The following is a 72,089-nucleotide window of genomic DNA, read 5'->3' as shown; positions in this document are numbered from 1 at the left end:
GTATCTGCGTTTCTGCATTCATCGCTGTGTGTATCTGCATGTCTGTATTTGTCTCTGTGTGTATCTGCATGTCTGTATTTGTATCTGTGTATCTGCGAGTCTGTATCCATCTCTGTGTGTATCTGTGTGTCTCTATTCGTCTCTGTGTGTATCTGCGTGTCTGTATTCATCTAAGTGTGTATCTGTGTGTCTCTATTCGTCTCTGTGTGTATCAGCGCATCTTTGTTGTCTCTGTGTATATCGGTTTATCTGTGTTCAACTCTGTGTGTATACGTGTATCTGTATTCGTCTCTGTTGGTATCTGTGTCACTTAATTCGTCTCTGTGTGTAACTGTGCGCCTATACTTATTTTCCGTGTATCTGCGTGTCTATATTTGTCTTTCCGTGTATTTGTGCGTCTGTATTCGTCTCTGTGTGCATCTGCGTGTCTGCATTCATCTCTGAATCCGTGTGTCTGTATTCATCTCTATATGCATCTGCGTGCCTGTATGCATCTGTGTGTGTCATTAAATTCGTCTCTGTGTGTATCTGCGAGTCTCTATATGTATCTGCGCGTCTGTGTTTGTCTCTGTGTGTATCTGTGTGTCTGTTTTCATCTCTGTGTGTATCCGTGTCTCTGTATTCGTCTTTGTGGGCATCTGTGTTACTTTATTCGTCTCTGTGTGTATCTGCGTGTCTCTGTGTGTGCGTGTTTCTGTTTGTCTGTGTGTATCTGCGTGTCTGTATTCATCTTGCGTGTATCTGTGCGTCTCTATCCGTCTCTATGTGTATCTGCGTGTCTCTGTGTACATCTGAGTGTCTTCTCTGTGTGTGCATCTGTGTGTGTGTATTCGTCTCTATGTCTATCTGCATGCCTGTATTCATATCTGTATCTGCATGTATGTGTTCGTCTCTATGTCTATCTGTATGCCTGTATTCATGTGTGAGTGTCTGTATTCGTCTCTGTGTATCTGCGCGCCTGTGTTTGTCTCTGTGTATATCTGTGTGTCTGTGTTCATTTCTGTGTGTATCCTTGTGTTTGTATTCATCCCTATGGGCATCTGTGTGAGTCTATTCGTCGTTGTGTGTATCTGCGTGTCTATATTTGTCTCTGTGTGTATCTGCGTGTCTGTATTCATCTCTGTATCTGCGTGCCTGTCTTCATCTCTGTTGTGTATCTGCCTGTCTGTATTTGTGTCTGTGTGTATCTGTATGCATGTATTTGTTTCTGTGTGTCGCTGCACGTCTGTGTTTGTCTCTGTGTGCGCCTGTGCATCTGTATTTAGCTTTGTGTGTCTGTATTTGTCTCTTTGTGAACTTGCGTGTCTGTTTTCATCGCTGCGTTTTGTCTACGTGACTGTTTTCGTCTCTGTGTCTATCTGTGTGTCCATGTGCACAGCGGATCTATCAGGCTCTCTGGTGTTTACAGTGATCCAATGTCTCCCTCTGCTGGCCTTCACACTCCTCTGCGTTGACAGCACCGCAGGGTGACAACCATCAGGGAATTCAGTCTTGGAGGGAGGGGGAGGGAGGCAGCTAATAGCGCCATCCAAACTGACAGAACCATCTGCACACGCACACACACAGTTTGGTATATGGAGGATTGTAATCGTACTGAGGACCCTTAGAGTGGAGAATGTTCATGTAAAGTAATGCCTATGCTCGCTCTGCAATGTGGAAGTGATTTGTCTTTGAAGATTATTCGTGACACAGATTGCACAAATTAAAAAGTATTTCCACCGCAAATGCTTCCAAGCAAGGTCGACAGAACTATTTGTAAATTGATGCAATGAATATATTGCACGTTAATTATCTTGAAATGTTTTACAATACACTCCTACAAATGATAAATGAGAAAAGATTGAAAAGTCCTGAAACTGACACAGTGGTGGTGGTAATATCTCAGGAACGATATCGCTAGGTATCAGATGAAACTGCTCTGTGCTTCCAATGACGCTATTTGAAAAACGAAACAGCCATGCAATGTGAGAGATTGACAGTATTTGATGTCCTCTGAAAGAAACAAAATAACTGACACTAGTACAAAGGCATGGGAAGGCAAGCAGAGGGTGGCATTGTATAACTCTAAACTTAACAGGGACAGACGTAGAGGTGTGGAGGTGGTGAGGGGTTGATCGCAATTTGAATGGATTTACCCCAAAAAACGCCAAGACCTCATTTCACGGAGATTCACACAAACATACACAGACACGTTAAACACACAATACATATACATACAGATATGGACACACAAACAAACACATGCACACTCCTGCACATAGTTTCTTTAAGATAGAGATGAATAAGCTTATCATTAATTCGGGAATCAATGATCATTTGGCGAAGGCAGGAGAATGTAGGTGAGAAACATTTCAGCTGTGATCCAATGGCACAGCAGATCCAATGGGCTAAGTGGCCTGATTCTGCTCCATTTTCCCATTTTCAGGAGAGAGTCGCCTTCAAAGGTTGAATTTGAATGCAGATTGCAGGGTTAAAGGTAGGATTCTTGGCAGTGTGGAGGAACAAAGGGATCTTGGGGTCCACGTCAGTAGATTCCTCAAAGTTGTCAAAGTCCTCAAGGTGACAGGGCTGTTAAGAATGTGTATGATGTGTTGGCTTTCATAAACTGGGGGATTGAGTTAAGAGCTGCGAGGTTATGCTGCAGCTCCATAGAGGCCTGATTAGACCATACTTGGAATATTGTGTTGAGATCTGTTCGCCCCATTAAAGGAAGGATGTGGAAGTTTTCGAGAGGGTGCAGACGGGAGTTAGCAGAATGTTGCCTGCCCTGTAGGCCATGTCTTATGAAGAAGGTTTGAGGGAGATTTAGCTTTTCTCATTAGCGTAAAGAAGAATGAACGGTGACTTGATAGAGGTGTGCAAGATAATGAGAGGCACAGATAGAATGGATAAGTAGAGTCTTTTTCATAGGGTGAAATGGCTAACACGAGGGAAACATAATTTTAATGTGACTGGAGGAAGGTTTTGGGGAGAGTCAGAGGCAGGTTGTTTATACAGATAGTGATAGGTGCGTGGAATTCACTGCCAGTAGCGATAGTAGAATCAGCTACATTAGGAATATTCAAGTAACTCTTGGATAGGCACATAGATGATAATAAGATGAAGGCTCTGTAGTTTAGTTTAATCTTAGAGTAGGATAAAAGGTCGGCACACCATTGAGGACTGAAGGGCTGTACTGTTCAATGTTCGCTGTTCTAATTTCTTGAAGTCTTGTGAACATATTGTACCTGGAATTCCTTTAACTTCAGTGGAGGTTAATCTTGTCAGTGTTTGATTGTCGAGGGTTAATGGAAATTTGGGGAGGTTTGAGGGGCTGAATGGACTATATCTGTTCTTAACGGTTGTGTCCTTGTGTCAAAAGAATGTTGATTGGTTTGAGGGGAACTCATTTTGAGAATAAAGGCATTCCTATTTCAAACTGTGAAAGGGATGTTCCTTTCTCTTTAGGATTGAGTGGTCTGTGGTCTTCTCATGGCCAAGGAGCAGTGAAGACTGGGTTACTGAAAACACTCAAGGCGGAGTTATATAGATCTTTGATGAACAAGAGAATCAATGTTTATTGGGAACAGACAGGAAAGGGATGCTTAGTTACCATCACATAAACAATGAGCATTCTGAATTGTGCAGCAGGCTCGAGGGGCTGAATGGCTACCTTCTGCTTTTGCTTCATGTGTTGTTAACTCACTCAACCCCTCGATGCTGTTACAGAAAGTGAGTAAGATCGCATTCAGCCATTCAGGATCGATTTACTGAGACATGAGGAGAACTTTCTGCCCCTCTAAGCATTTACAAAGCATTAGGATGAAGTTCTTCAGCCATTTCAGTACATTACGCAGCACAAGAGGAGGTCACATCTACTTTCTAGTTTGCTACACAGGAACAGGGGAGTCCTGGGTAACTATCAGAAAATAGATAGTCGAGAGAAATGTTTATTTTCGGGGTTGGAAATCTTTAACTTGGTGAAGTGCCTCAGAGATCAGTGCAACATCAAAAACTATGTAGAATCTGTCAATGACTTGCGTGTGGGAACTGATTGGATGGAACTCAATTGGCTCAACCACTAAGATAGTCATTCGATAAGATGGCAAGTGGAGGTAGAGAGTCTGTAATGTGATACAGCCAGGGAAGGTTGGTGTGCAAACCTTCAGCATAACCAGGATAACATGGACTACGGAAGTTTGTGCTGTGGCAGAAGGGTAAAACAACAGTAAACTAATTAAAAGAAGAGAGATCACAAAACTCAGTTGTACAAAGACATTTGTTCACCCTGGTATATACATCACACGGGGTTATTATGCAGATGCAGCAAGTAATTAGGATAGTATATGGAATGACTACTTCATGAAAAGGCTATCAGAATGATTTACTGCATCTGTACAGGGGATTTTTGAGTAAACACCTGATGTATTGTGGGCAGTGATGATTCCATAAACTGAAAAATAAATATATTCAGTAGCTTTGCGAAGATGTTTCACTGTACTTGCTCCTGGATAGAAGGCCTTATTCTGTCATACAGCACGGAAACAGACCCTTTGGTGCACCATGTTCATGCCGACCAGATGTCCTAAATTAATCACGTTCCATTTGCCAGCACTTGACCCATATCCCATAAAACCTTCGTGTTCACTCAAATGGCTTCATTCAAATAGCTTTTAAATACTGTAGCTGTCCCAGCCTCCAACATTTCCTCTGGCAGTTCATTCCATACACTCTGTGAAAAGTTACCACTTTTGTCCCTTTTCAATCTTTCTCCCCTCACTTTCAATCGATGTGCTCTAGTTTTGGACTGCTCTAACCTAGGAAAATGTTCTTGGATCATCACCATATCCTTGCTCCTCATGATGTTATAAACCTCTACAACACGAGAGCATTTCAGGGTTGAGAATGAGAGGCGTTCGTATTGAACCGTATAAGACATTGAGGAGAGTGTATGTGGTGCATAGCGTATGGACATTTTCTCTGGTATGGGAGTCTAGAACTGAGGAGTAAATTTTAAGAAAACAACATGTATATGTTGTATACTCTTTTCGTAGTATAAGAAAACAGATACGATGAAGACATGCTTTTATTGGACAAAAATATGAGGACACATACAAACGTACCTTCATTAAAAATCCTATATGGAGCAAAGAACAGGGATGGAAACATACAGTTGCGAGAATGTTCAAGGAGGCCTCACGTGGTCCAGTTTGGTGGTCAGATAATATTATTATATAGTTCTGCTCAGAGATGGAGAAAATGCAACATGCTGGAGAAGCCACATCTTATTGCTCCCTCTCTTCCCTTGTTCCTTCTCGCAGCAATGTATGAGAGGTGAAAACCGGTCAGTCATCTTTGCCATTCATGTAGGATTACTGTTGATGAATCATTGGCATCTCCCCACTACCTAAAATCAAAGGGAATTCAGCCAAATCCGACTGTTCCAGGAATACATCTTGCTTGTGTGAGCAGAATAACCTCAGAGGCAAAATAACATTTAATGATTTTACTTTTGTCTTGAATTTAACATTGTTTGGACAAAGCTCTTTCAAGCTGATATTTTGCAGAGTTTTTTTCCTGCTTGTCTTTAGGCAAGTGTATTTGTGTGCACTTGTGTGTGTGAGACAGTGTATGTGTCTTAGTGTGTGTGTCTGTGTGTATGCGCAAACTGCATCTCAGTATGCATTTAAAGATAAATTTAAAGTACAATTTGTTCAATCTATTTGCCATGTATTTTTCCATCTTAGCTTTGAGTAACTTTGCTTTGGTGAATTATTTTTGCAAATGTAAGATAGCGAAATGAGTTGTCCCCAGCAAAGAACCTGACCTAGTCTGAGACCTATATCATTGGCCATATCACCAACCTGGTTACATTTAAAATTTATCATGCTCAATGGAGGAACGGGACTAGAAAATGAAACAGTGATCCGTCCAAGCCCAGTCTTAACACGGATAAGGAGAAATTCACAAAGGGTTGTTTGAGTGGGAATGCTCTTCGCCAGAAGTTTGTGATGCCTTTGTGTTTGCATTTAATCAAAGCTATGGTAGTTAGATGTTGGACAGTAAAGGACAATGAACTACAGATATGGAAGTGGGGCTGAGACCACATCCAGGTCAGCCACGATCTTACTGCCGAGTTGAGAATGTTTAAAGTGTCTAATGACACACTCCTGCTCATCAGTCCTACGTCCCTATATTCCATTCAGTTACTCAAACCTGCAAGACAGGAACATTTGTATTCATTTACTCCGATAACCTGGTACAGAGAAACAGAGGAGACCATTCAGCGCCTGAAGAATCGAGAGTGTAGCGCTGTAAAAACACAGCAGGTCAGGCAGCATCCGATGAGCAGTAGAATCGACATTTCTGAGCATAAGCTTCTGACCGAAACGTGGATTATGCTACTCCTTGGATGCTGCCTGGCCTGCTGTGTTTTTCCAGGATCACACTCTCGACTCTGATCTCCAGTATGTGCAGTCATCACTTTCTCGTAGCGCCTGTTTACTCTCACACACAGTTTGGTATGGCGTTGGAAATTGTTCCTGGGAAAAGAAAGAGTGGGTGACGGTGTGAAACAGCCTGCTCCTCTCTCTTTACAGAACTGTCTTCATTTGTTGATCATGTTGCAGACGTAGAGTCATTGTGAATACAGCTCCCATAACTCACCCAGCATTGGCTCACAAAATCCAGCAGTCGCCCTGACTGCAACATTCAATAACAGGAATTCCAGGAAAATAACTTTACAATAACAGACTGAGAGAATATACCAAACACGAATAGGTCATTCAACTCCCTCAAGCTTCTTTTTTCCCTTCAATAAGATCATGGCTGACCTGCCGAGACTTCAACTCCTCTTTTATCCCCAATCCATGCAGCCCTCGACTCTCTGATGCCTCAAATGTTCATTGTGCCCTCCTTCCTAATATCTCAGTGATCTATGTACCCTAAATCTCTGGAATAGAGAAGGCCCGACCGTCAATACCTTTTGTGAAAAGGAAACACGCCTCACATACAAACTGTGACATATTGACATGAATAAAAGATATGAACAAAATGTAAGGGTTACTGGCCCTGTTGTCAAGACAGGATTTAACTGAGGATGGTATCAAGGAACCCGAACAGAATTCAATGTAATGGGAATGAAGTGTAAACTCCCCACTGGCTAGAGGCCATTCAGAGCACAAGGGAAGATGTTTGTGTTTGGGGAGGATCAACCATCTCAGTCACAGGACATCTCCGCAGGCATCCTCTAGGTAGTTTTCTTCAACAGCCACAATGTCTTTCCAGCATTATACTGTCAGTAGTGAAGATGTTCACTGAAGATCACATCATGTTCAGCTCTCTGCCGCTGAAGAAGTCTGTGTCCATGTGCAGCAATAACTGGATGCCATTTAAAATGTCCTGTTAAAGTGCATTCATGTAACGTCCTGCTGGACATTGCTCATTTCCACAGTTAAATACGAGGGGATCACTCAGCACCTCATAGTGGTTTCAACAGAATGCAAGGATGCCATTCACTCCATTGAAACTATTGGACAAGAATATGGATAGCCCATTCAGACCCTTCTGCCTATTACACATGGAGAGAAGGAGTGTACTCAGCACATCGAGATGTTAAACAGAAACCGCATTCGCCATGTCAGGTCCTTGAGCCGCTTTCATGTGACCAGGACGAGGCCATTCAGCCTATCAAACCACGTATACAGAAATAGGAAGATGTCTTTGATGCCCCAATATGACAAAGAGTGAAGCAGAGTCTACACAGATAGACCGCTCTATGTTGTTCCTCCTGGTTCCTTTGCTCGTGATACACATGTGTCACTTTAACTTGGTTTGCTGAACGTGAGGGGGGAAAGAGAATGGTTTGTGCCAAGTCTCAAGGAAATGCCTTCTATCTCCGAGAAAACATTATTGTAATCCTATGAAGGTCAGAAGCTGGTGAGAATGGCGAAATATTTCAGGAGTAAGGCATTAAGGATGCTTTACGATTTATGAACAGTGCAGAGACACACACCAACTGCACAATGAGACTGTGAGAATTCATTCAGAGCCTGGAGCTCCCTCTCAACCAACATGGGGTCTCTAAACTGAAATGTGAACTATTGGGAATTACATATCATGGGGAAAATGCAATTTCTCACAAAATCACCATCTTTTTTCTGGACATAATAAATATTAGTCCATAATCCTCAAGTTTAAATGTTATCACTTGTTATTCTCTCGCAGTGCTACAGATTAAATATTCACTTCCCTCCCACTCTCCTTATAAAGCAGGAATTAGCCTTCTGAAACTCTTTTGCACTTTCAGTTACAACTAAATCATTCCTTATAAAAGTGAGAAAATCTGTCACCAGTGCCCCAACACTGTCACAGCAAAACTCTACAACTGCAGGAAGATGTCATTCCTCCTTTACTTGAATCATTTTCTACTGAACGACAACATGCTATTCACTGTCCTGATTACTGGCTGGCCTTTATAAATTGTGTTAGTCACTCAAGACCAAGAACACACAGGTCCGATTCAATAACTGCAGTTGCCAATCGCTCATCTTCGAATAAATACAAAATGAAAAGGACTGCATTTGTTGCTCACATTCAAATCATTTCTTTGCCTTGTGAACAGCAGTGCTCCAAGCACTGATAGATGTGTTCCCTGTGAGCAATGAATTTCAGTCCAGAGCAAGACTTTGCTCGCTGTATTCTCCCCATTATCCAATTCTTAATCGATGTAGTATATTCAACCCTTACACAAGGACTCTAAAATTCTTCACTCACTTGTCAAAAGCCTTCTGAAAATTCAAACAAACCGTTCCCATTGATTCTCATTTGTCCATGTCACAATCAACATCCTCCACAAACTTCAAATAATTTATCTAAAATGATTCCCCTTTCCTGAATCTAGGCTGACTCTGCAAATCATATTATTATTCTCTAAATATCTAGTTATTATTACTTACTAAAAGCATCTAATATTTTCCTGACAACTGGCATCAGTTGATATTCTGGTTTCCCTCTATCTCCTGTTTTACATATTTGCGATCACAGTCGCTACTTTCAAGTCTGCAGGACCCTTTCCATAATATAAAGAGCCTTGACGAACTTTGACCACCCTCATAGAGTTAAGGAATTGACAGTACAAAAGAAGGCCATTGACCCATTGTGTCCGTACCTACTCCTGAAAGAGCTACCCAGCAGCGCAACTCTCCAGCCCTGAATCTGTTGCCCTCTCAGTCAGTACACAGAGACTATCGAGACGTTTCTACCACACTGAAGTCTCCTCCACCACAACAACTTCCAATATAAAAATTGTCTCTGGACACAACTGCCCTGAACATATACAAGTAATACGGATTTCACTGGATTCTACTCTCATACCACTTATCAGTTAATTACCATTTACACAATGTAATTCAATAATTTGTTTGCAAAGGTGCAAACATCTTATTGCACAGCCTGTATGCCTTTTCTTTTTTAGATTGTTGCAGCCTTAGCCCAAAAGCAAATGTTCTGTTAACTGAACAGCGTTGGGCAACTGTCTGTGTGGCGTTTGCACATTCTCCCAGTGCCTGCGTGGGTTTCCTCCGGGTGCTACGGTTTCCTCCCACAGTCCAAAGATATGCAGGTTAGGTGAATTGGCCATGCTAAATTGCGCATAGTGTCAAGGGTGAATAGAGGGTAGGGGAATGGGTCTGGGTGGGTTACTCTTCGGAGGGTCGATGTGGACTTGTTGGGCAGAAGGCCCTGTTTCCATACTGTAGGGAATCTAAAAAGAATTGACTTGTTTATTAGGATTCAAGGGTCAGACACAGTATGTATTTCTCATGGGCTAAGAAACAGAAAGGAATAGAAGACAGTGACTGTGGAGACTGATGAGTAGTAAAGTAACATTCCCCCCAGTCAACAATGTCTTCCTGACAGACAGAATAAAATCAAATGTAGAGAAAGAAAGCGGATCGGTTGTGTTTCGGCAGGGTGGCACAGTGGTTAGCACTGCTACCTCACAATGCCAGAGACCCGGGTTCAATTCCCGCCTCAGGTGGCTGACTGTATGGAGTTTGCACGTTCTCCCCACGTCTGCATGGGTTTCTTCTGGATGCTCCGGTTTCCTCCCACAGTCTAAAAATGTGCAGGTTAGGTGAATTGGCCATGTTAAATTGCCCATAGTGTTAGGGGAATGGGTCTGGGTAGATTGCGCTTCGGCGGGTCGGTGTGGACATTTTGGGCTGGTTTCCACACTGTAAGCAATCTAATATTCGGAAGAAGGAATGGCAAGTGACAGTGTAAACAAAACAGGATAATTTGAAATGGAATGGCCGAACAGTGATTGATCTGTGTGTGTGTGCAGATAGATAAGATTGTTCATATGTGTGCACCATATTCAGAATGAACAGGAGAGACATAAAAATTATGCATGCGATGTATAAAATATTAATATGTTATTTAATCTTCAGCTGAGATGTTATGTTCCCCTTCTCTCAATGCACCCTCTGCCTCCTGCCTCTTTCTTGTATTCCCAGACCTAATCTCTCATTCTTATCGGGATGGATGTTATAAATTCCTGCTTCTGGTGTTCCAGTTTATTTCCGTTAATCAATTTTCTACCGAGAAACATATACATTGGCCTGCTGGGTTCTGTCAACAGCTGGTGCTTGTCATATTGATGGAGATAAAAGTTCTGACATCAGACCCACATTTCAACATATTAATCTGTTGCACATACACTGTACACACGAATTATCAAACCAAATACAGAAGTACATCTACTTCTATCAGTCATGTAGATGTCTATATTCTCTCTCCCTGTCTCTCTCGATCTCTCTAATGAACTAATTAATAAATCCTCCAATCGTCCTTTCTGTCTCATGCCTCAGACGTCCCTCCTTCAGTTTACATCTATTGCTCACTTTTTGATATGATGTCTTATAATTGAGTAATGTAACTACAAACATGAGGGAGCAGTTGGCCTGAGTTAGTTGGAAGGGAAGCTGAGCACGGGAGGATGGTGATGCAGCAACGACAGGAGTTTCTGGAGATAATTAAGCAGCACATCAGAAATTCATCCCAAGTAAGAAGAGCGATATGCAGCAGAAGACCAGTCAGCCGTGAGTGATAACGAATTCAGGAACAGCATAAAAACAAAAGAAAATGTACACAATGTGGTGAAGATTATTGGGAATCCAAAGGATTACGAAGTCTACAAATTCCAGCACAGATAATTAATAACAGCAAATGTGAGGCTTCTTACGCTTATTACGCTTCTTAATCGTGTAAAAGAATGTTGAAAGCGATTTTTAGATATATAACAAGGAAGGTAAGGAGTAAAGAACAAACAAAGGAAAGTTGAAAAATGAGGCTGGAGTAGTTATGGGAAGCAATGGAATAGCAGAAGAATTGAATAGATACTTTACATCAGTTTTCACGGTGGAAGACACCAGCAAAATGCCAGAACTTCAAGACACTCAGGGGATTAAGGTGAGTATAGTGACCACAGTAAGGAGAAGGTGCTGGGGAAGGTGAAGTTGGATCAATCAGCGAGACCAATTGGACAACAGCTCGTCTCGAAGGTGATCGTGGAGGCTTTGCTGGTGATCTTTCTGGAAATTTTGAATTGAGGGAGGACTGGTAAATGTAACCTCCCCGTTTAAGGAGAGAGGGACACAGAAGACAGGAAATTATAGAAGCACTTAATTGATCTTTGGGTTTATGAATAGTTGTGTGGAGAATAAGAACACGGAAATTGTGAAGTATATTGGAAATGGTGTGATTAAGCTACAGCATAACAAAGAGTTACACTTACAATGCAATTGCGAACAGCAGAGTTGAAATACGGTTAAAACAAAGGAAATCAGTTCGAAGCACACAGGAACAGTAGTGACAAAAAGACTGTTTCCTAGATCCTGCAGTGAGAATGTTGAGATAAGCTTGTCAGTAAACAGACAAAAAAAGAATGTATGAAAAGCACAATAAAATCTGTTGCCGATACGGTCTCAACGTGCAACTATGTAGCAAATACATATGAAGCTGAAAAAGCACAGCAGGTTAGACAGCATTCTAGGAACAGGAAAGTCAACGTTTCAGGCTGAAAGACAACATTTCAGGCTGAAAGACTTCATCAAGATTGGAGTGGGGGAACGGGATCCGGCAAGTAAATAGAGGGAGGGGCCTGGGACTGGTGGAAGGATAGGCGGAATGACGATAGGGGGATGCCAGCAGTGGATTATTGTGATTGGTCAGTTGGAAGGGTGCAATAGATATGCGAATGAGAAGATGAACAGCTGAGGTCAGGTCAGGGAAGGGGGACATGGGGTAAGGCTGTGGGTGAAGAGACTTTGAAGCCAGTGAAATCAATATTGAGACCATGGAACTGTAAGTTCTCCAGCTGAAATATCAGGTTGTGTTCCCTAGTTTCTGTTTGGCCTCACTCTGACAGTGGAGGACGCCAAAGATGGACCTGTTGCCGGATGAGCACGGGGGTACGGGGAGTGATTGAAATGAATGGCAACTGGAATGTTGGGTTGGTTAAAGCGTGCAGAGAGCAGATGCTCCATTAATATGTACCTGAGTCTCCCTTTGTTCTCCACAACATAAAGAAGACCACGTTGGGAGTTGGAGACGAGCTCTGTGGGCTAGGATCATGCTTTGTGTGGAGCATCAGTGCTTTGCACGAAACAACCAACCCGACTTTCCAGTTACTATTCATTTTCATTCCCCCTCCCAGTCGCCCAGCGACATGCCCATCCTTAGCCTGTCCACTGTCAGAGGAACACCACCTGAGAGTTTACCTTTGAAGCTGATAGCCCAATGGCCTCAGTATTGACTGAAGCTGCTTCAGAATCCCTCCACCCACCGACTTATTCCATGTCCCTTTTCCCTGACCAGACCCACCTGTCCATCTTCTCACTCACGTATCCGTTCCACCCTTCCCACTGACCAATCACAGTAACCTCACACCTGCATGTACCTACCACCACCATACTTACTCGCCGCCCTTCCATATCCCATCACTCCATTTCTGGTATCCCCCCCCCCCCCCCCCCCCCAACCCCACCAGTCCTGACGAAAGGTCCAAGATCAAACTATTGCCTTTGCTGCTCCTCTGATTCTGTCTAGTCTGCTGTGTTGGTCCAGCTCCACGTTTATTAACTCTGGCCTCCCGCACCTATAGTACTTACTCTCTCCAAGTTGTGGAACTAGGTAGTCTACATATAAGAAGAAATAAATTTGGACATTTGAAAAGATCGTGGACACATTCGTTATTTCTTAACATCCCAATACACGCCTTCCAGATGAAGTAGCATTTCATTTTTACTCTTTCAATCCAGTCTCCTGTCATTGCTGCTCACAATGCAGTCTCCTTTACATCGGGAGACCAAGCAGAAACTGTTTTGAGGAACCCTCCCACTCTATCTGTGGGAATAACCCTGACCTTCTTATTGCTTCCCATTTCAATAAATTATCTTGCTCTCATGCTAACATTTCAGTCCTGGGCTGCTGTAATGCACCAGTGAGGCACAAAACAACCTCGAGTAACACCTCACTTTAGACCTTGGTACGTTCTACCTGAAGGAGTTTTTATTCAATTCCATACTTCCACAGCCTGACCGCATTATGGCTGTTCTCCATTCTTCACACATTCTTTCTCCTGGTCTCCCAATGAACTTGCCCTGTTTGTGAATCGTTTGTCTTGCACTTAATTAAGGAACCCATTTCCCCCCTTCGCAATCTAATTAATACTCATTTTACATTTGATTCTCTTTTACCAGAAATAAAAGTCAATTTGTCAGTGGAATTGTTCCTCCACACCATCTTGCTTCCAGTCACCCCTCCTCTACGTCGGTCAAGGGACTTAAAAGCCCATTTTCCAATCCTTTTCTGTTCTGAAGAGGAGTCACACTGGACTTGAAACGCTAACTGTGTTTCTCTCTCTCCGCAGATTCTGCCAGATCTGCTGTGTTTCTCCAGAAATGAAAAAAAGCACATTTTCAATAAAACAAATAACTCTGGATACTTGAAATCTGAAACGATAACAAAACAAACCTGTGAGCCTTGAAGAACGGTCACTGCACCCAAATGATTAAGTCTGCTTTCACTCCACTGAAGCTGCCAGACCTGCTTAATTTCTCTTGCAATTTCTGCTTTTCACCACGTTTCAAAGACATGTGTCAACGTAGCTCAAACGCCCTGTTCAACCTGGAGTGCCATATACCGGGAAGTGAAAGATAACACAAGATGCACAATTTCCGTGTCTCTGAAATGACGTAAAGCTGGCATCACTGACACTACAGAGTTCTTACTGTTAGTCAGGGAGAGAAACAAATGAACATGCATTCACTCTAAACACAGAAGGTAGCACATACTGGAAAGGAAAGGATTCAGATGGTTATGTTAAAGGGTGTTGAGCAATGAGACAAATTGTAAGTGTGACACCATGAAGAGACCCTCAGTAGAATGAGAGTATAAAATTAGAAATGTACCACATCAGAAACCAGAGTAGGTCACTGAGTACAGGGTTGATGGGCGAATGGGACTTTGTGTGAGATGGGGGGCAGGCAGCAGGACTGTATTGGCGATATTGCAGCTCAAACAGTGTGTCCATGTGATGTTGTATACCACAACAGCAGCAGAAGCAGAATTATATTCAACCATAATCTGCAACTTTTTGCACGGGATAATCCCTCAGTCTACCATTCCCAATAAGCGGATCTCTGCTTCAGCGACGAGTGTGGTGAACATGCGAAGGCAGAAATATGTGTACCGAAAACTGATGGCAAACCATAAAGCTACCACACTTGACTGTGTACATTCCAAACAGCTGAACTACCATCTGATAGAGAGGGCGGAATGATTGCAAGACCAAAAGATCAGTTTGAGACTCTACAGTCCTGCCACATCCAGTCATAAATGGATTAAGCAACTCACTGCAGGAGAGGGCCCAACTCATGTCCCCCTCCTTAATAATGGAACAGCCCTGCACATCAGTGCAAAAGGCAACCATACTCAGCCATAAGTATTGAGTCAATGATTTACCTCACCTCGTCAGGATGCCAACAGAATTACCAATGTAGTTTTCAAACAATCTGCTTCACTCTATGTGACATGAAGAAAGATCTGAACACAGTAGATATGACAAAGGCAATGTACAACAAGCCGTGTCCCTGGGGAATCTGTTTCATTCCACTTCCAACTCTGACATCTATATGGCAATGTGGAAGATTACTCAACTATGACAAGTCCCTTAAGAGGAGAATAATTGCAGTATGACCAACATCACCCCCACAATTCCATCATGACAGTCAAATTGCTGGGGGTGCTTTTTGACAAAGTTGTCAAGCAGCACAGACGTTAACTGCTCAGTGTGGTTTGCGATAGAACATAGAACATAGAACATAGAAGAATACAGCGCAGTACAGGCCCTTCGGCCCTCGATGTTGCGCCGATCCAAGCCCACCTAACCTATACTAACCCACTATCCTCCATATACCTATCCAATGCCCGCTTAAATGCCCATACAGAGGGAGAGTCCACCACTGAAAGGTCCCCATGTGGAGATGGAAATGTCACTGGATTACTAATCCAACCAGACTAATTCTCTGATAGCTGGTGGAAGTTAATAACAATTAATAAAACATCGATATCTAAAATCTTGTGTCAGTAATAATGACATTGAACCCAATGTCAATTGTAAATACCTATTTGCTTCCCCAATGTACTTTCAAGAAGTGAATCTTCCGTGTTTTCCTGGTCTAGCCTAAAAGTGACTCCAGACACACAGACATGTGATAAACTCTTCAATGGTCTCTGAAACAGCCAAGCAAGGCACTCAATTGTATCAAACTGCTCCGAGGTTTTGAAGGATAAATCCTGACAGAACACCCGGCACTTCTGTATCGGAAAAGGGAAACAAAGGCCTGTCAATCCTACAGAGACCTCCTTCCTAACATCTGAGAGCTTGTGACAACATTGACAAAGCTTTCCCAAAGACTGCATAGAAACATTGGGAAAGGAGTAGGTAATTTAACACAGTGAGCCTCCCACGTTCTCATCATGGCCGAGAATCTCCTCAATACATTTCTCCTGCAGCAGACTGAGATATATTGCAATTGATTCCGTCAACCAACTGTTTGAGATGTTTGCAAATAGCTGGGACCCAAGGATATTCCTGAGATACTCCACGAATCTTCATCTCCAATAGAAGGATTCTTTTACTCCTGTGTTTCCGGTCCAAGGGCTCCTTTGCTGGAGCGAATACACTCTGACCTGCTTTCTTTTTCTTATTTTCTCCTCCACTTTTCTTTCTATAATTTACTGACCTCAAGCTGGACTCAGGGTTTGGACCTCAAACTGAGCCCAGTGAGGAGGAGAGTGAGTCCTTACTTAATTTTCTGGACCAAGGACATGACCTGGAATTGGCAGCTGCTACATCAGCAGAGGCAACGTGAGTGAGATAGGGCCCAGCAGCAAAAGGCAATGCCTGAGGATTGGAGACTTGTTGGTTGGGTCCTGCACTGTTGATGATGAAGTGGGTAGTGGAAGGCCATTATGGTAACATCGATGACGTGGGCCCAGCAGTAAGAGACATGTCTCTAACGTTGGAACGGTCTGGCACAGGGGGAATGAGCTGGTGATGGAGGAGTTTCTGCCCAGTGGCAAAGATGGTGCCTGAGGATTAGCAACTTCGATTTTGCTGGGGTCTGATATAGATGGGGATGAAGCTATCATGCAGGGATTGGGCTGCAGTAGTGGATGGTGAGGAGCTGTCTCACAACCCATAAACTCTCTTCAGGCTGTATCCTCTGTTTATTCCACTGTCTTTAATTATTCAAAATGGCACCACTTTGTGGCAACAAGTGAAAGCTTTTCACTGTATTTTATTGTATTTCTCCTGTAAAATATACCTGATCATTAAATCAAAATCAAAATCTTCTACTCACTCTTTCCTGCCATCTGTCCAATTCTGAAACCTTATCCAAATATTTGCCACAATCCCATAATATTTGATTTTGTACACTGGGCTTGGGATTTCAGCAAAAGTCCTTGGATGCTGCCTGACCGACTGTGCTTTTCCTGAACTACACTTCTTGATTCTGATCTCAAACATCTGCAGTCCTCACTTTTTCCCTAACCTAGTAACCTGTGCAGTCATATTCAGGGATCTGTGGAGAAACACCCTCTCAGCTTCCTAGTATGTTGCCATTCATTGCATACCCTCATTTTTGGTTCCTTCTTCCAAAGTACATCACCACAAGCATATCAGGGTACATTCCATCTGATAATCTGACCATTCCATCTGTATCTTCCTGTAACATAAGGCCTTCCTCCTCACTGTCAACCACCCAGCCAATCTTTGTGACAAACACAAACTTAATTATCACACTCCCCACACCCCTACACATTCACATCTATCTAGATCATTAATGAATGCCACAAATAATAAGCTATGCTGCACCAGCAGACACTCGTCTCCATCACACAAACAACCTTCTGCTATCACCCTCTGTCTCCTGCCACTAAGACAATGTTTGATGTAACTCACCAAGTTACTCTTGATATCATGACTTTTTAAAAATCAGTTTCCCATATGAGGCTTTGTCAAAGGCCTTGCTGAAAAACCATATAAACAACATGCTCAAAAATATGCAATAAATTTCATTTGGTAAGACTTCCTCCTGATGACGTCATGCTGACCATTCCTGATCAAACCTTGCCTCTCTAAATGGATATCAATTTTGTCCTTTCCTATTTCCTCCAATACTTCTCCTAACACTGATCTATTAGTCACTGGACTACAACTTCCCGGTCTATTTCCACCAACCTTCCCATAAAGTGGGACTACATCCGTTGTTCTCCACTTATCTGGCATCTACAACTTTCTTGTGGCCAGATTCGACTTAAACATTTGAGTCAGGGCATTTTGTCCTTTGTCTCCAACAGCAGCCTGTGATACAACTCATTCAGACCTGGCAATTTTATACCAGCCAAAGCCTCCAATCCCTGCTCGCATCTTATATCAATCTGTTCAAGAGCTGCCCAATCGATCTTATATCAATCTGTTCAAGAGCTGCCCAATCCATCTTCTTGAATTCTGTCCCTGCATCCTCCTTTTTCCAAGTAAAACAGATAGGCGCTTTCATGTAACAATCGATCAATGTTCTCCAGCTTCACACACGCAGCGTGCTCCCTTGGTCTCTAATGGGCCCTAGTGGTTTCCTGGTTATTCTGTTCTGATTGATGTACGTGGATAATATCTTGGGATTCTCCCTAACCATGTCTGGCAGCACTTCTCCATGCCCCTGTGTCAGTCCGTCTCTCTATGTGAACTTTCTAAGCTTCACTGCGATCTCCTTTCATTTTTATCAATCATTGGAGAACACAAAACTGAGTTTCTCCGTCAGTTAATCTTGCCTCTAATAAGATTGACATGAAAGTAACTGTTTAGTTTCTCTGTAATTTTCTAGCTCTCGCAAGGAATTATCTTGTGTGGATATTCACCATTCCGCACGTGTCCTTGCCTTCACTTTCCCATCAAGTATCGAGAGAAGGATTTGGTCACCTAATGTTTCTTGTTCGTTTGCGTTTCTTTAAATTTCCTTATCAGTTCATTGGTCCTCAAATGTCTCTGAATCCATGGCTTACAACAATATCTGGCAATTTCCTGAGCTGCTTCCTTTGATCTAATGCAATCTTTAACTTCTTTTGTTAACTATTGTTAAGTCACCTTACCCCTTTGTTGTTTGAACTGTGGTGGTCATGTGCATATTGTACATTTTAACAACCATTGCCGGTCTTCCAGGAAATCTTTTTCATGTACTTCTCCAATTCACTAAAGCTAATGTGCCCCTCATACTTTCGTAACTTGCACGACTCAGATTTATAACCACAATTTCAAAACAAACTGTTTATATTCAGATGTCATATAAAATTCAATATATTATGATTACTTCCCCAAACCTCCTTTTCAGAAGGGTTTTAAATTAGAGCTTCTGATCACATGACATCAATTTCAAAACTGCCTTACCCGTGCCTCAGTGCTCAACATACTGTTCAAGGAAACCATCTCACATACGCTCAGAAAACCTATTTTCACAGCATTATTATTCTCGTGGGTAACACAGTTTAGATGTAGCTTGAAACTGTTCATTATTACTGTGGTACCTACAAAGCTGGATATCTAATTTCCTGTTTTATAACATACCCAACAGTTGTATTGCAACTTCCACTTTGATATATAACTCCCATCAATATTTGCTTCTCCTTGCTGTTTCTAAGCTTCACCCTACAAGATCATGTGGATACTGAATGATGTGGCCTCTGGGAATATTATTGGTCGATTCAGGTGAGATATTTGGTGAAGCCTATTTGGACGTTGAGTTAATTTCTTCACGTTATTCATTCTTCTCAAGTGTTATTATGACATTTTCACCAGATCTCTCGTTGTGCTGGTGGGGTAGAGAAGGACAATGATCTTTCAACAATGCTTGCATTCCCTCAGACAGCTGAGACTGGTCTAACCTGGGTGGGAACTTTACAGCAGGCTGGTAAAGTGTTGCTGATGCTGTACAGGATCTTAATCAGATCACATCTGCAGTAGTGTGTACAGATTTAGTCGCCTCACTGAAGAAAGGCTATTGTTACACTGGAAGCAGCTCAGATATGGTTCCCTCAACTGATTCCTGCAATAGAGGTGTTATCTTATATTGGAAGGATGATCAAGTTGATCCAATACGCATTAGAGTTTACAAAATGAAAGATGATCTTATTTTTACATCGAACACCGGAAAGAGTCAGCAACAGAAGTCAATTACAGAGCCAAATCCACTTCTCCAGCCTGTTACACAGGAATAGCAGAAGAATATTCAGGCCTTCGAACCTGTCACACCAGAATAGGATGAGGTTATTCAGCCCCTGGAGCCTGCTATCCAGTTACAGGAGGAGGCCAATCAGCTCCTTGAGTCTATAACACTGCACGCAGAGTAGGCCATGAGGCACCGGTATCCTGTTATACAGCAACATGATTAGTCCATTCAGCCTCCTCAAATGTCTAACACAGGAACTGGAAGAGCCTGGCACACTAGAATAACAGGAGGCTATTCAGCACGAGAATTAAAGAATGAGATAAAATTATTTGAGACTTGTTAAGGAAAGGAGGAGGCAATTCCCTCATGTACATGTTGTATGGGAACAGGAGGAGACAAATCACTCCTTCGATCCCATTTCAGGGATGCAGGAGTTGATTGTTCAGTATCTCGACCCTGTTAGGAAGGAATATGAAAAGACCGTTCAGCTCCTCAAAATGTTATACAGCAACAAGAAGATTCAACAAGCCCTCAGGCTTCTGACATATTAACAGGAGAAGCAGATCATGAATCTGTAAAGTAGGACATCCCGGCCATCGAGTCTATAATGTAGGAACACCATGGGGACATTCAGCCCATTGAGTGTGTAAACCAGGAACTGAGTGAATCAATTCTGACACTCATGCCGCTTACACACCGATTGGAGTAGATATTTTAAAGCTTTGTACCTGTTACAGAGGAACACGGGAAAGGGAACGTAGAGGTTACAGAAAGATTAGGAATTAGGATAATCATCTTCATTTGTCAATAAAAGGTTGTCAGCAAACTGTTAGGAATTAAGGGAAATTGTGAGAATCCGTTATAAATTAATTAACAACAAGGGATTTGCAAAGTCGAACCAGAATATATCAGAATCAGCATGATTTTTTAAGGATTTGTTTGCTCGAATTCTTTAAAGATGTGACAAGCAAAGTAGCCAGTAGAGATTCTGGAGAAGTAAAGTACCTGGACTTTGAAAAGGCATTGATTAAACGCTGCAAAAAATATTAAGCTGTAAAGTAAGAGGACATGGGTTTGGGAGGAAGTTATTCGACTGGATAGAGGGCTGGTGAGTCAACAAAATGCAGAGATGGATTAGCTGTTTCGTTAATGGTTGTCAACTTTTGGGATCTCAGACCACATGACCCGACAATTTACCATCCATTGTATTACTTGGCTGAGAGGAGAGAAAACACTACATCTACATTTTCAGCTGACAATAAAACAAGTGGAAAAGTAGGTTGATGCAATGAAGATGTAGAAAATTTGCAAATTGACGTGAACAGTTTCGATGAATGTGCCAACATCTGGCAGCTAAGGTTTAATGCGGATAATATGAGATTAACCATTTTGATCAGAGGAATCCAACATGCTATGGAAATGGAGAGCAACTTCAGAGTGCTTATGTGCAGAGGCATCTGGGAGTCCTTGTGCAGACCACAGAAAACGCATATGCAGGTAAAGCAGGGAATGAGAAAGGCAAGTACGATTTCAGTATTTACTTGTAAAAGAATAGAGTATAAACGGAGGGAAGAATTACTGAAATTCTGCAAGGTATTAGTGAGACTGCAACTGACGTACTGTGTTCAGGTTTGTTGCCCTGACTGCAGGAGGGATGTAGTTACAACGAAGGAAGTTCAGAATAAGCTCATTAGATTGATTCCAGAGATGAATTTATATTTTCAAGACAGTTTGAGCAGTTCAGGCCGATCCAATCTAGGATTAGAAGAATGAGAAGAGACATCATTGAGGTCTGAAGGATGTTAATGGTGATTGACTATGTCGGTGTGGAGTGGATATTTCCTCATGTGAGGCAGACTGGAACAAGAGATCATAGTTTTAGGATTAGGCAGAGCAGATTTAAAACAGGGGTGAGGGGAACATATTTCCCTCAAAAGGGTTGTGAATCTCTGTGCAGGGGATGCTGGGATATTGAGTCAATGAAGGTATATGGAGAGCAGGCAGGGAAATGGAACTGAGTCGGCGATTACATCAGCCATGATTTTATTCAATGGCGGAACAGGCTTGAGGGGCTGGATTGTTCCTCTTTCTTATTCAGTCCTTCGACTGTGCTCCACAGGACCGGGGAAGGACTGGTTATCAAACAGGAAGCAGGCAGTCTGGATAAATCAGTCCTAATCAGTTTGACAGAACGTAACCAGTGGAGTCACACAGTGACCAGTGCTGGGTCCTCAACTATTTACAAACGATATCAATGATCAGGACGATAGAACATATGTACTGCTACTAAGTTTGGTGGTGACACTAAAGTAAGCAAGACATTAAGTTATCAAGAGAATATGTCGAGTCTGCAAATTGATATGAAAGATAAAGTCAATGAATAATTCTTTGCCAAGTGGAATATAACGGAATGTATAACCTGCCAGTTTTTTTTCAGGAAGAATGGAAGGCAGTATGTTACTGAAATGGAGAGGGATTACAGGACATAGTGATACAGTGTGTTATGAAGGGTTCACTCTGACCCGTTTAGACATGGGAAGTGTTGCTCCATCTCCCTGATGGTCTGCTCCCGGATTTTCCTAGCGGTCCGATTGTTCTCAGTACACACGGGACAGTTTGATGTGATTAGTTGGCGGTGGGGAGTGGTGAGGGGGAGGATGTTTTCAGCCGTGTATCAAGGGGATAGCCTTTAGCGGAGAGACTAACCTTTCTTTCCGAATGGAGACCCAAAGACGATGGGGTTGGCTGACTACTTCTGAATGAAGAGGCTTCGGCTGCTGCCAGGACATTGGGTATTCACCAAAATAATGTACTGTGCATAGACACACTGTAATATTACTGAGGTGAGAGTTCCCTCAGTTCCTCTAATTCTCGCTACCGATATTAGGACCCTGATATTGTCATCGGGAATCCTGCTATACTGGGAAAACATGGATATACCTGGCATCTCCTTGCTGAGGGAGAAAATATTCACCTCATCCAGCATATATATCCTTCATCACTGAATGGTGACATTGATGCTGAGATACTGGGAGATAATGGATATGTCACCCAATCCTGCGTGGAAAGTTCAGGAACATAGAAGCTGAATGAAACTGTCATCCTAACAGCCACTGGCAGCACCGTCCTCCCCCTGGTGAGAGGTTGCAGGACGTGTTGAAGGAGATGACACCGCTCTGTGACCAGCACCTTGTTCAATCAGGGTCCCCTCACACTCTGCTCCTGGGTGAAAATATAGCTTGGAAAGCTGTTCCTGGAAAACCCGGGGCAGATACAGCAGACCCCTTACCCCACCCACATTCACTCCGTGGTTTCAGAGCTTCCCCTCTCTGCAGTATCTGCTCCATTTGTTGTTCTTGCTACACACCAAATGCTGTAACTACAGTCCCCCTTGGCAAAAAGGTAAATTCAAACACAAAATCGTACGTGCAGTACTCCAGTCCAGGTGGACGCAACTTCAAGATAGTTTTCAAAGAGATTAGCTGTTGAGGATTATGTATTGAAACTTCCAACCCTTCTGGAACACCGAGCTGCTTCTGAATGCTGCAGCTAAAAATAAAACGAGAAGACCTGGTCTGGGAGAGCTGGCCGTTGCCCTTCCATTACTCCCACCGTTTAAATAAAACAGAAAGGCCTCCTCAGTTATTTACTTCAGCCGTTTTCAGGCGGAAGTTCTGCATCTCAGCCTTTAAGATGTCTCTTCAAAAAAAACACAAGAGAACTTTTCATTTTTAAAATGACAGTATCGTCACCCCTCCCCTTTGACAAAATAAACCATCAATACACAACGGTGGTTTTATTTTAAACACATTATTCTTACTGTTTTAGTAGACTATAATACTTATATATGACATTGACACTAAGCATGCAAACATTCAGAACTCCATTCTATTTCAGCTAGTTTACACCTGCCACAGAACACCTTTGTTTTTCTTCATCCAAGTCTCGACAACTTGTCAGCAAGTACAGCTACTCGTCCAGTCACCTGTATAACTTCCAAATTGAACAGACTATAAATTTTCTCCCTAAATTTCTCCAAAACGTTTCGGCGTTATGATCAGTATATAGATTCGTCTCAGACACGGTATTGGCAATTTAAATTCGGAAATGTTGTAACAGCAACACCAAGCTTAAAGTCTCCTTCCCAGTTGTGAAATATTTCTATTGATGGATTCACCGGACACTCCAACCACATGTTACATAATGGAGCACTTCTCATCTCTCCAATAGTCAAAGACATGTCTCCTCATAAACGAATTACACGCTTCTGTACCTCTAAATGCTGTAACCTCTTTACCCGCTACTCCTGGTCTATGCCAGTAAACCTTACTCACGCAGGTAGATATTTTAAGAAGATCTCACAGACTCTTCTCAATTCCTCATGAAATCCAAACTTTGATTTGTGGATAAACTCAAAATCATCACCCATTTCAGCCATCTTGCCATTGTAACTCTCTGCTCTGCTACACGAGTTCTCACTATTCCAGGAAGTGAATTTTTGAACTCCTTCGAAATAAGAATTTCTCTAAGGCTGTCATAAGTTTGCTCTGTTTTCAATATCCTTACCGACTTTTCAAAGTTACTTTGTTTGATTCTGTCAAACTCACGCTTAACCAGGGACATTTATTAGATTCCTGAAACACTGTAGGTTTCTGGCACAAGCTCATATGCAATTCAGATGGCTTTCTTCACCTTCTTATACTCTTCAGATACCTCCTCCGATAGGGATGCAAATAAACAACAGCCTGACATATACCCCACTGTCCATGGAGCACCACATGGGACACAACGGGAAGTGAAGAACATCCTAATACACACCATTCCGTTGTTTCTGAGTTTCACAATGCCAGCTGTGATACACTAGGGAGCCAGAAACCAAGGCCACGGAAAGGTACAGAGGGTCAGAGGGATTCACATTAAAGACAGAAACAGATAGTTAAACACCTGTGAACATGTTGTTGAAATATGGAGAAAAAGACAGGGCAGTGCGGCTAACTGGTGGAGTGAATCCTTCAATAGCAAAATTACAAGATTGAGAACATTGATTAAAGGTATTTTCAGATGAGTTGAAATGGTTTGTTCAATCAAATTCTGAATCTGCTTCACAAAACACTTCAAACAACATAAGCTAGGACAAGATGACAAACCAACACGGAGAGCTGTGCAGATTATGTTAGTGTATTCGTCAGTAAACTGCACTATCTGCCCAGCATGGGGCGTATTGCAAGACATTCCTATCATATAGGAACGATACACATATCAGAGTACTGTCTATAAGAGGAGAATTTCTATCTCCATTGGACCAGTATAAGGGAAGGTGTGCGCGTGCGTGCATGTGTTTGTGTGTGTGTGTGTTTGCAGGCGCACAGGCGCGTGCGTATGTTTGTCTGTGTGTGATGCATTTGGCGTGCTTGAATGCAAAAATCATTGCGTGAGAGAAAATACACATGAAGGAAACCAGGAAACCAGGGATTTGGATAATCGACACAGAGAGACTGAGGGAAGTTTCATGAACAGATGAGTTGAAGTGTTTGAGAATATTTAAGTAGAGACATTTGCTGACACAATAGCGATATAGATCAGCGTGCACAGGAATGTCAGAAGGATGGGATTTTGGTCTAAATTCTAATCAGATTTGTTTCTCCAGGTTTCAACCTGAGAGTGTCAGCAGTAGATTTTTGTCATCATTAATTCTGTATTTCACAGCTCAAGGTTCAAACAGCAGATGAGTCAAGCCACTGAAGTATACTCTGGAGCAGTGAGTAGTTAAAGTAAGTAATGTTCAGGGCATAGTGTCAGAAATCAGCTCATGGCCAAAGGGATCATCAAAGTTGTGATTTGTCTGTTTCAACCACCACCTGCAAATTTCCCTCCAAACCACTCACTACCCTAATTTGGAAATATACTGCGGTTCCTTCACAGTCCTTGGGTCAAAACCCCTGGAATTTCATCCCGACCGACATTATGAGTCAACCGACAGGAAGTGGACTGCAGCAATTCAAGAAGGCAGCTTACGACCACCTTCTCAAGAGTAAATAGGGATGGGCTATCGATGCTGGCCAGCCAGCGATGCCCAAGTCCAAGAAATGAATGAAAATAAAGTATATTGGCCAGGGATGGGATGGAATCCCAGGAAGGAAATGGTGTTTGTAAACATAATAGACGACAATGACATCCTAGCTCCCAATATTTAAATAACAAGGACAGAGAGACAATGGTTCACATCTGCAACAGAGTAGGTCAACGTAGAGACCTATGAGTAATACAGCCAGATGCAAGGAGGGAGACAGGAATTGAACTGGATTCAAAGGATCAACAGGAACACTATTGGTGGCAAGAAGTGTAGATTATATGAAGCAACAGAAATGCAGTTGTAACTGGTTTTTAGAAAAAAATATCTGGACAGTGAGACTTACCAGGGACACCAACGATAGACAGAAGAGGATAATAAAAATATTGAATGATGAGAAGTGCATAATAGATTTGCGACGATAATGACCACCAATCAGAATTGATCGAAAGATACCAAACCAAATTGGATAAACTCTTGTCCATTGTTGGAAAATTCCAGTCTAATGTTCTCAGATTATGATCCATTGTTGGAACATTCCAGTCTAATGTTCTCAGATTCTGATCTCTCCTCGTTCTCTATCTGGAGCCACTGATCCCTGTTCGTGCTGTTGGTGATGCTTCCACTGATACTGTATGATAACACATTGAACAGAGCCCATTTATGATTAAAAGATGGAAACGCTCCACTGGATAATTACAACCAGTGGAGACTGACATTAATCACAGCCACTGAACAAACAGTATCAGTTAACCACTTCCTTATATTACATTTCATGTCACAATAAAGTGGCATATTTACTCAGACTGGATGTAACGGATGAGGGTTACTGATGGATAGACTATAAATCTTTTAATTTTAAAATATTTTTCCTTGAATGTATGGATATTGTAAGAGAACTGCATGATCATACATTTCTCACTCAATTTATAAAAAGAGACAGGGATAAAATATCAGACTAACTGCGTAAGATGTCTGGTGGGGAAATTTCTTGATACACTAACTCAAGGGAAAAAGTGAGGATTTCGGATGCTGGAGATCAGAGTCGGGAATGTGGTGCTGGAACAGACTGCCGGTCAGAGAGCATCCGATGAGCAGGAGGATCAACATTTCGTGTGTAAACCTTTCATTAGGAATTAGGCTTGTGGCCCAAGGTGGCTGAGAGATAAATTAGAGGGTGATGCGGTTGGGGAAGATAGTTGATAATGTGATAGGTCGATGAAGTTATGGTTGGATTGATATGTCGGAGATGAGGGTGGAATGGACAGGTGGGAAGGAAGATGGACATGTAGGACACCTCAACAGGGCCGTACTGAGTTGGAAGGTTAGATTTGGGATAAGGTGGGGGGACGGGAAATGCAAAAACTGGTGAAATCCACTTTGATCCTGTGTGGTTGAAGGGTCCCAAGGCGAAAGATGAAGCTTTCTTCCTCCAGGCATCGGGTGGTTAAAGAGTGGCGGTGGAGGAAGCCCAGGTCCTTGGCGGGGTGGGAGGGGGAGCTAAAGTGTTCAGCCATTGCACGGTGTGATTGGTTGGTGCGGGTGCCCCACAGATGTTATCTGGAGTGCTCCGCAAGGTGGCGTCCTGTCTCCCCAAAGTAGAGGAGACAATATCGGGAGCAAAGGATACTGTAGGTGACATGTGTGGAATTGCAGGAAAAAATCCGGTGGATGTGGAAGGTTCCTCTGGGGTCTTGGACGGAGGTGAGTGGGGATGTGAAGGTGCTGGTTTTACAACTCCTGCGGTGGCAGGGAAGGTGATGGGAGTGGAGGGTTAGTTGATGTGTGCCATGGACATGACAAGGGAGTCGCGCCGGGAATGTACTTTATGGAGCACAGACCGCGGTGGGGAGGGAAATACATTTTTGGTGGTGGAGTCTGTTTGTAGGTGGCACAGATGGGGAAGGATAATGCTTTGTATCAGGAAGTTTGGTGATGTGGAAGATGTACTCCCTGCATAACCACGGCTCTGTCCTCAGGCGATACTTCCCTGTTGCGTTTGGAGGGGTGGAGGTGTGGGAAGTGGATAAGATGCACTGGAGGGCATCAATCAAGTGGGAGGGGAAATTGTAGTCTTTGAAGAAGGAGGCCATCTGGGATATACACTGGGTTCAGAGTGTGGTACTGGAAAAACACAGCAGGTCAGGCAGCATCAGAGATAGCTTTTGTCTGAAACATCGATTTTCCTGTTCCTCAGATACTGCCTAACCTGCTGTGCTTTTCCAGCACCACATTATCGACATTAATCTTCAGTATCTGCAATAGTCATTTTCACCTACACACTAGCTTCAGCGAAATCTGTAATACTGCCTTGTGTTCTGTTCTCCCTGCTATAGGAAAGATGCTGTTAAATTTGAAAGACTGCAGAAACGTTTTCCAAGTATGTTGCTGGTGTTAGTAGGGGGTGATGTTGAGCTACACTGAGAGTATGAATAGGCTGGGGCGAGCTCCCCTGGAGGGCTGAGTCTGAGGAGTGACCTTACTTTTATCGCGGACAATACAGTACAATCCCCAATCTACCCAGCGTGAAAAGATATGCAGACCACAGCAGTGCATTGATTTTAGATTAGATTACATTACAGTGTGGAAACAGGCCCTTCGTCCCAACAAGTCCACACCGACCCGCCGAAGCGAAACCCACCCATACCCCTACATTTACCCTTACCTAACACTACGGGCAATTTAGTATGGCCAATTAACCTGGCCCTGCACATCTTTGGACTGTGGGAGGAAACCGGAGCACCCGGAGGAAACCCACGGTCTATAAACACAGATGATATATGTGACCAAGGTATGGAACTGTGTCCACCACCCCAGTGCATTGCTCAGTAACATTGTGTTAGATCCCTGCCCAGTGAGGGGAAACTTGCAACCCATGCCAAAAGTGACAGGATGTGCAGTTCCCATCTATTTACAGCTCCAAATTTCCCTTGTGCCATGACAAGGGGTGCAGTGGGTGCGAAAATCACTGCCAAAGAGAGATGGCGGGGGAATCAGTTTAAATACCAACACATGGGAGAAGTACGTGGATAGACAGAGAGGGAGAGATTGAAAGACAATGTAACGGAAGGACTTCATCCACTTTACTAACACCTTCCACCCCGACCTCAAATTTACCTGGACCATCTCAGACTCCTCCCTCCCCTTCCTAGACCTCTGCATTTCTATCTCGGGCGACCGATTCAACACAGACATTTACTACAAACCGACCGACTCCCACAGCTACCTAGATTACAACTCCTCCCACCCTGCCCCCTGTAAAATGCCATTGCATATTCCCAATTACTTCGCCTCCGCCGCATCTGCTCCCAGGAGGACCAATTCCATGACCGAACACCTCAAATGGCCTCCTTCTTCAAAGAGAACAGTTTCCCCTCCGACGTGTTCGACAACGCTCTCCACCACATCTCCTCCACTTCCCACACCCCCGCCCTTGAACCCCGCCCCTCCAATCGCCACCAGGACAGACCCCCACCTTCCACCCCACCAACCTCCAGATATATCGTATTTCCGTCATTTCCGCCACCACCAGACAGACCCCACCACCAGGGATATATTTCTCTCTCCACCTCTATCTATATTCAGGATAGACCACTCCCTCCGCAACTACATCATCAGGTCCACACCCCCCACCAACCCAACCTCAACTCCCTGCAACTTCCCCTACAACCGCAAGAATTGCAAAACTAGCGCCCACACCTCCCCGTCAGGTCCCTCCAAGGCCCCAATGCATCCTTCTATATCTGTTGCAAATTCACCTGCACCTCCACACACACCATTTACTGTATCCACTGCACCCGATGTGGTCTCCTCGACATTGGGGAGACAGGCGTCCTACTTGCGGAACGTTTCAGGGAGCACATCTGGGACACCTGCACCAACCAGCCCAACCGCCCCGTGGCTGAACACTTTAACTCCCCCTCCCACTCTGCCAAGGACATGCAGGTCCTTGGCCTCCTCCATCGCCAGACCCTGGCCACACGACGCCTGGAGGAAGAGCGCCTCATCTTCTGCCTAGGAACCATCCAACCACACAGGATGAATGTAGATTTCTCCAGCTTCCTCATTTCCCCTCCCCCCACATTATCTCAGTCCCAACCCTCGGATTCAGCACTGCCATCTTTACCTGCAATCTTCTTTCCAACCTCTCCGCCCCATCCCCTCTCCAGCCTATCACCCTCACCCTCACCTCCTTCCACCTACCGTATTCCCAGCGCCCCTCCCCCAAATTCCCTCCCCCTACCTTTTATCTCAGCCCGCTTGGCATACCAGCCTCATTCCTGAAGAAGGGCTTATGCCGGAAACGTCGATTCTCCTGCTCCTCGGATGCTGCCTGGCTTGCTGTGTTTTTCCAGCACCACAATTTTCAACTCTGGTACTCGAGCATGTGCAGTCCTCTCTTTCTCCTGATGTAATGGAAGGAGGTGATCACAGGTTCCAGAATGCTGAAATGTCGACATTTCGTCAGTATCCTGTAACATGAGCCATTGCTTCGAGTAAGGATGGGTGAGCAGGATATCGGTGTAATTTCAGGAGAGTTTTGGATTAACATTTGTTCTGCAACTTTGTAACTGGGAGTAGGGTCAGAACAGACTTCGACCCATTGGGCTGAATCTAACAATAATTTGTCTCAGTGGCATTTTCGTTGAGTGTGACAGAGGGATCATCTACACGCGGCTGAGTTAGTTTCCTGGTGCTATCTTATCGAACTCACTTCATTAATTACCCATCTCACCCCATGGTGTCCCTCTCATTCAATAGCAGCCCGATTCTACCAACCATCATGGCTGGAGGTACTCACCATTGTCCGGATGCCCCTGGATATTCCGTGATCCTGGCATTGGTTCCATCTTTAAAAGGCCAAGCGGCACACGGCTGACCTTTCTCAGTTCGGAGCTACCCTGCAGAGTTTACCCCGAGCATGGCAGATAAGGGGCAATTACACCACGGTTTGTCGACAGTGGCATGGAGGTCCTGGTGGATGGGCTAGCACAGAGGGGGACCATTCTCTTCCCAGAAGGGGCCACACCACCAGACCCACCGAGCATGATCTGAGCTCACCACCCAGCTCAGTGTAGTAACTGCGGTCTGAAGAAATGTCCAGCAATACAGGACTAGCATCAAAAACCTTCCCTGCTCTGTCAGGATAAGGGTCACTGTATTGTCACTGCTCCCTCACACTCACTGTATATCTGTTATAGCACAGACCCCGAACAAGGCTCATGCGCCATCACTCTCTCTACTGCATGCAATACCTTCCCTCTCTCTGTCTGTCTCTGCTTCTCTCAAATCCAGTATATCCCCTACACTAATAACACTGCATGTGTACAACACTGTGGACACCCCCCCACCGAAAACCTCTTCATTCCGCCCCCCCCCCCCCCATCTGGAGCAGTATTATCAGCAGGCCCCACACTCACTCACTCACTCCCTTTCTCCCAATCCGAGAAACAGTCTGGAATAGGACAGAAAGGGCCAAGCCGGGTGGTGGAGTGCCTGATATCCGTTCCCTCACCCCCTCCCCCCGCCATGTGGGGAGGACCCTGGTACGAGCTGGAGAGGACAGGGACACCTCGTGTGGAGATTCTGAAACATCCACGTCCCACCGACCGAGTAAGGAGCAATGTTCAGTGAAGGGTAATTCTCACTTTAAACCCACTGGCAGCTCCATTTCCCCCCGGCACAACATAGAAACCGTGGCCCTGATACCATCTCCCTTTTGTTCGAGCTGGTACAAATGGAATTCTTACGGTCTCGGTGGGCAGGAGGGTGGGCTCATAACACATCGTCACCACCACCTTCCACGAAGGGAGCACGAAGGCTCCCTCCTACTCTACTCCTGTAAACAGCTCTGATACCGAAACTAATCTGTGAAAGTTACTGCTCTCCCCACGTGTCCTGACACCTTCAATAATCTGTGCTCAAATACACCCAGGTCCTTCTGCTTCTGCACCCCGTTTATAACGGTACAGCCTGTTTTCCTTCCAAAGTGCATCACCTCACACTGTCCTGATTTGATTGTCGCATGAAATATACCTGAACCCTACACCAAGTTAGCTTGGTCCTATTGTTGTTATACACCGTCCTCCACACATCTTAATATTCTTCCAGTTTTGATGACATCAACAAGCATCGAAGTTGTCCTAGTGTCACACTCCAGTCAAAATAACTGAAAAAGAACGTGGTGCTGGAAAAGTACAGCAGGTCAGAAAGTAATGACTGCAGATGTTGTACATCAAAGCCGACAGTGTGGTGCTGGAAAAGTACAGCACGCCAGGTCAGAAGCCGGATTACAGACAGGACTGATGAACGTCTTATGCCTGTATTGCCAATTCTCCTAGTCTTCGGATGCTGCCTGACCTGCTGTGCTTTTCAGGCACCACACTCTCAGCTTTGATCCCCAACATCTGCAGTCCTTACTTTCTCCTGCAGAACAATTGAAATACTGACAGACTCACTGGTGTGATCAAGACATACACTGATACCAAACGAGCGTCAGAAATAACAACTCACATCCCAAAGACCCAGAGAAAAAAACGACATGCTGCAAAGAGAGAAATAGAAACAATGTGGCACACCTTACAGAATGGGTGAAATAGTGAGAATTTGCCACAGAGCAAGAGAAATACCGATCGACTCCCATGTCGTCTCATGTCAGTGTGTCTGTGTGTGTGTGTGTGTGTGTGTACGCATGCCCATTTATTCGTATGTCTGCATCTGCGCGTATGTATTAATGAGTGTAACTGTGTATTAGCGTTTGTGTGTATCCCTGTGTGGGACTGGTCAGATGGTCCCTGCGTTGCTTAATGTGATGGAATTCGACATTCTGCTGGCCTCTCTACTCTAATGCACAGACAGTGATGGAGGGTGAAAACCGTCTGGAATTCAGTCAGAGAGGGAGGGCAGCAGGTCACAGCATCATACAAGCTAACAGCAACATCAATAGGAATACACACAGACACACACACACACCAACATATACACACACACCAACACACACACGCTCACACACACACACATACATACACACACACAGTCTCTCTCTAGAGGGGTGCGGAGAGGATTGCAGTTGTACTGGGGCTTATATAGAGAAACGCCTGGGCTCCCTCTGCAAGGTAGAATTAATTTGTCTTTGGGAGGTATTAATGACAAACAGTGTACATATTAAAGATTGTTTCCACAACAATTGTCTTCAGTGAACAATTGATGGAAGGAGACGAGATAATTTGATTGCACGTTCTGCTACTTGCATTTTATTTGCTCTACACTCTGACAAATGATAAGTGTGAAAGCATTCTCAATTACCCAATGGTGCCAGCAGGTCAATGCTAGACATGTCCACCTCCTTCTCTAATATCTCAGGGACAGCATTACAAGGGATCAGACAAACTCCTCTCTGTTGCCAAGGCTATTCTGTGAAGCATCGCACAGCCGCACAATGTGGGTGATGCACAGTCATTGATGCATTCTCAAACAAACGATGAGTTCTCCACTTTCCTCCTGTAGTCTTAAGATGTGCACGTTAGGTAGATTGACCATGCTGAATTACCCAGAATGATTAGGGTTGTGCAGCTTAGATGGATTAGCCATGTGAAACACAGGGTTGCCGGGATGGGAAAGATTGTACGACATTCTATGGCAGGTCAGTGTGAACTAGATGGACTGAATTCCTCACTGATCGGATTCTCTGAAATCTTTTGCTTGCACAGTGGGGTTTGGGAACCAGCAGAGGGCGATATTACATCATTTTCAACACACGAGGAAACAGGGTCATTTCCCCCATTTCAATTAGTCCACTGTCCCCAAAATAAGAGTGATCCCATTATGCAGTGTTACAAATGAGATCAGAACTCTGAAAAGGGATTAAGAAGTTAGCCTTGACCCTAACGTTTTCTTATTTTAAAGGTAAATGTAAGGTGCTATGTTCCAGATCCAATTCAATTGATCAAACTAATTGACATTACGCAAAACACAAATTATTCGAGTACTACAGTAAAAGTATAATCAAAGAAAGATGAACGTGGAATAAGAACTCTATTGGAAAACTTAGCAAAACTTAAATAATTATTTTACTACTAAACAGTAACTTTTCCAATGTGGGAACAGCTCATAAATGCACCCTGGGCAAAAAATACAGAAAAACATATTACAGGACACGCAACTCCTGCAACCCAGAAGGGAAAATTCAGAGAGAGTAGCAGCCAGCGACATGTAGTACAGTTACCAACCCTGTTGAGATCCCGGCTACAACTGCTGCAAACTGCCGACTATACGCCCTGGTTCTGTGAGACCTTGACTGTACTCATTGAGGCTGCTTCTATTGTGCCAACTTTAAGAAAAAACTAAGGCCTCACAAACTATTTGCTCTATTTGCTCTGGAAGATTGCTCGGTACCTGTGCCTGCAAACAACTTTAAAGAGCCCAGGATAAAATAATTTATCAAGATAGCCATTCAATACATTGTCAACTGGACGCAGAGAGTCAGCAATGGGATGCAGACAGAGGTAATCTAGTGTGAAAACCTTCAACAGAGACTGTTTAATGTGAATTAATGTGAATTGTGAGTTAGTGTTTTGGCAGAAGGATATAAAACAGTAACTGTTTAAATGTGAGAGATTGCGGAACCTGGGACAGAGAAGGATTTGTGAGTACAGTTGTATGACTCATGTAAAGTTAGTCAGCATGTGCAGCAAATGATTAGGAAGGTAAATGGAATGATGCTGCAAAGGGTATCGGGTTTAATCATAGGAATGTTTTACTGCATCAGGACAGGGAATCGCTGAGATCACACCTGATGCAATGTGAACTGTTTGAATCTTAAACTGACAAAAAGAAAGATTCAAACTGAGGAAGGACACCATTCAGAGGAAGGTTCACCAGACCCAAAATGTTAACTCTGATTTCTCTGCACAGACGTTGCCAGATCAGCTGAGATTTTCCAGGAGATTCTTGTTTTTTGTTCCTGATTTACAACAGGACGTTGTGAGTAGAGTTTTATATTGATTTTCTGCTTGGAAAACTGAAGCCAGTGGAGTGCTCCAGGGATCAGTCTATATCCGTTATCAGCAGTTCTTTTGGTTTCCAGAAAAAAAAATCATTTGATTTAGAAACTTCCAAAGGTACTTCACTTTATTGTTTCTGAGTTGAAGTCTTGTATTGTGAAAGATATGCATTTTAGGTCTCTGTATAAGTGATTTTTCTGCTGTACTAAAAAAGATCTTGAAAACCGTGTATCAGGTGAATACCTGATGGACATTTCCTCTTGTATGGGAGACTAAAACTAGGAAATCCATTTTAAGAATAAGTATTCACTTTGACACAGATATTGGAAAGTCATTAACCTTTTTTTATAAAAGGCAAAAGAATCATAGTCACAGAATCGAACAACATGGAACCACACCTTTTGTTCAACTAAAACTACCAGCCTAAGTTTGGCCCATATCCCTCCAAATCTTGCCCATTCCTGTACGTACCCAAACATCTTTTAAATGTTGTAACTGTACCTGCACCCACCACTTCCTTTGAAAGAGCATTACACACACTAATATCTCTACGTAAGAACAAATTGTCCCGCATGTACTTTTGAAATCTTTCTCTTCTCACTTTAAAATATTCTCGCTGTTTTAGAATTCCTCCGTCCGAGGGAATAGAAACATGCCATTCACCTTATCAATATCCCTCATGTTTTATAATGTTACCCTTGGATCTTCTGTGCTCCAGGGAATAAAACATATGATATGATCCAATCTCTCTTTATACCCCAATCCCTCCATTCGTAGCAACATTCCGGTAAGTATATTTTAACCCTAATCAGCTTAATAATGTCCTTCCTCTGACTGAGTGATCAGAACCGGAGCCAGTACTCCAAAAGAGGCCTTATCAATGCCCTGTACAACCTCAGTATGAAATACCACCACCTATAGTGAAACGTCTGAGCGACAAAGGCAAACGTACTAAATGACTTCTAAAATACTTTTACACTTTTGATACAAAGTTCAAAGAATTATGTACCAACATCCCTCGATCTCTATGGCCTAAAGTACTACTTGGGACCATATAATTATTTGTTTTACGTCATGCACTTGTTTATTTCACCAACATGCAGTACCTCACATTTACTTTACTTTATCTAATCTCCATCTGTCACTCCTCAATCCATTGACTTAATTGAACAATATCTCTTTGTAATCTCAGACAACTGTCTCACTGCCCAATATAACAGCAATTTTGGTGTCATCTGTAAATATACCAACCATGCCTTCGATAATATCATCGTAACCTTTTACATTAATTACAAGCGAAAGTCCAACCAGTACTGATCCCTATGGAACACTGCTTGTCACAGGCTTCCAGGCTAAAGCAAAATCCTCTATTCTGTCTCCTTCTGTAAAACCGAATGTACATGCAGTTGTCAAGCTTACCCGCAATCCCATGTGCTCTAACTTTATTAATTAGTCTACCATGCAGAACCTTATCGAAGGCTTTGCTAATGGTCATTTAAACAACATCTACCATTCTGCTAGAATCAATCATTCTGTTCACTTCATTGAAAACAAACTAAAATCATGTTTTTAAGACATGATTCCTCTCATTCAAAACCTTTCTGACCAACACAAATCAGCCCTTCCCTCTCCATGCATGTAAACCTTATCTTTAAGAATCTCTTCCAACAACTTACTCATCACCAATGTTAGACACAGTCTATCGTTTCCATGCTTTTCATTCCAACCTAAAGGCGCAGCATTAGCCACCCTCCAGTCCTGCAGTACTTCACTTGTGTGTATTACTGATTCAACTATATCTGCTAGGTTCCCATAGTTTCAAAGAACAAAAGAGCAAAGAAAAAATAACGAAGAATATTACAGTACAGGAACAGGCCCTTCATTCCTCCAAGCCTGCGCCGATCCAGTTCTTCTATCAAAGCATATTTTCTAAGGATCTGTATCCCTTTGCATCCTGCCCGTTCATATATTTGTCTAGATAGATCTTAAATGTCGCTATTGTGTCCGCAACTAAACCACTACTGGCAATGCGCTCCAAGCACGCCCACCCTCTCCATAATGAATTTTCCACATATACCTCCCATCAACATATAAAATCTCACGTTGAACTCGTGGCCCCTAGAAATTCTGAACGCCACTCTGGGGGAAAAAAATATTCTTGCTATCCACCCTATCTATACCTCTGATGATTTTGTATACCTCATTCAGATTCCCCCTCCCCGACCTTTGTCTTCCTAATGAAAATAATCCTAATCTACTCAACTTCTCTTCATAGCTTGCACACTCCATATCAGGTAATATCCTACTGAACCTGTTCTGCACTCTTTCCAAATCATCCACATCGTTTTGGTAATGTGGATGATCAGAAATGTACCAGATATAATGCTGAACCATAGTCTTATTGAACTGTAACATGACCTGCCAAATCATGTACTCAATACCTCGTTCGATGAAGGAAAACATTTCATATGTATTCCTTACAAATCTATTGACCTGCATTGCCAACTTCAGGGATCAAAGGACTTGAACACCCAGAGATCGCTCTGTATGTTAATTTTCCTCTGGACATTTGCACTTACTGTATAATTCACTCTTGAATTGGATCTTCCAAAATGCATGACCTCGCATTTGACAGGATTGAACTCCATCTGCAATTTCTCACTCCAACTCTCCAACCTACATATCTTTCCTTCCACAATACCCTTGCATACACATGATCCAGTCCTGGAAATTGATCAATCCTTATGGTTTCTCAGACCTTGCACGCACAACAACACCCAAATCTCTCTGCGCTGGTCTTTTGTTTTCACAGTCTCTCTCCATATAAATAATCATTTGCTTTCTTATTATTCCTTCTGAAGTGCTTGATCTCACACTTTATTACAATGAACTCTATCTTCCAACTAAATAGTGCAGATTCCTTACATCCTTATCACACCATGCACTCCACCCTATCTTTACCATCATCAACTATGCATTAATTGCATTTTACATCCCCCCCCAAAAAAAACCTTTAATACAGAGTAAGCAACTGGGAGTCCAAGGGCTGACATTTGTGACACTCCACTTATTATGCCTGTCTGAACTCACACAGACATATTCACTCCTTTGTGTCTTCACAAATGTTCAATCTCTGAACAATAACCCACAAGTTCCCACCCTGTGCAATACACGCTTTATATGGTACTTTACAAACTGCTTACCAAATCGAATTACACAATCTAAGGGTTCACATTTATTATCACTGCTTCTCCTTTTCAGATAACTCAGTTGAGTTTGTTTCATTCCATTAAATTATTGTAAATCCCCTCTTTTCTCCTGAATAATGGACTTGAGCAGTTTCCTAATAATAGACATAAGGCTACCTGGCCTTTATTTTCCTGTTTTCAACCTTCCTCCCTTCTTGAAAACAGGCATCACCATAAGACCTTTGAATCCCCTTGGACAGTAGTGATATTTCAACAAATGCCAGGAAGATGTCTGGAGCACGTTCTTTCGAAATCCAGGAAACTGACTTTTGGTGGATAGTTTATCCTTAATCATACCATTTATTAAACAGGTTGTCCTGAAGATAAGGTCTGCGATCCTTTGGGATATTCTCTGTCGAAACATTGTCACAACCAATATAAAATAGTTGTTTGAGTTATTTGAGTGTTTCCGTTTTTCCTGTATGGAATTCCTCGATGTCATCTTCCAACTGTTCTAAGAAAAGGTTTTAGCTATTCTTTTTTGTCTTGTTTTTTTATTTCCACATGGAGCCTCGTGCTATTTTTGGTTATACTTTGCAACAATTGACCTTCCTAAATGAATTGTCTCCAACTTTATTTGCTTTACGTCTTTCAACTGGTGGACTCTAAATAAAAGTCTAAAACCTCTGGTCTACCAGCAGTTTTCTTTTTGTGCGCCTTTCTTTTCATTGGGTACTCACCCTGACTACATTTGCTTATCCTACAAATTTTTCCATCTCATCACTTTTTGATGTTTTTTAAATTTGTTCTCGGAATTAGGGAATCAGTGGCTAGGTTAGCATTAGTTGCCTATCCCTAATTACACAGAGGGCAATTATGAGTCAACCACATTGCTGTGGGACTGGAGTTACATTTAGGCCAGACCAGGTAAGGATGGCAGAATCCTTCCCTAAAGGACTTTAGTGAACCAGAGAGGTTTGCTCAAAAATTGACAATGGATTCATGGTCATCATGAGATTCTTAATTCGAGATTTTTTAAATTGAAATCAAGTTTCACCATCTGCCGTGGCAGTATTTGAACTCGGGTCCCAGAACGTTATCGGGGTCTATGGATTAACAATCTAGCGATAACACCACAAGGCCATAAGACCATAAGACCTAGGAGCGGAAGTAAGGCCATTCGGCCCATCGAGTCCACTCCGCCATTCAATCATGGCTGATGGGTATTTCAACTCCACTTACCCGCATTCTCCCCGTAGCCCTTAATTCCTTGTGACATCAAGAATTTATCAATTTCTGCCTTGAAGACATATAGCGTCCCAGTTTCCACTGCATTCTGTGGCAATGAATTCCACAAGCCCACCACTCTTTGGCTGAAGAAATGTCTCCGCATTTCTGTTCTGAATTTCCCCCCACTAATTCTAAGGCTGTGCCCACGGGTCCTAGTCTCCTCGCCTAACGGAAACAATTTCCTAGCGTCCTCCCTCTCCAAACCATGTATTATCTTGTAAGTTTCTATTAGATCGCCCCTTAATCTTCTGAACTCCAATGAATACAATCCCAGGATCCTCAGCCATTCCTCATATGTTAGACCTACCATTCTAGGGATCATCCGTGGATCATCCAGGGTTCATCCGCCATCGTCTCCCCATCATGTTTGATCATTGTGAAATATTAATTTAAATATCTGCCAATGTTATCAACTGAACTTCGTTTCAGTCTATTTTCCCGGCTCATTTTCTCAACAAGTGCCTAAGCTATTGATTATAACATAAGAACTAGGAGCAGGAGTAGGACGTCCAGCCCTTGGACCCTGCTCCATCATTCAACAAGATCTTCGCTGATCTTTTTGTGGACTCAGCTCCACTTACTCAACCTCTCACTGTATCCGTTATTTTCTTACATTGTTAAAAAAAAAATATACCTTACTTTAAAACAATTTCCAGAATAGCGTCAATTACTTCACCGGGCAAGGAATCCACAGATTATCAACCCTCTGGATGAAGACATTCTTTCTTAAATCAGTCATAAGTGTGCTCCCTCGAGTCTTGCAACTGTGCCCTCTTATCCTAGCTTCACATGTCTGTAAAAACATCCTCTCTATTTCTATCTGACCATTCCCTTCATTATTTTATATGTTTCTATAAGATCCCTCCTCATTGTTCTGAATTCCAATTACTATAATCCAAATCTATTCAGTTTCTCCTCATAAATCAACCCTCCTCAACGCCGGAATCAACCTTATCCAAACCCCCCCAATGCGAGTACATCCTTTCTCAAGTACGGAGACGAAATCTGCACACAGTACTGCAGATGTGATCTCACCAGCACCTTGTACATCTGCAACATTACCTGTCTGCTTTTAAACTCAACCCCTTTAGCAATGAAGGAGAAAATTATATTTACCTTCCTAACCACTTCTTGTAGCTGCAGACCAAAAGTCTGTAATTCATGCCTGATTCTTCTCAAACCTCCAAGGGGTTTTCCCATGTGGATTCAAGTATGATCAGCTGACGATGACTAACATGGAGTTTCAATGGATTGACAGAGAATAATTGTGAAAGTAATGAGTCAAAGTTGGTGATATCCCAGTCTGACATGGAGTGTCACATGTGATGCTTTGGGAAGTGAATGAAAATACAAGCAATGGTACAGTACCACCAACTATACAGGGGCTCACATCATGGTCAAGGAGGGAAACAGAGAGAAACGCATTCATTTTAAGCAAAATTCTGGAAGCGAAAACAAATTTGAGGGATCTATGAGAAATTATTTGAGCAATGAAATTAATTGGAGAAGTGATGCTCGCGCAAGACACTGATAAGAATGAGAACTTTAAAATGAGATATTACCACACCAGAAGCCACTGTAGGTAAACGATTATAGGGGTGATAAGTGAATTAGACCCCGTTTGAGTTGATGGAGAAGCAGCAGAGTTGAGGATAAGTTAAGGTTAATGGAGGGTATAAAGTGAGCCGCCAATGAGACGATTATTTGAATAGTTGAGACTGGAGCAGACCGAGACATGGATGAAGATTTCAGAAGCAGAGTGTCTAAGGCAGGGATACAGATCGAGGCTGCAATAGAGCTGGGAAATGGAGAACGTTTTGGTGACAGATACGAAAGTTAGGAAGAAACTCAATTCAATTTAAAATAGTATGCTGAGATTATACACAAACTTGTTCAGACTCAGGTAAAAGCTGGGAGAGGAATAAAATCAGTACATGTGGGAGATCACAGCAGTGTTTGATGATACGGGCTCCTGTATAATAACAGAACAGTCAGTACTGATTAATACAGGAATTATCTATGGAGCAGAAGGCAGAAATAGAAATGAATTTATAAAAATAGAACATGTCACTAATTCTATCATTTTGATACGATACTTAGAATAAGGACTTCACTATTTAGACAATGTTACAGCTTCTAAACGATTGATCATCAAAACAAAAGCATAGCCTGTGTAAGATACAGAGCAAGCTCCCTCATTGTATGTGTGTGCGGAGATGGGGGTGGGGGGAGTGGTATTGAACATTTCAGTAAAGATGCTGGACTACAGTTGTATAGGAATTCGTGAGTTTACATCTTGAATCCTATTTGCAGATTTGGTTAGTCGCTTTTGTAAGTATGCAAATACCTTGTATGCTGTCAGAGGAAGTTTACTCATTTGAAGCTTCAGATATTCAGGTTATCTTTTGAGAAAAGGTGATAAGCTAGCCTTGTTTACATGAGTGTGCTCAGGCGAGAGGAATGAATTTATAAAGCACTGTATAAAATTCACAATGTGCATATGAAAATGATGATGTAAATTATTGGTGGGTCCACCTGCAGTTTTAACATTGCTATTTATCTTTTGATATCATAGATGAGTTGTGTACGATTTTTTAACACTATGTCAAAGAATGTACAAACGTAGGCAGCCGAACTGGGAGCACGCCATTCAGCTCCTTGTGTTTACCCTGATTGAATAAGGTCACGCCGAGCTGATTATAGCATTGAACCTGCATTCCCAACTATGCTACAAATCTATTCAGCCCTTTCCTGACTTAGAACCTATTTACTTCTGTCTTAAAAAGGTGTTTTGGGTCTTTGCTTCCACTAAATGTTCAGGTAGAGAAATCCAAAATAAAATCACCTGCAGAAAGGAAAGTTAATTGATGTTTTGAATAGATGATCCCTCATATTTAACAAATGAACTATAAGTTTGCATGTTATACGTAAGTCGAAGCATTCTATTCACAGCTAATCTGTCAGGATCCAGTAGGATGTTTATCAGATCGTGAGTCAACATAGTCTATTCAACAAATCAAGTCTGCTCCAAAATTCATTACCATCATGGTTAATTGATGATCCTCAAATCCGCCTTCTTGCCTTATCCCCATAGCTCTTGATTCCCTCACTGCTTAGAAATCTGTCCACCATCTGCATTGATTAGACGTAGCGACAGTGTTTCAACAGGCCTATCATTCAGTAACCCTCTGAGAGAGAAGGTACTCCTCACCTCCATCATAAATATATGCTCCCTTTGATTGAGGCTATACCCTCTGGTCCTGGACTCCCCCACAAATTGAGCCAACCTTGTTGGCAATGAGCCTGTCAAGCCTACGAAGAAACTGATTTTGTTTTCATTAAGATCTCCTCTCATTCTTCCAAGTCCAATGAGTTTTTGACGAAGCTACTCAGGATCACTCCATAAGAAAATACCTCAATGCTCAAGATTAATTCTGTGGAGCTTCTCCCATCTGCTACCAACACATCTGTTATCTCCTCTACATATTTCCTTCGAAACTGAGACCAGAACCGTTCACATTTGTGCAGGTTCAGTCTGCGTAGAAACGAGTCCGTGTTTAGAATGATATTTATGCACCACCACATTTGAATTAATAGCTAATAGTGCAATCCAATTTTCTATATATTGCTGAATTGCATACCAACCTTTTGACTGTCAAGCCGAGGGCCTGAAATTCCTGAGTCCTTTCTCTTGTAAATTAGATTCAGCTCTTCTATTTTACCTGACAATGTTAATCAATACAAACTTTCCAATGCTATATGTCAGATGCAAGATTTGTGTGCACTCACCTTATTATTTTCTATCTCATGTTAAACTCCTTGCATTATCCTCAACATTTCCCTTCCCCACTTTTGTTTGTGTTACTCGCAGATATGGAGGTAGTACTTTCATTTCTATCACCCAAGTCAATGTGCAGTTAATAATTCCGGCCCCAGCACTGATCCCTGTGGCACTGCACTGGTTAAAGGTCATCATCCCAAAAATAGTTCCTAGATGCTTCTCTTTCAGCGGATCCTCTCTGCAGACATGTTATACTCAATTAAACTATCAATTTCCCCAGAGAGAGCAGGAATTCAACCCATGCTATTAGTATCATTCTGTTTGATAAACTAGCTATCTCGGCAACTTAACTTACCAACTCCCAGTCCCTGACACAACTGAAACATTAACATCTACATTTACATTCAATGTTTCTCACAATAATTGATACAATTCTGTGATGTTGCCTCATTGCTTATTGTACCTGCATAAAACGTTTTCCAAATAAAGTAAAAGTGCACCCAGATTGCATTGCATCCTATAACTCTGTCATCGCTCATCTTACTTTCTTTCTTCTAATTGACTATTTTGCAATTCCTCATCTCATACTTTTGCTTCAGCTTGTTCATCTGATCTAGCATTACGTTTCTCAAACCATAAAAATGTGATGGAGATGGATTATTTGCACATATTTAAGGGTGGGGTATACGTATTCATACTCCTGTTAAGAAGGCGATCAAGCATTTTTGAGGGTAGAGGAGAATGTTGGATACAAATCATAAAATAATCAATCAAGGTCTTGCTGAAAATGTCAGAACGCGATGGGCCAAATATCCACAACAGCTCCTAGTTTTTATGCATAGTCCAGTACAATTACGTTCCGGATGACCTCCTTTTCATCAATATTACCCAGACCATTACAGCACAGTATAGGCCCTTCGGACCTCGATGATGTGCCGACCCACGGAGCAAACTTCAAAAAACCAGCTAACCTACATTATTTCATTTTCATCCTTATGTCTATCCAAAGGTCATTTAAATGTTCTTAAAGTTGGCATGTCTAATTCTGTTGTAGGCAGGTCATTCCACACCCCTACTACTCTCTGAGTACAGAAACTATCTCGGACATCTGTCCTATATCTACCCACCTCAATGTAAAACGATGTCCTCTCGTGCTAGCCATCACCATCCGTTGAAAAAAGGCTCCCACTGTCCACCCTTTCTAATCGTCTGATTATCTTATATGTCTCAGTTAAGTCACCTCTCAGCCTTCTTCTCTCGAACGAAAACAGCCTCAAGTCCCTCAGCCTTTCCTCGTAAGACCTTCCCTCCATATTAAGCAGCATCCAAGTAAATCTCCTCTGAACCCTTTCCAAAACTTCCACATCCTTTATATAATGTGGTGACCAGTTAGCCGCACCAGATTTTTGTACAGCTGCAGCGTGACCTCATGGTTACGAAACTCAATCTCTTTACCAATAAAGGCTAACACACCTTATGCCTTCTTAACAACCCTATCAAGCTGCTTTGGAATTTCAGAGATCTATGTACATGGACACCGAGATCTCTCTGTTCATCTACCTTGCAAATAGTCTTACCGTTAGCACATTTCTCTGCATTCGTGTTCCTCCATCCAAAGTGAATCACCTCACACTTTTCCGCATTAAACTCCATTTCCCATCTCTCAGCAAAGCTCTGCATCTTATCTATGTCCCTCTACAACCTACAACATCCTTTGGCACGATCCACAACTCTACCGACCTTAGTATCATCCGCAAATTTACTAACCAATCTTTCTACGCCGTCATCCAGTTCATTTATAAAAATGACAAAGAACAATGGATGGAAACTTGCGGTACCCCACTGGTAACTGCATCCCTGGATGAACATTTCCCATCAACGATCAACCTCTGCCTTCTGTCAGCACGCCAATTTCTGATCCAAACCGCTAAACAACCCTCAACCCCATGCCTCCGCATTTTTTGAAATAGGCTACTGTTGGGAACCTTACCAAGTGCCTTACTGAAATCCATATACACCACATCAATGGCTTTACCCTCATCCAGCTGTTTGGCAACCTTGTCAAATAACTCAATCAGGTTTGTAAGGCACGACGTAGCCTTCACTAAATCATGTTTATTAGCCCTATCAACTTATACCTTGCTAGATGATGTTAAATCCTATAACTTATAATCTTTTCCAAAGCTTTATCCACAAATAAAGTAAGGCTCACTGATCTGTAATTCCCAGGGTTGTCTCTACTCCCCTTCAGGAACAAGAGAACAGCATTTGCTACGCTCCAGTCTCCTAGTACTATTCATGTAGACAATGACGACATAAAGATTAAAGCCAAAGCGTCTGTAATCTCCTTCCTGACTTTCCAGAGAATCCTAGGATAAGCCCATACAACCCAGGCGATTTATTTACTTTGACGCTTTCCAGAATTGCTCACACGTCTTCGTTTTGAACCTCAATCCCATCTAGTCTAGTGGCCTGTATCTCAGTATCCTGCTCGACAACATTGTCTTTCTCCAGCGTGAATAATGACGTAAAGTATTTATTTAGTGCATCCCCATCTCATCTGACTCAATGCACAACTTTCCACTACTATCTTTGATTAGCCCTAACCTTACTCTAGTCATTATTTTATTCCTGATATACCTAGAAAAATCCTTAAGATTTTCCATGATCCTATCTTCTAACGGCTTTTCATGTCCTCACCTGGCTCATCTTATATCTTTCTTTAGGTCTTTCCGGGCTATTTTGTAGCTCTTAAGCGCTCTAACTGAGCCCTTTATGTCTCACCATAACATCAGACTTATTCTTCCTCTAGACAAGAAATTCAACTTCTTTAGTAAACCACGGCTCCCTAGCTCGACCATTTCCTCTCTGTCGGACAGGTACATACTTATAAAGGACACACAGTATTTGTTCCTTGAATAAGCTTCACATTTCAATTGTACCTAATCCCTGCAGTTTCCTTCCCCATCCTATGCATCCGTAATCTTGCCTCATTGCATCATAATTAGCTTTCTCCCAGCTACAACTCTTCCCCTGCCGTATATAGCTATCCTTTTCCATCATAAAAGTAAACATAACCAAATTGTGGTCGCTATCACAAAGTGCTCACCTACCTCCAAATCTAAAATCTTGTCCAATTCATTACCCAGTACCAAATCCAATGTGGCATTGTTCCTTGTTGGTCTGTCTACATACTGTGTCGGGAAACACTCCTGCACACACATTTGACAAAAAATGACACATCTAAAGTACTTGCACTATAATATTCCCAGTCAATATTTGGAAAACTAAAATCCCCCATAAAAATTACGCTGTCACTTTCGCTTGTATCGAGAATCATTTTTGCTATCCTTTCCACTACATCTCTGGACCTATTTGGAGGCCTATAGAAAACTCCCAACAGGGTGACCTCTTCTTCCCTGTTTCTAACCTCAGCTCTTATTACCTCAGCAGATGAGTCCTCAAACGTCCGTTTTGACAATGTGATACTGTCCTTGATTAACAATACCATACCATCCCCTCAACACCCTCATCTCTGACCATCTTCCCTCTTCTTAATGAAACATCTAAATCCCGGAACCTGCAATAACCATTCTTATCTCTGCTCTACAATGTCTCTGAAATGGCCACAACATCGAACTCCCACATAGTAACCCAGGCTGTACGTTCACCGACTTCATTCTGGATGCTCCTTGCATTAAAGTAGACACACTACAAACCAGCTTCTTCCTTGATGGTGGCCTCTTGCGACGTTGAAACCATTTTTCTTACCTTTTCATTGTCAACCTCCTGTATATTGGAACTACAATTTCAGTTCCCATACCCCTGCTGAATGAGCTGAAACTGTTCCGGAGAATATTAGCAAATTCCCCCTCACCCAATGAAATTGGTATCCCTCTGGTTCAGGTGAAGACCATCCTGTTTGGAGATGATCCACCTACGCCAGAAAGAGACCCAATTATCCAGGAATCCAAAACCTCAATCCTACATCTTCCCTTTAGCCTCGTGTTAACTCCTCTTGCTCCCTATTTCTCGCCTATTAAATTCATGCAATTCTTTGTAATTACTTGTCATAGAATCTGCACTATGCCTCAGAGGAAATCATCGCAATTCTTTAGCCAGCACCTTCAAAACCTACAAACACATCCACCCATAAGGACAAGTGCAAGAGATACATGGGAACACCATCATTGACAAGTTATCCTGAAAGTCACTTGCCCATCCTGCTTTGGAAACATATCATCGTTAATTTCGGGTTTTTGGGTCAAAACCCTCGAATTCACTCTGAATGGCATTTTGGTTCTATCTACACCAAATAGCCTTCAGCAGACTAAGAAACGGTCAATTCCAAGGCAAACTGGGATGAACAATAAACAATGGCCCCATGGACATATTCAAATAAATACAAGTTACTCAGTTCACCGGTAGTTCTGAGATTATTTTCTGTCATCCACCCAGAAACCAGAAACAATATGTGCACCCCACCTGGAATAGGTTATCTCCATCAGCTAATGGATATATCGATGGACAGCATTGTGGGAGATGATCGAATTCACATCTACTCCTGCCTGGGAAGTTCTGGATCATAGGCACTCAATGTGACCTTCATGGTTAATGTGAGCCCTGTCTTCACCTGGTGTAACTCTAAATAATTTGTTGAAAGGGATTGGGTGACGCAGCTGTGACACAACCTCGTCTTTGAACAAGACTTACCTCACTCTGTGCTCCTGCTTTCCCAATTTGTTGGGGGAGTGTTCGTGGAAAACTCAGGATGTATTGGTCATATCCAACCTGCCTCAACTCCCTGCCCTAGCCCGACATCAGCCTCCTACTTCTTTACACGGCTTTCCCCATTGGACAATGTTTTCTCAGTTTGTCAGTCACATTGGATATCCTCAGTGAATCTATGCTGCAGCTGAAGCACAACTGAGGAAACCATTCCCACCCAACCTCTCCAATTACTTTCCACAGAGATAAGTATGTTACATTCCACAAATACACAGCATGACCACTTATTGGTGATTAGAGTAGTTTCATTCCCTGTCTTTGATTTCTTCTGTTCATTTCCCGTGCTTTGGTGACAGTGTCAGATGTTCAAGTACTCTCAACAATCTGAATATTGGGACACTCCATCTCTCCAGAGAAATGAATGACAGAGTATATTGTACCATTTTCTGATGGTCAGCATCTTGAACACTAACACCAGTGGTGCCTGTGGATGTAACATTGAAACATAGAAAACGTAGAAACACAGACGATAGTAGGAGGCTATTTGGCCCTTCGAGCCTGTTCCATCATTCATCGCAATCATGGTTGATCATCCAACTCAGTAGCCTAATGCTGCTTTCTCCCCATACCCTTTGATCCCATCGACCCACCTCTTCACAGCATTCAATGTTTTGACATCAACCACTTCCTGTGGTAATGATTTCCAGAGGCTCACCACTCGTTGGGTGAAGAAATGTCTCCTCATCTCTGATGTAAGTCATCTATCCTGAACCCTTAGACTGTGACAGACCTGGACACGAGCTGAAAATGTATTGCTGGAAAAGCGCAGCAGGTCAGGCAGCATCCAGGGAACAGGAGAATCGACGTTTCGGGCATAAGCCCTTCTTCAGGCTTATGCCCGAAACGTCTATTCTCCTGTTCCCTGGATGCTGCCTGACCTGCTGCGCTTTTCCAGCAACACATTTTCAGCTCTGATCGCCAGCATCTGCAGTCCTCACTTTCTCCTCACAGATCTGGACACACCCACCATCGGGAACATCCTCCCTGTATCTACCCTGTCTAGTCCTGTTAGAATTCTATTAGTCACCCTGAGATCCCCCCAACTCATTTGTCTGAACTCCAGTGAAAACAATCCCTAGCGTGTCAAACACTCCTCATACATCAGTTCTGCCAAACACGGAATCAGCCTGGTAAAACGTCGCTGTTATCCCTCAAGGGCAACAACGTTGTTCCTCAGAAAAGGAGACCAAAACTACACAGAGAGTTCTAGGTGTGGCCTCACCAAAGCCCTGGAAACCTGCAACAACACATCCCTGCTCCTGTACTCGAAATCTCCCACGGTGAAGGCCAACATACCATTTGCTTTCTTTATCGCCTGCTGCACCTGCATGACAAACTTCAGAGACTGATGTGGCACGACACCAAGGTCCCACTGCGAAATCCCGTCTCCCAATTTACAGCCATTCAGATAGTAAAATGCCTTCTTGTTTTGCTTTAATAGTGAATAACCTCCAATTTATTCAAATTATACTGCATGTGCCATCAATTTGTCCAACTCACCCAGATTATGCTGAATAATCTCTACATCCTCGTCACTGTTCACCCTCCGACCCAACTTGGTTGCATCTGCAAACTTTGAGATGTTAAATTTTGTCTCCTTCATCCAAATTTTGAATATGTATTTTGAATAGCTGGGGTCGCAGCACCGTTCCCTGTGGCAACCCATCACTATTTGCCATCACTAGGCCTAAATCTCTCTTCACCCTTCCTATTCATATAACCATCGAGATGCCTTTTTAATGCTGTATTTTTAAAAGGCACCAATACTTCCTTTCGCAGTTCATTCCATTTTCGTACCACCATCTGCATGAATAAGTTGACTCCTACCCATCTTTTAAGTCTTTTCCCTCTCACCCTAAACAAATGTCCTCTAGTTCTCGACATGCCCACTCCAGGGAAAATACCTTGTCTATTAACACTATCCATGTTCCTCATTATTCTATAAACCTCTACAAAGTCACCCAGCAGCCTCCTGATGTCCAGGAAAAACAGCCACAGCCTATTCAACTTCTCCCTATAGTTCAAATCCTCCAACCCTGGCAATATTTTTGTAAATCTTTTCTGAACTGTTTCAACTTTCAAAACATCCTTACGATAATAGAGAGACCAAAACAGCAAACAATATACCAAATATGGCCTAACCATTCCTGCAAAGCCCCAAATTGACCTCCCAAATCCCAACTCAATGCTCTGCCCAATAAAACAGAGCATACCAAATGCCTTCTTCACTTTCCTATATACCTGCGACTTCAATTGCACTCCAAGGTCTCTGTTCAGCAACACCCCCCCCCCCCCCCCCACCCCAAGACTTTTCCATTGATTGTAGAAGTCCTGCTATGATGTGCCTTTCCAAAATGCAGCACCTCACATTTATCTAAATTAAACTCCATCTGCCGCTCCTCGGTACACTTTATTCTGAGATAACGATCTTTGCTGTCCACAACACCTCCAATTTTTGTGTCATCTGCGGATAACTATACCACAAAAGTCAGCTAGGAATCATTTTCTGAAGTTTACAACCTTCCAGGTCTCCAGCACCTTGTGACTGCCAGAGCTAAATGAACATGAGAAGCAAACCTGAACGAGGAGAACTGACCACTCACGTGCCACTGCTTAACTGGGCTCTTCCCTCGAAACCTCTGCCTTTAGGACCTCTAAAAAAAAAAGACAAAATCACCTCATTAAAATGACCGCAACTTCACCCTCCTTCCTTAAAAAAGGAAACATCAAAGTATAAAGTTGGCTTCATTTATACTCTTTAGCCTTAATTTGTTGATACACTAAAGCATACATACATCACATTGACAATGATCATGCAAATATTCACTAACACAGTTTATTTCAGTCTGTTTGCTCCTGCCAAAGAATGCCTCCATTTTTCATTCGAGTCACCACAACGTCATCAACAATTAGGTTTTCTCGTCCTAGCATATGTACACTATTCCAATTGAATAGCTTTAATAATAAGCTTCATCTCAACAGTATGGAATTTTCTTCAACACATTTAATTGGTTATAATCAGCATATATGATTGTCGCAGGCCCATTACTAGGAGAAAGTGAGCCATTCAGATGTGGAAGATCACAGTCCAGAGTCTGATGCTGGAAAAGCACAGCATGTCAGGCAGCATCAGGAGAACTTACTTTTCAGGCATATACCTTACAACAGGATTGAAGCTTGTTTAGATTAGATTAGATTAGATTAGATTACAGTGTGGAAACAGGCCCTTCGGTCCAACAAGTCCACACCGACCCGCCGAAGCGAAACCCACCCATACCCCTACATTTACCCCTTACCTAACGCTACGGGCAATTTAGTATGGCCAATTCACCTGACCCTGCACATCTTTGGACTGTGGGAGGAAACCGGAGCACCAGGAGGAAACCCACGCAGACACGGGGAGAACGTGCAAACTCCACACAGTCAGTCGCCTGAGGTGGGAATTGAACCCGGGTCTCTGGCGCTGTGAGGCAGCAGTGCTAACCACTGTGCCACCGTGCCGCCCACGGTTATCCGGTGGGCTGAGAGATAAATGGGTTGGGGTGGGGGAGAATGTAGCTGAGCATGCAATAAGTAGATAAAGATGGGGGGGAGGTCATAGGTCGGAGAGGAGGGTACAGCGGATATGTGGGAAGGAAGATGTACAGGTAGGACAGGTCATGAGGGCGGTGCCGAGTTGGAAGGTTGGGTTATGGCTCAGAGAATATCTCCAGGACGAATGCACGAATCAGCCCTTCTGCCCCGTGGCCGAAAACTTTAACTCCCCTTCCCAAGGTCATGCAGGTCCTGGGCCTTTGCCATCGCCAAACGCCATTCAACCGACGCCTGGAGGAAAAACGTCTCATCTTTCGCCTTGGGACCTTCCACCACACGGCATTAATGCAGATGCCTCCTGTTTTCTTAGTTCCGCTCCCCCCACCTTATTCCAGATACCATCGCCAACTTGGGACCAACCACTTGACCTGTCCGAGCTGTCCATCTTCCTTCCCACCTCTCCGCTGCACCTTTTCTCCTACCTACCTCCTTCACCTCCACCTTCATCTACCTATCACACTCTCAGCTACATTACCCCCAGCCCCACTCCCCGCCCATTTATCTCTCAGCCAATCAACCTAGAAACCTCATTACTGATAGAGGGCTTATGATCAAAACATCGATTACGCTGCTCCTCGAATGTTGTCTGACCGGCTGTGCTTTTCCAGCACCACACTTTCGAATAAGGAACATTACTAGCCACATCAATGTTTAAATGTTTTAATGTCGATACCAAGTTCAAAGTCTCCTTCTCAATTGCTGTATATTTCTGTTGATGAATTTCCAGTTTCCTGGAAAAACATCGAATAGGTCTTTCTAACTTCTAGTTGTCGTCTTGTAAGAGTACAGCACTTACACCCACATCACTCACACCTATCGTCACCTTGAAATACTTTGCATAATTAGGTGTGACTAATACAGCAGCAGTGAGTAACACAGCTTGCATGCTGTCAAATGTTTTCTGACAGCGTGCCGTTCAATGACATTTCCTGCATTACTTCAATAATTCAGTGAGTGGAGCAGCCACACATTTAAATTTCTGAATGAATTTCCAACATAACCCCCTCAATCCCAGCAATCCATTTTTGTACAGATTATGGGTATCTCCACAATAATCTGTGTTTTCACATTCCGTGGGGTCCGATAACGTGACCCACATGCGTGACTTTGGCTTTGGAGAATTCCATCTTAACCAGATTTATCACCAAACCTTTCTCTTGAAGTCATTCGAACAATTTGCTGAATTCTGCAATCCTGCTACTGACAAAGAAGTGAATCTGCACAGCTACTGCCTTTTCTGCTTGAGTTCATAGATCTCTGGACATCGGAGTGCGTCTAGAAAAATTTAAAAAACAGTGAAATTCAAAGCTGACCATGGAGGAAGAGACTCACAGCACAGAAACAATAAGTTATAGTTTTTTTTAACATGTAATCTTACTTTATGTTTTTAGTAGTAGGTTGAAGTAACTACTACTGTTTTTTTTTTCTTGATTACGTGATTATTTTCTAGAGTTCGATAGATTTGGAATCAGTTCCTGCGGATTGGAGGGTGGCTAATGTTGTTCCACTTTTTAAGAAAGGTGGGAGAGAGAAAGCAGGAAATTATAGACCAGTTAGTCTGACCTCAGTGGTGGGAAAGATGCTGGAGTCTATTATAAAGGATGAAATTACGACACATCTGGATAGTAGTAACAGGATAGGTCAGAGTCAGCATTGATTTATGAAGAGAAAATCATGCTTGACAAATCTTCTGGAATTTTTTGAGGATGTAACTTTGAAGATGGACTAGGGAGATCCAGCAGATGTAGTGTACCTGGACTTTCAGAAAGCTTTTGATAAAGTCCCACATAGGAGGTTAGTGAGCAAAATTAGGGCGCATGGTATTGGGGGCAAAGTACTAACTTGGATTGCAAGTTAGTTGGCTGACAGGAAACAAAGAGTAGTGATAAACGGCTCGATTTCGGAAGGGCAGGCAGTGACCAATGGGGTACTGAAGGGATCAGTGCTGGGACAACAGTTTTTTACAATATACAATAATGATATAGAAGATGGTATTAGTAATAACATTAGCAAATTTGCAGATGATGCTAAGCTGGGTGGCAGGGTGAAATGTGAGGAGGATGTTAGGAGATTACAGGGTTACCTGGACAGGTTAGGTCAGTGGTCACATGCATGGCAGATGCAGTTTAATGTGGATAAATGTATGGTTATCCACTTTGGTGGCAAGAACAGGAAGGCAGATTACTACCTAAATGGAATCAATTTAGGTAAAGGGGCAGTACAAAGAGATCTGGCTGTTCTTGTACATCAGTCAATGAAGGTAAGCATGCAGGTACAGCAGGTACTGAAGATGGCTAATAGAATGCTGGCCTTCATAACAAGAGGGATTGAGTATAGAAGCAAAGAGGTTCTTCTGCACCTGTACAGGGACCTGGAAAGACTACACCTGGAGTATTGTGTGCAGTTCTGGTATCCAAATTTGAGGAAAGACATTTTGCCTATTTACGGAGTGCAGCGTAGGGTCACGAGATCAATTCCTGGAATGGCGGGATTACTTTACGCTGAAAGACTGGAGCTACTGGGCTTGCATACCCTTGAGTTTCGAAGACTGAGAGGGGATCTGATTGAGACATATAAGATTATTAAAGGATTGGAGACTCTGGAGGCAGGAAACGTGTTTCCGCTGATGGGTGAGTGCTGAACCAGAGGACACAGCTTAAAAATACAAGATAGACTATTTAGGACAGAGATGAGGAGAAACGTCTTCACCCAGAGAATAGTGGCTGTGTAGAATGCTCTGCCCCAGAGAGCAATGGAGGCCCAATCTCTGGCTTAATTTAAGAATGAGTTGGATAGAGCTCTCAAGGATAGTGGAATCAAGGGCTATGGAGATAAGGCAGGAACCGGATACTGATTAAGAATGATCAGCCATGATCATATTGAATGGTGGCGCAGACTCAAATGGCATAGTGGCCTACTCCTGCACCTATTGTCTATTGTCTATTTATTGAAATCATTCTGTTCATTAAATTAAAAAATATATAAAACACAAGTACTAAGTTAGGCCGAAGAATGTTGTTGGAGCAAAAGACGTTCCTATTCACTCTGTCTGTAAATTGTGAAGAAGAAAAGATGGCCTTTAGTAGATTGATAGGCTCTTCTTATCGGATGGAGGAGTTTAGGGAGATTTTACATGTTACTTATAAAAAATCAGATCGTTACATTGTTTTTAATTTTAGCAAAGTACAAAGTTCAAATTTTATTGGATTCTATCATCTTGGGGCATAATTTAAACTGCTTGGTCAAATTTGAATTATTTTTCCACAGCAAAACAGCAGCACAATTGGTTTTGATCTAGTTTTACATTGAGACTTCGTTCAGAACAATTTGTACTGTGATAGGAAGTCCTTGCTGGCTCTTCAAATTTCCTAAAGGTACAGTACATCTACATATTCATAACTGGATAAATAGACAGAGTATTAAACGGATATTTGACCATTGATGGCAAATGTGATGAGATTAGTTTAGGACAACTTATCAGCATGGATGAGTTGGACTGAACGGATAACTCAGATTGACATAAAGATATTCTTTTCTCCTGAGGTCTGTGCTGACTGTAAAATTCTCATTCTAAGGAAGCAGGACTGTCTGGCTTATGGAAAGTATTCAAGTTTGAGCTTCATAGTTCACGGATGGACAAAGGAGCCAATGTTTGTTTAGAACAGACAGGAGCGGTATGTTCAACCACAATCAGATCAGCAACGATCTCTCAATAGTAAAGCAGGCTCGAGGGACACAATAGCCAAATGCTGCTTTGAAGATAACGAAATGATGCTTTGTTTCTGCAAAAGTATTGAACTTTCAAACAGTCGTTTTCTTCGTGCGTTGTGCAATTTGATCTCATCAACTGAAGTAAATAGACAAAATTGCTTTAGAAGCAGTCCAGGCATATCGCCCTCACTCGTTCCTTGGATGAAGAGTTTATGATATCAAAATTTAGTTGGTGAGATCTGAGAATGAGTGGTGAAATTATTGAATAATATAAGACCTTCAGCGGTGTGGATTGAGTGTTTAGTCCATGGATACTTCTGCTTGTGAAGGAGACTAAATGTTGGGGAAATAGTCATTGAATAAGATCTTTACCGACAGAATAATAATAGTACTGCTAAAAATGGCAGGTGTTTCACTCTGGAAACATTTAGAGAGAGTTCATGACATTCAGTCTGGGGTTGGGGTAACACTATTGCATGTTGGAACTCAGAGAAGGAGAGAATTTATGCTGCCTGTGAAGCAACCGCTCACAGCCCTCTGTCTCTCTTTACAGCAGCATGGAGAAGCTGAGAAACCCAACATCATCTTTCCAACTCGTGGTGAATTTCTGTGGAGTATGCTTTGTAAAAATCCCCGGCAGCTGACGCAAACGTCATTCAGCCAAATACAACTGGTCAAGGACGGGAGTCCAGCACCAGCAGCTTGTGTGAGCCAACCGCATCGTAACACCACCTAGTATTATCTGATATTTCTTATTGGTCATGAGTTTAACTGTCATTTGGTAGAAGTGTTTCAAAGTGAAAAGGTGTGGCACTGGAAAAGCACAGAAGATCGATTTTAAACCAATCTGCTCAATGCTTTAATGTATACAGTGTCTTGGCTTTTCTCATCTCACCCATTTGACCGAACATTAAAACATGTTTTAGACTCCCCAAACATTAATAACATCCCGTTTGTATGTAATCTCTACAGTCATCGATTCAAAGGGTTATAGAATCCAACAACACAGAGACAGACCCTTTTGTGCAAATGGTCCGAGCTGACCAAACCATCCATCCATGCTAACCCTACTTCCCTGCACATGGACCATATCCTTGTCAACCTTTCTTATCCAAGTATTAATCCAAATACCTTTCAATAGTTGTTAACATCCCTGCCCCAACCATGTCCACTGGCAAGTCAATCCAAAGTCGTACCGCCGTCTGAGTAAAAGAGTTGCCCTGCAAGTTCCCTTTTATTCTTTCCCCTCGAACATTAAACAGATGCCCTCTAGTCCTCGATTCCCCTGGTGTGGGAAAAGACTGAGTGCATTCACTCTATCCATGCCTCTCGTGAACGTATACATTTCTATAAGATCCCCTCTTACTCTCCTAGGCTGGAAAGAGAAAAGTACTCGCTAGTCCAACCTTTCCCTGTAGCTCAGACCATTAAGAGCTTGGCAACATCCTTGTAAATTTCTTCTGCACGCTTTCCATTTGAATAACATCCTTCCTACAGTAAGGTGACCAAAACTGAACACAATACTCAAAGCGCTCGGAAGCGCTCGGGCGCCATTAACCACGCCGCCGCTGCAGCAACCGCCGCCGCGAACCATGGCGTCACTTCCGCCCCCACCGACCATGCAACCTCCAGGATCGCCAGGAAGACCGTCGCCGACAGATTCGCGGCCTCCACGGGGTCCACAGCCACCGGGAACTACACCGTTTCTGCATTCGCCGCAACCACTTTCACCCCCAGTGTTGCCGTCATAGCATCTACTTCCGCCCCCAGTGACGTCACTCGCCTACACACCGACCACGCCGAATGTGTCTCCGCCCCCCGCCTAACCCCGCCCCCACTACCAGCTCCAGCCCCACACCAGGTCCAAGCTCCCAGACCTGCCCTATTTTCACCATCCCTCCAGAACTACCCCCCTCTGAGGATGAAAGATCAGTCCTCAGCAGAGGCCTCACGTTCATTCCCGTACGCTCTCGGATTAACGAGTTCAACATGCGGCGTGACATCGAACAAATTTTCCGCCACCTTCACCTCCGCACCTACTTCTCCAACCAGGACGCCCGCCCACCCTCTGACGACCCCTTCTCCCATCTCCAACACACCCCATCCACCTGGACACCCCGTGCTGGCCTCTTACCCACCCTCGATCTCTTCATAGCCAACTGCCGCCGCGACATTAATTGCCTCAACCTCTCCACCCCTCTCACACAATCCAACCTCTCACCCTGGAACATGCAGCCTTCCACTCCCTCCGCTCCAACCCCAACCTCACCATCAAACCGGCAGACAAGGGAGGCGCAGTGGTAATTTGGCACACCGATCTTTATATTGCTGAGGCGAAACGCCAGTTCGCAGACACCTCCTCCTACTGCTCCTTGACTATGACCCCATCTCCCACCACCAAGCCATCATCTCCCAGACCATCCATAACCTCATCACCTCAGGAGATCTCCCATCCACCACCTCCAACCTCATAGTCCCAAAACCCCGTACCGCCCGTTTCTACCTCCTGCCCAAAATCCACAAACCTGACTGCCCCGGCTGACCCATGGTCTCAGCCTGCTACTGCCACACCGAACTCATTTCTGTAAACCTTGACACGGTCCTGTCCACTTTAGTCCAAGATCTCACCACCTACATTCGGGACACCACCCACGCCCTCGACCTCCTCCATAATTTTCTCTTCCCCGGCTCCCAACGCCTTATCTTCACCATGGAAATCCCGTCCCTATACACCTCCATCCCCATCACGAAGGCCTCAATGCCCTCCGCTTCTTCCTTTCCCGCCGAACCAACAAGTACCCTTCCACTGACACTCTCCTTCGACTGACTGAACTGGTCCTCACTCTTAACACCTTCTCCTTCCAATCTTCCCACTTCCTCCAAACCAAAGGAGTAGCCATGGGCACCCGCATGGGCCCCAGCTATGCCTGCCTCTTCATTGGATATGTGGAACAGTCCATCTTCCGCAGCTACACTGGCACTAACCCTCACCTTTTCCTCCGCTACATCGATGACTGTATCGGTGCTACCTTGTGCTCCCATGAGGTTGAACAGTTCATCCACTTTATTAACACCTTCCACCCCGACCTCAAATTTACCTGGACCGTCTCAGACTCATCCCTCCCCTTCCTAGACCTCTCCATCTCTATGTCGGACGACCGACTCAACACGGATGTATACTATAAACTGACTGACTCCCACAGCTACCTAGATTATACCTCTTCCCATCCTGCCCCCTGTAAAAACGCCATCCCTTATTCCCAATTCCTTCGCCTTCGCCGCATCTTCTCCCAGGAGGACCAATTCCAATACCGAACAACCCAGATGGCCTCCTTCTTCAAAGACCGGAATTTCCCCTCAGACGTGGTTGACGATGCTCTCCTCCGCATCTCCTCCACTTCCCGCTCCTCCGCCCTTGAACCCCGCCGCTCCAATCGCCACCAGGACAGAACCCCACTAGTCCTCACCTACCACTCCAGCAACCTCCAGATACATCGGATCATCCTTTGTCATTTCCGCCACCTCCAAACGGACCCCACCACCAAGGATATATTTCCCTCCCCTCCCCTATCAGCATTCCGGAAAGACCACTCCCTCCGCGACTCCCTTGTCAGATCCACACCCCCCACCAACCCAACCTGCACTCCCAGCACCTTCCCCTGCAACCGCAAAAAATGCAAAACTTGCGCCCACACCTCCCCCGTCACGTCCTTCCATGGCCCCAAGAGATCCTTCAATATCCATCAGAAATTCACCTGTACCTCCATACACATCATTTACTGCATCCGCTACACCCGATGTGGCCTCCTATACATTGGGGAGACAGGCCGCCTACTTGCGGAATGTTTCAGAGAACACCTCTCGGACACCCACACCAACCAACCCAACCGCCCCGTGGCTGAACACTTTAATTCCCACTCCCACTCCACAGGACAGGCAGGTCCTTGGCCTCCTCCATCGCTAGACCATGGCAACACGACGCTTGGAGGAAGAGCGCCTCATCTTCCGCCTAGGAACCCTCCAACCACAAGGGATGAATACAAATTTCTCCAGCTTCCTCATTTCCACTCCCCCACCTTTTGTCAGACACAAACCTCAGACTCAGCACCGCTTTCTTGACCTGCAATCTCCTTCCCGACCTCTCCGCCCCCACCTCGTCGCTGGCCTATCACCCTCACCTTAACCTCCTTCCACCTATTGCATTCCCAACGCCCCTTCCCCAAGTCCCTCCTCCTTACCTTTTATCTTAGCCTGCTTGGCACACCCTCCTTATTTCTGAAGAAGGGCCCGAAATGTTGATTCTCCTTCTCCTTTGATGCTGCCTGACCTGCTGCGCTTTTCCAGCAACACATTTTTAAGCTCTGATCCCCAGCATCTGCAGCCCTCACTTTCTCCTACAATACTCAAAGTGCAGCCTAATTAACGTACTTTACATCTGCAACATAATTTCCCAATTTCTGTACTTACTGCCCTGATTTATGAAGGCCATTGGGTCAAAGGCCTTCTTCACTGCCCTTCTTCTAATTTTGACTCCACTTTCATAGAACCGTGCACCTGAACTGCACTACACTCCTTAACGTCCCACCATTCACCAAGAAATTCCTATCATGAGTTGACTTTCCAATAGGCAAGAACTCACACTTATTGGATTCAACTTCATTTGCTGTTTCTTGGCCCACTTCTCCAGCTGATCAAGTTCCTATTGCAATTTCTCATAACCTTCCTCATTGTGCATGCTACCAACTATTTTAATGTCATCTGCAAACTTACCAACCATGTGTTGTGCACTCTCAGCCAAATCATTGATATAGGTAACAAACAGCAATGGGGTCAGCACCAGCCCATAGGCACTCCACTAGTCACAGGCCTCCAGTATAAATGCATCCTTCTACTGTTACCGTCTGCTCCCTACCATCAAGGTAATTGTGTATCCAATTTGCCATATTGCCCTGGATTCCATGCAATCTAACCTTCCAGAGCAGCCTATCAAGGAGAATCTTATCAAAGGTCTTCCTGAAATCTATACAGACTGCATCTACCAACTCATCAACATTCCTGGTTACTTCATCAAAGAACTCTAACAACTTTGTAAGGCATGATATCCCATGTACAAATCCATGCTGATTTCTCTGAAACAAACCCTGCCTCCCCATTTCTGCCTGATCTCTCAGGATCTTCTCAGAAAACGAGCTCACCATAAACATCAAGCTTATTGGTCTGTAATTCCCAGGCTTTCCCAGGCTTTTCTTTGCAGTCTTTCTTGAATATTGTCACAACGTTCGCTACTCTCGGGACCTCACCTGTGGCTAACAGTGTTGCAAATATATCTAGCCAAGGTTCTTAAATTTCTACTCAACCCACTTGCAGTGTTCCTCGATATATCTGGTCAGGACTAAGACATGTATTCAAATTCATACAATCTAATACATCCAACAACTCTTCTACTGTAATATAGAATGTCCCCAAGATATCACCAATAAGTTGCCCAAGTTCCCAGATATTCAAATGTTTCTCCACAGTAAATGCAAAGGAGAAATATTCATTGACAACCTTACTCCGGTTCTGCACAGACATTTCCTCTTTGGTCCTTAAGGTCTCCTATTCTCTCTCTAGTTATTCTTCTTCCTTTAATATACTTAAAGAACCTCTTTGGATTCACCCTAACCTTCTGAGCCAAGACTATCTTGTTCCCCCCATTCACCCTCCTGATTTCCTTCTTCAGTAAACTCCAGTATCCCTTATATACCTACAGGGTTTCCCTTATTCCCAGCTGCCTGTACCTGAACCATGCATCCATCCTTTTTCTGGTCAAGGTCTCAATATTGCTTGCCATCCAGCGTTCCCTTTTCTTGCCAACGTTGCAGTTTACCCTCACAGGAACATATAGACCTTGAACTCTAACTATCTCATTTATAAAGGCCTCCCACTTGTCGGAGATCAGTTTACATGTAAACAAACATTTCCCATCAATCGTGCCTACTTCCGTTAAAATTCGTCTTAGCCCACTTTATAAGTGAACCTATGGACCAGTATTATCACTCTCCAAAATTGTTTTGAAATTAACACAACCATGTTCACTGGTCCCAAAGTCCTCCCCCACTGTCACCTTCGTCACCTATCCTTCGCTATTTCACAAAAATAGTTCACGTTTTGCCCCCTTATTAAATGCTTGAGGAAACATTCCTGAACACACTTAGCAATTTCGACTCCATCTATGCCTGCACGCTCTGGTAGTCCCATTCTATGTTAGAAACATTTCAATCTCCTATGATTGCAACCTTATTGTTTCTGCAAATCTCCCCAGTCTCCCTGCATAGTTGTTGCACTAATTCCCTATTTAGGGGTCAATAGTACAAACCCATTAACGTTACCAACCCCTTCTAATTTCTTAGCTCCACCTGGAAAGCCCCACTGGATGAATCTTCAGTTATTTCATCTCTGATTACTGCTGTAAAACCTTATCAATTTCCCAAAATATATTTCACTTGCTAACAAAATTTTGATAGTAGACTCTAACAGATTTCCTGCACTGATGTTAGGCTGACTGTTCCGTCCATCACTGTTTTGTTTTCCTCTCTCTGTCATGTTAACCAGTAAAATTACATTTCCCACCATCCAATCTGCAGGAACTGGTCCAGACTCACTGGAATGTTGGAAGAAGGCGACAATTGACCATGTATTTCCAGGCATCTGTTGACCTAAACAATCAGTAATGTAGGCCTAACATGTTTAACAGTTTACATTAAGCCAACACCTTCATACCAAAAATCAGTGGAGTGAAGAAACCTAGTTTTTTGCTGTGCCCCGGAGTCAATCTTCTGGGTTTTTTTTCTTATACAGCAACAAACTACCTGTGACTTGAATTTTGATTCTCTATTTAAAATATGATCAGCTTTTTGAGTTTTGGTGTGAACGCGTTCACATTGTTTTACATTTTTTGCTCACTTACTGAATCTGTCTATTTCACATATCTTCCTTATGTTCTTAACATAGTTTGTTCTCTTGTGTATCAGCTTCTACCTTGTGCAATGTAATGGCATGTCATCCAAACTTTCATCAACAATTTGGTTGTTTTTCAAATATACGAATACTGGCGTATCCTTTGACAAGATGTCTCACAGCAGGCTCAAAATGTATTCTATGCATTCAAAACTCTCTGTGTAAAGAACCTACCACCAACGTCCCCTCTCTACCTAATATCTTAAAACAATGATGCCACATGTAAGTCAATCCTGCTCTAGGGAGAAGTCTCTGGCTATTGACTCTATCCATGCCTCTCATTACCTTGCATACTTCGATCAGGTCACCACTCTTCTCCTTCTCTCAGAGAGAAATGTCTGTGCTTAATCAAACTGTATTCATAAGGCAAGCCCTCCAGTCCAGTCAGTATTTTGATAAACCTTCTGTGCACCCTCTCCAATGCCTCTGTCTCTTTTCTATAGAAGAGCGATCAGAACAGGAGACAAGATTCCAAGTGTGGTCTCAACAGAGACTTGTAGAGCTGCAGCAAAACCTTGCAGCTCTTAGTCTCAATCCCCCTATTAATGAAAGCCAAAACAGTACTTGCCTTCTTAACAGCCTATCCACTTGGGGGACAACTTTAAGGGGTCTACATACTTGAACACCAAGATCCATCTGTTCCTCCACACAGCCAAGAAACCTGGCTTTAATCCTATATTCAGCATGCGAGTTTGAACTTCCAAAATGCATCACTTCGCATTTATCCAGGTTGAACTCCATCTGCCATTTCTCAGCCCAGCTCTGCATCCTGCCTATGTCACACTGCAGGCTGCAGTAGCCCTCTATACTAAACGACGACACCTCCAATCTTTGTGTCATCTGCATATTTACTAACTCACCCCTCAACCTCCTCATCCAAGTCATTCATAAAAATTAGAAAGAGCAGAGGCCCAAGAACAGAGCCCTGCGGGACCTCACTCAACACTGACCTCCAGGCAGAATACTTTACATCTACAACCACTGTCTGCCTTCTGTCAGCCAAACAATTCTGAATCCAGATCCAATTCTGTAACCCATACCTCCTGATTTTATGAATGAGTCTAACATGTGGAACCTTATCAAAAGTCTTGATGAAGTCCATAACGTGAAGTGTGAATTGACTTGGGAATCCTCTTTCACTATTCTCTTATAGTTATCAGTTGGCAGTTAGGAAGGCAAATGCAACACTTGTGTTTACTTCGAGAGGGTTAACTTACAAGAGCATAAATGCATCGCTGAGGTTGTATAAAGGCTTGTTGAGGCTGCAGTTGGAATATTGGCAGCAGTTTTGGGCCCCTTAGCAAAAGAAAGATATACTGGTCTTAGATGGGTTCTAGAGGATATTTACAAGAATGAAGAAGGGCTTGTAATTGAGGAGGATTTGAGGAGTCTGGGTGTGTACTCGATGGAGTTTGGAAGAATGAGGGTAGGGTCTGTTTGAAATGTAGAGAGTACTGAGGGGTCTTGAAAAAGTGAATGTCTAAAAGATATTTTCATTACTAGGTCAGATTAGAATCCGAGGGCATAGACTGAGAGTGAAGGCATGATCCTATAGAACTGACATGGGGAGGAATTCCTTCAGCCAGTGAGTGTTGAACCTGTGTAACACATTGCTGCAGAATGCTATGGAGGCCAAGTCCTTTTGTGTATTTAAGACAGATAGATCTTTTCTTGATTCAGAAGGGACTGCGTATGAGAGAGTGAGATCTATATGCTTGTTCACATGCAAACAGGATTGATTCAGGGAAAAAGCTGAAAATGTGTTGCTGGAAATGCGCAGCAGGTCAGGCAGCATCCAAGGAGTAGACGAATCGACGTTTTGGGCAGAAGCCCTTCTTCAGGAATGAGGAGAGTTTTCCAAGCAGGCTAACATAAAAGGTAGGGAGGAGGGACTTGGGGGAGGGGCATTGGAGATGCGATAGGTGGAAAGAGGATAAGGTGAGGGTGATAGGCTAGAGAGGGGGTGGGGGCGGAGTGGTCGGGAAGAAGATTGTAGGTCAAGAAGGCGGTACTGAGTCCGAGGGTTGGGATACAGGGATAGTTTGATTGCGTAAGAGAGATAGAGATAGTGAGATTTTGTATGATGGAAAGATAGCAAGATTGTGTTTGACAGTCAATGAGATTTTGCATGATGTAGTGAGATTATGCAAGACAGAGAACGTGAGACTGCATGAGAGAGATCATGAGATTTTGTATGAGTGACAGAGAAAGAGAAAGACAGAGAGAGTGAGGTTGTTTTTGAGCGAGGCATAATGGGATTGTGTATGAGGGGCAGAATGAAAGCTCGTGAGGTTTTGTTTTCATTTATTCATTCTGTTGGCTGACTGTCATATATTGCCCGTCTCTAGTTGCCCTTGAGAAGGTGGTAGTGAGCTTCCTTCTTGCACTGCTGCAGTCCAACTGCTGTGTGTTGAGCCACACCAATATATTTCTCAGGCAGGGCGATTAGTGGCTTGGAGAGGAACTCGAAGGCGGTGGCGTTTTCATATATCTGCTGTCCTTTGTCCTTCTAGGTGGAAGTGGTCATAGATTTGGATCGTTGTTGAATTTCTCCAGTATATCTTGTAGATAGCGCACACTGTTGCTAGCGAGTGTCTGTGGTGGAGGGACTGGATGCTTGTGGGTGCGGTGTCAATCAAGCTGAGCTGCTTTCTCCTGGATGGTGTCAAGCTTCTTGAGTGTATTTGATGCTGCACCTTCCAGGCAAGCAGGGAGTCCGCAGATGACTTACTCGCCACAGTCCTTCTGGCCTTGGACTTGCTCTACTGGCCACTGTCGTTAGTCCAGTGAGTTTCTGATTTATGATAACCCCAGGATATAGATAGTGGGGAATTCAGTGATGGTAACACCATTCAATTCCAAGACATGCTGGTTAGACTATCTCTTCATCGTGATGGTCATAGCTTGGCATTTGTGTAGCATGAATGATACTTGCCCCTTGTCAGCCCAAGCCTGGATATTATCCAGATCTTGGTGCACTTGAACATGTTCTGCTTCAGTACCTGAGGAGTCATGATAGGTGCTGAACATTGCACAATCATTGGCGAACATCCCAATTCTGACCTTAAAATGGAGGGAAGGTCATTGATGAAGCAGCTGAAGATGGTTGGACCGAGGACACTACCCTGAGATACTCCTGCAGAGATTTCCTGGAGCTGAGATGACTGAACTCCAACAACCACAATCATCTATCCATGTGTCGGATATGATTCGAACAAGTGGAGAGGTGGTTCCCTGATACACATTGATTCCAGTTTTGCCAGGGCTCTTAGATGCCACAATCAATTGAATGCTGCATTGATGTCAAGGACTGTCACTCTCACCTCCCCTCTGGAATTCAGCTCTTTTGTCCATGTTTGACCCAAGGCTGGCATGAGATCAGGAGCAGAGAGGCCTTGATGGAACGCAAACTGGGCGTCACTGAGCTGGTTATTGCTGAGCAGCTGTTGCAGGATTACACTGTTGATTACTTCTTCCAGCACGTTACTGATGACCAAGAATAGACTGATTAAAGGGAATTATCTGAGTTGAATTGGTACTGGTTTGAATGTGCAGGACATACCTGGACAATTTTCCATATTGTTGGCTAGAAGCCTGTATAACTTCGCTGGAATAGCTTGGCTCGGGAAACAGAAAGTGTTGAAGCACAAATCTCCAGCATTATTGCTGAACATTACCAGGGCCTATAGCCTTTGCCTCCAACCATTTCTTGATAACACGTGCAGTGAATCGAATTGGCTGAAGACTGGTATCTGTGATGCTGGGGACCTTTGGAGGAAACCGAGATTAATCATCCATTTCCGAATAAATATTACAGCAAAAATGTTCAGCTGGGCCTTTCCATCATTCAGGATGCAGATACTCGTGGAGCCTCCTCCTCCAGCGAGTTGTTTAGTCCTCTACCACTATTCATGATTAGATACGATAGGACTCATTGAGTATCAGAAAGGAAGAGTGAAATTGTTCGTGAGAGAGATAGAGAGATAGTCAGTTTGTGCATGAGAAAGCGTTTGTGAATGTGCAGGATGAAGAGAGAGAGAGAAGTAGTGAGATTGTGTGAGAGCTTGATTAGCATCTCTGTCTATCTATCTAGATCTATTTAATCTGTGTGCATCTACCTGTGTACCTATATAACAATATATGAACAAACACACAAAATTTGTGGAATGGTCAAATGTATTCGTATGAGAGAAGAAATTAGCATGATTGAGTATCAGAAAGTGATCGTGAGATTACATATATGACAGAGATAGTGAGATTGTGTATGAGAGAGAAACGACGTGAGATTGAATATAAAATAGAGTGAAATTTGGTTTGAGAAAGTGATTGTGTATGAAAGACAGATTGAGTATGAGAAAGAGATAGCGAGATTGTGTGCACGAGAGAGAAAGAGACAGTGAGATTGTGAATGAGAGAGAGATAGCTAGATTGAGTATGAGTGAGAGTCTGCATAAGAGAATGTGGTCATGAGGTTGTGCATGAGTGGGAGGAAAGAGAGAGATTGTACATGAAACAGAGATAGTGACATTGGGTATAAGAGGAAAAAAATGAGATTGTGTAGGAGAGGAGGACAAAGTGTAAATGTGTATGAGAGATCCCTAATAAGATTATACATGATAGAGAGTGAGATTTTACATTAGAGATGGAGACAGGGATTATGCAGGAGAGAGAGATTGTAAGATTTTGCTTGCAAGAGAGGGCGACAAAGAGAGATGGACAGACATGGAGAGACAGAGAGAGTTTATGCATGTGGAAGAGGTAGGGAAAGAGAGGTAGAGAGAGAGAGGGAGGAATAGAGAGGGACAGTGATATCGTCTACGTGAAATGTTCCTCTCCTCCTGCCCAGTCAGCGACCCTGAGAGGCTCCAGTATCACACACCATATTGGAATCAGGTGTTCTGTTTGGGAGCACAAAACAGAACATGGAATTAGGACGTGTTCGTGTGATGGTCATAAGATCCATGAATTTGACGGATAAGCAGAACAGAACAAAGAATGCATAGAATCCCGACAGTTTGGAAAAAGGCTGTACGGACCAAAGGGCTCACACCGACCTTCCAAAGAGCATCTCACCTAGACACCAGTAATTCCGCATTTCCCATGGCGATTCAACCTACACCCCAGAATTCTATGGACAATTTCCCACGGCCAATCCAGCTAACCTACACATCTTTGTGTTGTGAGAGGAAACCAGAGCACCCAGTGGAAAAACACGCAGACACGGGGAGAACATGCAGTCTCCAAACAGACAGATTTCTGGCGTGGTGAGATGATGGTACTAACCACTGAGACACCTTTACTCGCTACCTACCACTGTGGAGTGCCTATCATGGGAGTATTTATCGGAGGAGAATGCAGATTCAGCTTTATTTTGTATCTAGCCCTACACTGTACCCGTCCAGACCTAGTTTGATGGAGACATTGCAGATAGTGAGATTAAAAGAGTAGAAGGAGCTTTAAGCTGTATCTAGTTTCATCATGGATGTTTTCTGATGTAGAAAATCTTGAGGGAGCTTTACTTTAAGTATACTTTCAGTTTAAAACTGTTCAGGAACAACATACTGTATCAAACCCTCTGCAGTCTACATCGTAGGAGTGTTCAATGGGGATAAATTGAGGGAGCTGGACTTAATTTTAAATGAGTACAGAGATTTATTCTCTATCTACCCTGGGCTATGCCTGTCCAGGGATTATTTGATGATGACGGTGTATGGTGTGATTACATGAATATCTAGCTCTATGTTGAACATGGCCGAAGGATTTGAAAATGCTGAATGTGGAGAGCGCTTTACAGTATATCTGAACCCAGGCTATATCTGTTCTAGAGTAATTGATAGATATGATAACGAGGGAACCTTATTTTCCATTTAATATTACGATAAAAGAGAGGGACATCTACTTTGTATTTAACCAGACGTATTGTCCATGATACGATGGACCATGCCAGAGTCATCAAAATATTTTAAGAAGGTAGCCTTGACCCTAACATTCTTATTTCAAAGGCGATGTGGGGTGAATATTCCAGGAGTGATGCAGCTGGTCAAACCACTCGGCTTTAAGCAAAATACAATGTTATTGAAATACTGCAGCTGAAACAATAAGAAAACAGAATTTAGAATAACTTCATTATTTGAAAACTCAAGCACCTCACTACTGCAACTTAACGAAAGAGCTGTTCCAATTCCTGTAACATCCCATAAACACACCATTTGGTGAAAGGTAAATGTAAACAAGGACTTTACAGGCAGGAGAGATTTCTGAGAGAAAAATCAGTCAGGGATCATCTACTGAAGCATGGAATCTGTTTCAGCTGCAACAGCTTCTGTGCCTGCTTTGGACAGCATTTCTGTTACAAATAAACCAAATCAAAACAAAAATCTGAACTGGGAGAACTGGCCACTCCTCTACCATGGTTCTACTGGGCTCTTTCTGAGACATTTTGACATCTCTGCAGTTATAACTTCTCATTTACAATAACACCCAAGGACAAAATAACCTTCTGAAAGTGCCAGCATTATTACACTGACCTGAGAGTGTTTGATAGAGTGGTTAAAGCAATGCAGAAAATATTTACGTAGAAAATTCCATTTGTTTCCAAACCCAGACAGTTGTTTTGTTCAACTTTACGATGAGAATATAATGAAAAGAGTGAGCAAATCACAATGAGGGACTTTTAAATGCTCAGTCTGGTCAATGTTTGGATACTGACATTGTGCAGCTGACGTACACTCGGTATGGTTTATGAGGGTTCAATGTAAGGCGCCATGTGCTGCAGGAGTCCATCAAATTTATAACATCTTGAGTGGGATTGGGTCCAAGATGCAGAATTATATAGCTTTGGTGACACACTTGAAGTCATCAGCAGCGATAAAATTGCATGACATGTTTGTTGGCAGGTCATTTATACAAATGCTGAAGTGCATTTAGACCAGAATGGAGCACTGTGATAGTCCTTTGAACAGGCTGTCTCATGCATTTCCTTGTTGATTCGGGCTGTTTCTATTGTAAGGGATAGTGTGAATAACAGTCCAGCTCAAGTTTGGAAGCACCCTGGACAAATTTAGTAGATAGTTAGTATTTTGCAGATTGTAGCGGTGAGGTGTGGAGCACTGTTTCTGAATCGAGGTTTTGTTTTTAAAAAAATGTCATGTGCAGGAGATTTCCTGACTGCCAGGTGGTAAATTCACTGATCTGAAGATGTTTACTACAGTCACTGAGTTGTATAATAATTAGGTGTGTACTCTAGTAATTTAATTTTTGTTCACTTCAATTATTTATAACTGAAGAGCAATGATGTTTGGTTAATTTTCAAATACGTAAGACATAAAGTGATAGCAACTCTCTATGATACAAAATGTACAAGTGACTTGCCATATATTTCAAACAGACTAATCAAGCAACACTCAGGTATTGTCTGTAAAGCAGGATTCTGTGAACAGGACTATGACTCCGGCAACATCAACATACTCTCTGTCCCACTGACAGGAAACAGTCAGGCAGAGGGGGGCATATGTTTATAATATTGGTATAAATATATTCAACACAGTGCTCAGCATTGATGCTGGATCCTATGGCTGCTAGGCTGCTCCGTGGCAAGTTATGGGGCAGTCAATAAAAGGGAAACATATAAGTGACCACATCGTCACCGATCTGTCTGCTACAGATACACCTCTCCATTTCATATATTGGTAAGAAAGATCACTGCACAGTCCTTATAGGGAGGAGGGGCTATCTTCATTTTGTAGACCTTCCACCGTTTTATGTAGCAATCTGTGTGCTGAACAGCACAGAATTTGAACAGATTGAGCAACTAACAACGAGGAGTCAATGAAGTGCAGTGGGCCATCGGCAGCAGCACAAATCATACAGTCGGCAACCTCACGGCTTCCCACTGCATAGTAACCATCACGGCACGGCATACTTCCCACTGTATCATAACCATCACGGCTAAACATACCTCCCACTGTATAGTAACCATCTAGCCAGGGATCCTCGCTGGGTCAGTGAAGAGTACAGAAGGATATGTTGGGAGAGGAACCAGCCAGACCTAGATATGAGGGGACAACCTAGAAAAAATCTTACTGCCTTCAACTACAAAGCAGGCCAACTTGCATGCTAAGAAACATAAGCAGCCAGTGCTGGACAGAGCTCAGTGATCCCACAGTCAATGATGCAGATCTATCTTTACAGTCCTGCCACATGCAGTTATAAAAGACAGTGGAAAATGAAAGAGACCATTGAAGGAGGAAGCTGCTGTCCAACAATGAAATTCCCAGTTATGGGGGAGTGCAGCACATCAGGGAAACAAAATAAAGCTGCTGCATTTGGAACAATCTTCAGCCAGAAGGGCTGAGCAGATGATTCATTTCAGCCTCCTTGAGTAAGCCCCAGCATCACAGACACCAACCTTCAGACAATTCAATTCACTCCTCACAATGTCAAGAAATGGCTGGAGACACTGCAAACTGTGTTTCAACTCCAGAGATTGCCACATCTCTAACCAAGCTGATCCATTTCAGCAAGAACACTGACACCTTCCAATAAACTGCCCAAGTATGTCCTGTACACAAAAAGCATGTATGGGCCCTTGTTTCCAGCCAGTCGCTGACCCATCGGTGTAGGGTCTACCAGGGAAATGTGAAGGAAAGTGTCAGTAATAATGGGATCAATCAGCAATAACCTGCTCAGTGTCATTCAGTTAGTGACTCGCCAGTCTCTCTCAGCTCCTGAGCCCATTTCAAGCTCAGTTCAAAAGAGTGGAACTTCAAAGGGGCAGTGAGCGCAATTACTCTTCACATGAAGGCACCATGTAACAGGGTGTGACAATAGAAGCCCAAGTATAATTATACTTACTCGGAATCTGGAGGAATTACTCTCCTGGTTGGAATTATCCCCAGTAAAAATAATGCCTCCTGTCAGTGTGAGTAATTATCCCCAGCAACAATGCAACAAGAAACAAAAAAAAAGGAAAAAACGTAAGCAAGGAGTTAGGAGAGGTAAAAGGCACCATCAGACGTCTTTGGCAAACAGGATGAAGGAAAATCCCAAATTGTTTTATCAGGATTAAGAGCGTAGCCAGAGACAGTAGTCACACTCAAGGACAAATGATGGGAATTTCAACGTGGAGCTGGAGGAAGCGTGTGAAGTCCTTAACAAACGCTTTTCATTCGTATTCAAAATGAGAAGGACGTGGTGCATGGTGAGTTGAGAGAAGGATATATTGATATTCCAGAGCATTTTAATATTTAGTCACAGGAGAGATTCCAGAGAAGTGCATAATATCAAATATTATTTCCTTGTTGAAGAAAGGCAGCAGGGTAATCCTGAAAGTTTCAGGTCGTAAGCCTTATGTCAGTGGCAGGGAAACTATCAGAGGTTCTTAGAAATGGAGCTGCCTCACATTTTGAAAAATACAAACTTACGAACGAAAGGCAACATGGCTTTTTACGGTGAAGATCATGTCTCAGAAACTTGATTGGATATTTTGAGAATGTGACAAAGGTGATGGATCAGGGTATGGGGCTTGACGTTGGCCATATGGACCTCAGTAAGGCCTTTGATATGGTTCCTTATGGCAGGCTCATACGGTAGTTGGAGTCAAAAAGTATCAGCGGTTACTTGGTAAAATGGATAGAGAACTGTTTGGTCATATAAGATAGAGTAGTGGTGGAAGGGTGTTTTTGTAACTGGACATCTGTGAATAGATTGGGGGAGTTGTGGATCGTGACGATGAATACCAGAGGATGCAGCAACTGGAGACTTGGATAGAGAAAAGATAGATTTAAGTTAATGTGAACAATTGCGGGATGAGACAGTTTAGAAGGTCGGCTGCAGGAAAGAAATACACAGCAGTTGGAAAAATTCGTGCTAGCATCAACATTCGAAGACAACTCA

Source organism: Chiloscyllium plagiosum, unplaced genomic scaffold (genome assembly GCF_037043375.1).
Source record: "Chiloscyllium plagiosum isolate Xiang-an unplaced genomic scaffold, Cpla_swu_hap1 HiC_scaffold_8, whole genome shotgun sequence".
NCBI lineage: Eukaryota > Metazoa > Chordata > Chondrichthyes > Orectolobiformes > Hemiscylliidae > Chiloscyllium > Chiloscyllium plagiosum.
This window is presented reverse-complemented; position numbering follows the sequence as displayed.